We start from the raw sequence: 72,089 nt of genomic DNA, 5'->3' as shown, positions 1-72,089 counted from the left end.
TTTTAAGTATTCCTTCAGTTCAGCCACAGTCATACTGGACACGCTCTTAATATTCTTCTCAATACAACCAGACATTCCGATATTCGCTTTGATATACAAGCAAGAGTTTAAATAAACCCACACACCAAAAAAACTTTCGAGATCGGTCTTACAAATACTTTTTTTAGCCTTTTTACTCCGCGCACGTGTATATAATTTGAATAACAATCTGTGGAAGTTGTCCGAAAATCTGAAAATTTGGTCACGTGAAAGTATCAAATATTTCATCGCACTAAAGGTGTATTACGTCCACTGAACATAGATTCTAAGCGAGGGTAAATTAATTATGATTTTTACACTGCACTCGATGCAGGTAAATTCTAGAGGTTTAAGGGGTCTTAATTTCAACTATCGGTCTTCCGGGTCAGACCGGGTGGAATAAAACCTACGCTTTTGCGATGCAGGTGCAATGCTCTTGCGACTAAGCTAATGCTGGAGGACCGATAGCTGACTCGTTTTTCAATTAACTGTTCCTGTCTTGAAATTGAAGTGTGTATAATTCCATTCGAAATTAATACCCTTTAAACCTTTATTTCTAGGCGTATTACGATATACTGAATTCGTCACATATTACATCACCGCAATGTGGTTGCTGATTGTTTTGTAATTTTTTCAACTATAGGAATTACAAATCTCAGTTCGTTCGGCCTGCATGGAAACGAAATACCTGCTTGCGAGTTGTGAAAAACAATAAGAAAAATTATTTTCCTTCAAGGCAAGTATTTTAATGTCCTCTACACTTTACTAAACACATAATTTATCGCACTAGTTAATTCGTTCAAAACATATAATTGGATCAAAATTAGAATTAATCTTGTTTATGTAATCTTGGACGCGAGCTACGAAAATTGCTAAATCATGTGCATTAAAATAGGTGATTTATTTCTTATCCATCAATTTATTACGCCGTATGGCCAAATGTTTTATTGTGTTTCAGAGGGAGTAGCAGGATAACTGATCCTGTGGAAAATGACGTCCATTGAACCAATTAAGACTTAGATTCTAAGCACATTAGGATACTAATTCATAACAGATTCCAATACCGCAATGTGATATCTGTTTTGTTCAACTATAGGAATTACAAAAGTCAGCTCATGCAGTCAGTCTGCATGGAAACGAAATGCAGCCAAGTGAGCCAACTTACCAAGGGGACGTTTAAAGCTCTCCATTCTCATAAAACGGTAGAGAGTGACACAAAATTGAGCAATAGTAAGAAGAACGAGGACTAGAAATACGAAATTTTAACAGACGACTTCCACGACGTAATTAATTTGGCGATCATCGTCTTTAAATAATAGATAACGTTCGGGTAACAATCGGCGTAGAAACCAGAAATGTATTCACCAATTTCAAGAGTCACATTCGACAATAATTATAGAAAAATTTCTATACCTTCAAAACGAATACTAAAGACCTAAATTCTTCTTATCTAAGCATTGCCTTGCATGCATGTATATAATTATAGGCGAAATGTTTTCATGTGTTTTAGAGGCAAGAAAACTGATCCTGTATTGACAATGATATTAATTCATAACACATTCAGGCACCTAAATTTGATCACGGATAGTTGTAATTTTCCAACTATAAGAATTACAAAAGACAGCTCGGCTAGCCTGCAGGTTTATTACAATATAATTATAAACTTATGCACGCTAATTAGTTGTGACAAGTATTACAAGATTCATTTTTCTTCAAAGAAAATACTAATCACCTCAAAACTCTCTTGAACGCATAATCGTAGTCATATAATACAAGTCACTTCATTAAACATAATTGTTTAAAAAATATATACTTAATCTTGTTTATCCAACCTTTCCCACGGGGCACCAGCCCATAAAAAGGCGAAACCTCTGCACGGTCCTTCCAGACAGCGGACATAAAAAGCATCGACGTTCCTTTATATAAAAATAACTCACTTGACGATAATTTAGCAATATTAAAAAGCCTCATTATAATATTGGTATTGTTTGAAACGTTACGTTTTCGTTTTCATATTTCCAGATTTCAGACCTTCAGGTTTTAAGTTAGCCGTTAATTCTAAATTCTTCCAATCTGAAGGACGTTTTCTCGTGCAATAATAAACACACTTGCAGGGAGTTGAGTCGGTGATTAACATACCGAAGAAGGCTGAAAGTGTCCCGTCTAAACTGCATGAGCGAAGATTTTCGATTATGGTCAATAATATAAATCTCCATAAAGACGGCAGGTTTTCTTTCTATATATATATACATATATATTCCTTCTATATGTGTATATATATATATATATATATATATATATATATATATATATATATATATATATATATGTATATATATATATATATCTATCTATATATATATATATATATATATATTATATATATCTATATATATATATATTATATATATATATATATATTATATATATATTTATATATATATATATATATATATATATATATATACATATTTTACTCATTCTTCGAATGGGTCCAGAATTGGCCCATTCGAAGAATGAGTAAAATATCAAAAACTTTTCGCATTTTTCTCGCTTCCATAACTTATTTTAGTTATTAAAATATATCCAGTGTATAGTAAAATTATCGTAAATTTCATTTCTATTGTTATTTTAGCTTAATTTTAGTGATAAATCGACGTATACTTTCTACCGTAATATTATGAAATAGCTCGTGCAAATTTTTCGGAAACAAAGACAGTCGTGAAAGGTGAACAGAAATCACTTGTTTGCCTGCTGCATTACGTTCAGTTTTAGTGAGTGTTAAACTTTTCCATAGCTAAACCTTCAAAACATCAAAAATACAGAACAAATAATCATAATAATACCACTAAACGTCGAATGTTGTTTTTCGATTATTTATTTTATTCAATGATTTTAGCGACTATATAAGCTGCAAAGTGATATTTGTTTTATCAAAACTCTGAAGTACACTTTTGAGAACTCTTTTTAAAGTTTAAGCGATGATGTAAAGCCTTAAACGGTCGGTTAGCTGCTTTTAAAACGACATACCAAGCTCGTACTTGTCAAAATAACAATGCATTCTTACAGCAAACACTGAATAAGCAAAATATAGACACCTACTACTTCAAAGATCATAAACGACGAGTCCTTCCTATATCACCAACTGCTTCAGTGCTGTGATGATCCTGAAATCTTTTATTATTTTTTGATATTTGACTCCACTATTTCAGTTTATGTTTTTAAAAAATAATAGGAAAAATGACGGTTAAAATGCTGACGTTCTCATGCATGCTCTCTTTTTGTCTTAGCCAATCAGCAAGTTGTAGTCGACCGTTCTTTCTTCGTTCAAATTTCGCGCATGAGCACAACTACCATGACTATTCAACGTTTATGACATTTGGGCAACTTTGGATTCGCCTATGTTCTGTCTGAATACCCGGGTGTAATTCCTAATCTCCGGGAGGGATTAGTACCCTCGCACTGCACTTCGCGCCGGCTCGGGGATTAATTGTAGAACTAGTAGACTTCGTAATTCGTTTATCACGTATATCGTAGTCGATGCATAATAACTCTCTATCATGATAATTTTTAATATATATTGTTTTAATGTGTACTTATTTTCTAATAAGTCCTGTAAAACTCAGCTTGTTACCTGCATGCCTCTCAGAGTTTTTAAAGTGCCTATATCACTCGTGGAATCTAAGCACTTTAATGAAACTCTAAACTCTATAATAAAAGTACAATTAAAGAGCTTATATCACTCGTAAGATCTTTATGCATTTGAAAAGAACGTAAAAAGTTAATTAATATAATTATTAAAAAACATTTTTTGATTTAGTGCAATAATTTCGAAAATACAAGCCTCTAAACTATCTGCGGTTCCTGAGTCCCAACCTCCTGGGTTTAAACACGGCTATTCAATTTGAAACTGCCCATTGTTTACAGGAGCCTGGGACTCAGGAATTGCAGGTAGTTAGAAAGGCTAGTATCTTCAAAAATATTGCACTAAATCAAAAACCTTTTTTAATATATTAACTAACTTTTTACATACTTTTCAAATGCATAAAGATTCCACGAGTGATATAGGCACTTTAACACCTAAAATTGCCGTTACCCTGGATGTTGCCCACTGTTTGACGACCTCTGGATCATAATCAATAGGAAATCCGTTTTACAACGCTTTGATGATTGACTTAATTACCTTGAGTGTTTCTACCTTCCGCCAACTGACTGTGTTCAAATGTTTATAATTTATACGCTTTGTATGGCTAAACTGCCTTATGAGCCTGAAAATATTTTTAATGTGCAACTGCAGAAAATATCCGGACCGTACGGAAAAATTCATACTAGGAATACGATAGACAATGTAATTTTATTTAACAAAATGTCTTGGTATAATTATTATATACACATCAATTCATCAACAATCCGAATGGAAATGTTCGTATGAATGTGAGCGATTTTATAAGTTCGTTAAGAGAACACGGCCAAAATTTTGGGCAATATATCTTTAAATTTGGCGGACTGCAGAAATACCCAAGATAAAAGATTGGGTTATAAAAACGTTTCTATAAACAGCTGTTCTATGATCTATCCATCTAGAGGTCGGCAAACAGTGCTACAAGTCTGTGGCTCTAACGTCACGACGTTTTATATTTTCACTCAATGTGTTTTATAGTAAAACTCAAAGGCCATAATGTATGGATTAAATGCAAATTAACGCGCAAGCTAACCATATATAGCGCACTATATAAAAACACAGCCATGAGTTATGATGTTATCCTCAGCTTCCTACCATGCAGGCACTTTAGTGGTAAAACATACACCGCTGCGTTCGGCATTTTGGATAAAGGACAGCTAACAAAAAGCGAGCGCGTGGTGCTTGGGGTGGTTTTGCTTCAGTGTGCATGTGGGGGGGGGGGTGCTTAGCGGGTTGGTGCCTATAGCAGAAAATTACCTTTTTCTCGCACTCTTAAACGATCTCTGAAAAATTTTTGTATTTTTGCATTTTTTTGTCATTAATATTTTTGCTGGAATCGACGGTCGTCGGGCTAGTTGGTAATATCATATGGACGTTTCTTTGGCTAAGTAACATCTGAAGGTAATTAGCAACATTAATTACAAGGTTTCTATTCATGACATATAAGATAAACTCATATCGAATTCAACGCTTTTTTTCAACTTAAGCTTGAAAGTGAAATGATTCTAAAATATTTAAAAAGCGGAGTATCTTTAAAAGCCTGAGTTTAATTATTCTACAACTCATTTAGCAAATAACATGTTGAAATCATTTTCTTTCAAAACCTTCCTTTGTCGAAACAATCCCAAAAACCCTCTCGCGTTTGCTTTTTCTTAACTGACCTCTATTATCATGATACTTGAATGTAACGTTGTATGTTTTTCTACTAAAGCGCCTAGGTATACGAGGGTGTGTTATCTTAATGTATGTTGTTCAGTTGTTTCCCGAACTATAGGGTCGCGTATCTTTGGCAGTTATTCTGCTCACTCTCATCGTGTGATTATTCGCTATACCCGATGAGGCGCGCGGGGCCAAGTTAGGCATTCGACGAGATTGAGCAGAATAAATGTTTTATTATATATCTACACACGCATGCACCGAATAAAACAGCTGTCGTAATTCGTAATTTGAATATTAACTAGAAATACATGCATGCAGCAAACCCTCGCCATTTTAAACGAAGCAAAATATTTCGTGCGCTACCCAGACCTAACTTTCTACGCTAATATTATGAAATAACTCGTGCAAATTTTTCGGAAACAAAGACAGTCGTAAAGGTGAACAGAAATCACCTGTTTGCCTGCTGCATTACGTCTGTGATTACGTTGCAGTTTAAGTGAGTGTTAGACTTTTCTATAGCTAAACCTTCAAAACATCAAAACAGCACAAACAATTATAATAACCATACAAGCACTAAACGTCAAATGTTGTTTTTTGATTATTTATTCTATTCAATGATTTTAGCGACTATATAAGCTGCAAAGTGATATTTGTTTTATCAAAACACTGAAGTACACTTTTGAGAACTCTTTTTAAAGTTTAAGCGATGATGTAAGGCCTTAAACGGTCGGTTAGCTCCTTGTAAAACGACATACCAAGCTCGTACTTGTCAAAAAAACAATGCATTCTTACAGCAAACACTGAATAAGCAAAATATAGACACCTACCACTTCAAAGATTATAAACTACGAGTCGTTCCTATTTCACCAACTGTTTCTGTGCTGTGATGATCTTTAAATCTTTTATTATTGTTTTAATACTTGACTCCATGATTTCATTTTATATTTTTAAAAAATAGTTTGCAAAATGACGGTTAAAATGCTGACGCTATCATGTATGCTCTCTTTTTGTCTTAGCCAATCAGCAAGTCGTAGACGACCGTTCTTTCTTCGTTCAAATTTCGCGCACAACTACCATGACCATTGAATGTCCAATCCATTTGGGCAACTTTGGATTCCGCTATGTTCTCCTGGGTCCCGGGTGTAATTCCTAATCTCCGGGCGGAATTAGTACCCTCGCACGGCGCTCTGCGCCGGCTCGGGGATTACTGAATACACTTTTTCAAAAATGCTGTTAAACATTTTAAAACAGAAAAAAAACTTTTTTTGACCTATACTTTTGCGCACTTTCATTCCAAAGTTTGTCGCCCTTTCGGCGCAGCTTGGTGTACATTTTACAAAACTTGTGCAGGGGCCGGTTGTATCAAAGGCGTTTAAGCTAAACGGCGTTTAGCTCCTATCCACCGTATAAATTTATTATCAGGCGGATAGTTAAACGCTCGATAAAATTGCGTTGTATGAAGGCCGTTTAGTACAGCGTTTAACTAACCTGCGGATAACTTTAAATTTATCCGGAGAAAACTGGAGAAAACCGGTTATTCTCGGTGGTTGCTAGGCGTTGCTATGCGTCCGAAGCGCGGGAAATTTTGAAAGCAAACAATGGAGGCTAAGCGAGCGAGAAAACCAAACTTTTCCGCCGCGGAATGTGCTTTAATTCTTCAGCTCGCTGAGGAAAATATCAATATCATCCGCGATAAATTTTCAACAACTGTTTCAAACAAGAAAAAAAGCGAAACTTGGCAAAGAATATGCAATCGGGTGAATGCGCTTGGGGTGGCGAAGAGAACTCCGAGTGAGTTAAGAGAGAAGTGGCGGGGGATGAAAGGCGAAGCGAGAAAAGACCTTGGAAAAGAAAAAAATTCTCACAAAAAAACTGGAGGTGGAAGACCCCATCAGCCGTTGAAGCCAACAGTCCAGCGAATACTTGAGTTGTTTGGGGATGAACCTAGCTTTTGTGGGATACAAGGGGGGATTGAATCAGGTGAGTGGTGTCATGCGCATAATATTACATAAATCAGTGAAATATATGAAGAGAAAGGCGAGCGTCATTGTAAACGTTGTTTATGTCATTTAAAACGCATATTTTGAATATATCGGCTATAAGTATGGTAGTTTGGAATGTTTAAATCTCTAAATGGCTTACAAAAGACGTACGTCGCATAGTATCTTCTTTCGACAGTGGAAATCCCTACTTTATACGTCGGTCGTGAGGGTCTGAAAGATTTCACTTGATATGTTCATATGTTTAATATAAAACACACATATTTTTCAAAGATAAGTACATTTGTATAGTTTTAGCTATAATTTTTACATTCAGTAGTCAGTGGCCGGTACTGCATTTACATATTGACACAGGTATTAGCAGTTCTCAAATATGGTGTTCAATTTCTAGACTTAGTTTTTGTAGTCAAATATTGTTTGATTTTTGTAGGAACAAATACAAATTGGGATGCCCTAGATGATCATACCATGGAGCTCCCTTTTGCTGAGGCATGTTCAAGTCTCCCTATTCCTCCACCTGCTGTTGGTGATGTGCCACCATCATTTCTTGAAAAGATTCCACTACCAGTGGTAACAGTCCCTCACCCAGCAACTGTTACAACACCTCCTGCAGATGGTGCAGCAACTATTACTATTACAACACTGCATGAAGCAGCAAACCCAACCCTACAAGCATCTGGCTCAGGAACACTTCCTGCAGAAGACCCAGATATACAGGTAATTGTGGATCAGCCACCCACCAAAAAGCAAAGAAAAGTGACCACACAGGACATCCAATTAGCACAAATGGATGTCCTTATATTGGAGAAGAAGAAAATTGAACTAGAAGTTCAAAATTTAATGCTAGTTCAGGAAAAATTAAGGCTGGAAGTTGAGATGTTGAGAGTTAACACATCATTTGAAAATTGAACAACAATGGTTATTGTTTATTTATTTGTAACATAACATTCATTTGCAAATATCAAGCAGGCTAAATATAAGTGAGTTTTCACCAGCATTAATATAAGAGGCTTTTTACAAATATAATAATATAGTATAATACTGAATAAAACTCACTTATTTTTAGAGGAATAAATTTTAATTAACACAATTGAATTGAATGCATGTATATACAATTTAAAAAATTAAGAAATCTTCAAATGTTCTATATAAACAGTTTTATTGAAATGTGAAATTATTTTATTAAAAGTATGTTTGCTGCAATATAATTTCGAATTGCTGCTCCAGAATCAATACCATTATAATTGTTGTCCTCTCTCAGGAGTTCTTCCTCTTCCTGATCAATTGGCTCATTGTGATCAATGGCAATATTATGCAAAACGCAACATGCGACAACGATGGTGCACACCCTCTCTGGACACAATCTTACTTCACCATGCAAAACATGAAAGCGTCGTTTCAGGACCCCAAAAGTCCTCTCAATAATACACCTTGTGACCCTGTGTGCTCGATTAAATCGTCGCTGGGGCTGTGTCTGTGGTTCTGGGTATGGGGTCATTAAATAAGGCATACAGGCATAGCCACTATCACCTAAGAGAACACCATTTTCAAAATTGGTCCCTTCTAAATTGCGGCCAATAGATGATGTTCTAAAAATGTGGCTATCATGAGTTGACCCAGGCCATTTGGCGACAATATTGGTAAATTTCCCTACAAGATAAAGTGAAAATAAATTTCATTTCTAATTTGAAGAGGGGGGGGGGCTTCATGGCATAATGTGAGTGCGTGTGTGATTTTCAACCTCTGATTTTCTACCAAGCTATGATGAAAAGTTGTTACAATTATTAATAATAAATGGACAAGTCAGAGAACAATATTGACTAATTTGACTTCCGGTAAAAAAAATCCATTCACAATCATCCCTATTTACCCTACGAGACTATAATGCGCCATATTTAAATAACTGTGGTATAAACAAAATATTTCCTGTACCTTTATGGTCGCAGATTCCTTGTACGTTTATACTGTGGACCCTCTTTCGATTTACGAAATCTGGCTCGTTTTCTGAAGGCGCCTGGATTTTAATGTGTGTGCCGTCAACACAGCCGATTACACACGGAAAGTTTGCAATCTCGTAAAAACCTTGCTTCACGATGTCACGATCTTCTTGTGATTGAGGGAATTTAATGAATTGGTTAATCTTACGACATAGAGCAACAGTAACACGACGTATTATTCGACAAACAGTGGCCTTATCCAAGCTTGCAAGAGTATCTCCGGTCACTTGTTGGAAGCTGCCAGATGCAAGAAACCGAAGTGTTATTAAAACTTGGTGGGTGGCCGAAACAGCGTGAGTACGATTAGTTGCAGGACTGATTTCGTCTCGTACAAGATTGGTTATGTAGACGATGGTTTGCCTACCGAAACGGTATCGTTTTCGCAGCTCATTATCATCATAATATTGTAAAATGTTGTCAATTTCACGTCTAAAAACTCTGTCCGCTCTTCTATTTACTCGTGGAAGTGCATAAAAATGGATTCCAGGTAATCTGTACAATGCCATTTTAGATGTTTTTTTTTTAATTGACAACGAATTTAAACTTTATCCTCCGGATAGTGACTTAAACGGTCTCAAGGGACCGTTTAAATTTACACGCTGGATAGGCAAATTTTAACCGGTGGATAGTGCTAAACGGATTTGATACAACGCTATTTCTCAAGCGTATAAATTTTATACGGTGGATAGCGAGTTATACGGTGGATAGCGACTTAAACGCCTTTGATACAACCGGCCCCTGATATCTAATCATTTTTCTGAAGATAACGTACATAAAAACAGATTTTGACAAATGGACGGACCCTAAATCTTTCAACCATTTTGTTTACGTTTCTCTTGTATAAACATTATGAGCTAATATTCGTCTACGGTAGCACGTCCTTCTGCACACTTTTGTCCTTGTGAATGTGTTTTTGCAAGTTGAAAAATGTCAGTATATATTGGAATTAGTGCTGCTTTCCACTTACGCGTTTTTCATGCGCATATAATTTCATATTTGGAAAATAGGTGAATAAATCAAAAGAAACAAGCAAGCAACGAACCTACAAATAAGCCAATCAATCAATCAAATAATCAACCAATAAACAAACAAAAAAACAACTAATCGACCTATCTATAAAAAAAAGCAACCAACCAGCCAACCAACCTACCAACCAACCTAACAAACAAACAAACAAAAAAACAACAAAAGCTCTCTAAATCATTTGACCCGTGCACTTGAAAGATTCGTGGACATCTTTACCGTGACCTTGCTGTTTCCTAATTTTTCACGCTTCTCGGAATATCGGGTTGTCAAAAACAAAGATTTGATGCATTTTCCCTTAAAAATTGTAAATTTTATTTGTTGAAACATTTCATTTTTGCACTTTGGTCACTTTTTAATACAATGTGATCATACATAAAACGTGCAAAATATTTAGGTTAATATATTGATATAGTAAGTACCATTTCAGGGAACGCAAGCATGCATGCGTGAATGAGCGCTTAATTCTGCTCATTGTGATTCTAGTTGGAAACTGGCTGAAAGAAGAAATCCACCGAATTCGGTATATCGACCGCTTCCATAAATGGAATAGGTACTACCGTTACGCAACTCAACCCAGAATGTGTCGCCTTTTGCCAAAACTACAAAAATTGTTTTTGTCAGTTGATCGTAGGTTTTGTGGTTTGCATGAATTTCACTGATTATATTATTATTCTTCATCAGCCTAACGCCAGAGTTGTATCCATCACGTTGAAGGTACGTTGCAGTAAACTGGTAAAGACCTGCAGTGGGAGCAGTAAATTTTCCGGTGCTTGGATTGTAGCCGTTTCCAATGTTTAAAGCCACGTCGTTGAATTTAATGGCGCCATCGGCGTAGTTAGGTCCGATATTACCACTTGTAAGAGTAGCTTGGAAAACGATCAAAGTCTAAAATTAATGTTAGGCTTTTATTGGGAGGATTGGCAAACCATGCTCAGTAATCCGACATCAAATTTCAAATTTCTTTAGCTTTTCTGACGCTATATAATACCCCCAAAAAAATAATCTTTTTCTGCTTCTTAAAGTTTTTTTCTCAGTTAATGAAATAATCAAGAGAGTAAAAATCACTATACCTGTCCTTGAATACCAACGCCTTTTCCATTAACAATGAAATCACGCATACCCTCTTCAAAATTTAGCGTCATACCCCCCTTCTATGAAAAAAAAGCGAATCACTTTATAAGTAAGAACTATGTTAAAGGCATGGAACAACTCTTTCAATGTTTTTCTTTAGAGAGAAAAGTTCTAAATCTTGTACCGGTGGACCATATTTCATGAAACCCAAATCGAAACATGGAAGCGATATAATGCAACAACTTACCAAGGGGACGGTTAAAGCCCCCCTTTCTCTTGCAACGGTAGAGACGCCAAATTGACCAGTGGTAACAAGCACGAGGCCAAGCAAAACGTAATAAATAGACGACAGGCAAGGCATTTTTTTATGATCTGTGTTCTTTAAAGCTTCCGCAAAATGTACTTGACTTTTTTTTCAATCAGCGAATTTATGTAAAACCGAACTGATATGATCCGCCATGGAAACAGTGACATATATTTATCTATTTTAAGCATCACATGTGACAATAATTATAAAAAATATCCATACTTTCAAAGCGCTTACTAATGAAATAGGCGAAATGTTTTCATGTGTTTTAGAGGGAGTGGCAGGAAAACTGCAGGATCCTATAGATAATGATTGACGAACATCAGTTATCCTAGACTAATTCATAACACATACCAGGGACCGGTTGTATCACGGTGGATAAGTTCAAAATAGAAAGCAAGTCTGCCGTTTTATTCAACAAGCGAACTAAATGTTTTTTACCCTAACACAAAGATACTGTTTACAACTACATATTCAGCGCATAATGATTCAAGTTGACTCATTCAAGAGAGTTGTAACAGTGTTATTTAATTTCCACTCATCCACCGTTTAAGCTAAACGGGCTTGATACAACCGGCCCCAGCACTTTAATTATGTCTGTGATACGTTTTGTATTTTTCCAACTATACAAGAATTTGTCAGCTCGGCCAGACAGCATGCTTATGACAATATAATTATGTACTTATGCACGCTTGCGTGTGGCGGAGTTTTGAACATCATCAAAATTTATCCACTTACCATCAAAGCAATACGTTTAGTATATTATCTTATCGCACGAGATTTTCCGTTCAAAACGTAATTGGTTGTATAAAGAATCGAATATTAATTAATCTTGTTTATGCAGCCTTGGAATTCAAACACATGCCAGCACCGCAATGTGGTCTGTGGCAGTTTTCTACTTTTTTTCAAAGTCAACTCTCCACCTGCATCCCTAGAACAATAATTATGTTCTCATATGCATGCACGCTGGTGAGTTGTGACGAACAAAATCCTTCAAAGGAAGTTCTATAATGTCCCCAATGCCCTCTTAAATGTATATTTTATCACACTAGTCATTTTGTTCAAAATATACAGGGTGAGTAAAAAAAACCTGACACCATTGAAATTCAAATTAGTGTAATCGGCAGTAATGAGACAGAAGTTGCCTAAAATATCTCATGGGTATACGAAGCATATCAAATAAGTGAACCATTGATTAAGTAGAACATAAAGTTTGTTCCCTTTGGGAGTTAAAAGGCATTCTATAAGCTCTGTAATAAAAAGGAAAGTGCATGGAATTAGTTTAATTGGTTTAAACACTTTCGCATTAATTAACCACGTTTTGTTGATTGTACACAATGGAAATTGTCAAATTCCAGCCATAAGTTCGCGGCTAATTTTAATTTCAAACGGGCATGGTAGAAAACACGGATACCGGATAGGCGGATACCGGATAGTCGGATACCGGATAAACAGATAAACGGATAGTCGGATACCGGATAAACGGATAGACGGATAAACGGATAGACGGATAGACGGATAAACGGATAGACGGATAAACGGGTAGACGGATAGACGGATAGACGGATAAACGGATAATATATTCATATGATCAGAATTTTCTTAATTGACAATGATTAAAAAAATGTAAAATGGCTCATCAATGTTTCGTATTCAATTATAAAAAGACAAGTATCGGAATGTGGTTCTCACAAATTGAAATATTAGTCAAGTTAACTTTAGTCATACTCATGCCACGTGAGTATTCATACCAAGGACAACCGAGGAGTAAAGTAGGTAATGTGTACTTTCACTGCAATTTGTCGTGCGTCAGGCGCAAAGAACGAAACTTTCATTTGTACCAGTTATGTCCAATCGCTCCAGCAATTCAAGCAAACCTCCAGTTTTATGGACATCATTTGAGGAATAATTTTGGAATTTGAGAATGCAACGGACATAAATTAGTATAGGGGCTTTATGTATTTTATTTGCTTTTAAAATGAACGTTTTGTTAGGGTATAGCGAGGACTTAGATAGCTATACTACATTGCGATATCCTTGTCTTAAAAAAATTTTGTGGCATGAGGCAACCTTGATCATATGAATAGATAAACTGGTCATTATTCTCGTACATTATTTTGTTATCCGTCTATCCGTTTATCCATCTTTACGCGTGGATTGTAGATGTATGTTTGTTTAATTCAAACTTGTTCATATGTTTCATGTATTAAGCTGGGGGCATGAGTATGACTAAAGTTAACTTGACTAATATTTCAATTTGTGAGAACCACATTCCGATACTTGTCTTTTTATAATTGAATACGAAACATTGATGAGCCATTTTACATTTTTTTAATCATTGTCAATTTAGAAAATATGATCATATGAATATATTATCCGTTTATCCGTCTATCCGTTTATCCGTCTATCCGTTTATCCGTTTATCCGTCTATCCGTTTATCCGGTATCCGACTATCCGTTTATCTGTTTATCCGGTATCTGACTATCCGGTATCCGCCTATCCGGTATCCGTGTTTTCTACCATGCCGAAAATTCCTGAAGCATGTGCATTGAAATAGGTGATTAACTTCATTTTTTTTATCTTTTTTTACGCTCTATGGCACAAATGTCTTCCTGATTTTCAAAGGGAATGGCAGGAAAACTGATCCCGTGGGAAATGACACTCATTGAACCGAGACATAGATTCTAAGCTTATTAGGATACTAATTCATAACACATTCCAACACCGCAATGTGCGGAAATCTGATTTGAATTTTTTTTCAACTACAAGATTTACAAAAGTCAGCTCCGCCAGCCTTCGTGGAAACGAAATGCGGCAGCTTACCAAGGGGACGTTTAAAGTCCTCCTTTCTCATACAACGGTAGAGAGTGACAGTGTGACACGAAATTCACCAGTAGTAACAAGCGCAAGACCTATAGAAATACGAAATTAACAGAAGACGTGCCAACATAATTAATTTGGCGACCATTGCCTTTAAATAATAGATAACGGTTACAATCGGCGATGAGAACAGAAATATATTCATCTATTTTAGGCATCACATGCGGCAATAATAATAAAAAATGGCAATAGTAATAAAAAAATCCATACCTTCAAAGCGTTTACCAAAGAACTAGGCATTGATGCATGTATAGGCGAAATGTTTTTATGTGTTTTAGAGGGAAAAAAACTGCATAATGCTATAGAAAATGATTGAAGAACGTCAGTTATCCTAGACTAATTCATAACACATACCAGCACCTTAATTATTTCTTTTTTACGTTTTGTATTTTTCCAACTATACAAGAGTTTGTCAGCTCGGCAAGACTGCATGCTTATGACAATATGATTATGCACTTATGCACGCTTGCGTGTGAGTTATGAACATCATTATAAAATATATCCCTTACCATCAAAGCAAGTCTAGTATATTATCTTATCGCGCAAGATTTTTCGTTCATAATTAATCTTGTTTATGCAGCCTTGGAATTCAAAACACATGCTAGCACCGCAATATTTGGTCTGTGACAGTTTTCTACTTTTTTTAACTATAATAATTACAGAAGTCAAATCTCCAGCTGCATCCCTAGGACAATAATTATGCTTTTATGCATGCACGCTTGTGAGTTGTGATGAATAAAATCCTTCAAAGCAAGTATTATAATGTCCCCGACACCCTCTTGAATGTATGATTTATCACACTAGTCATTTCCTTCAAAATATAATTGGGTAAAAAATTAGCAATTATCTTGTTTATGTAACCTTAGACGCCAGCTCAGAAATTTCCTGAAGCATGTGCATTAGAATAGGTGATTAACTTTATTTCTTTTTATCTATTTACACGCTGTATCGCCCAAATGTTTTCCTATGTTTCAGAGAGAGTGGCATGCAGGAAAACTGATACTGTGGGAAATGACGCCCATTGAACCAAGACTTTAGCGTATCTAAGCGTATTAGGATACTAATAATAACACATTCTAACACCGCAATGTGCGGATATCTGTTTTGAATTTTTTTTTCAACTATAGGAATTACAAAAGTCAGCTCAGCCAGCCTGCATGGAAACGAAATGCAGCAACTTAGAAAAGGGGACGCTTAAAGCCCTCCTTTCTCAAACAACGGTAAAAAGTGACACGAAATTCACCAGTAGTAAGAAGCACGAGGCTTAGAAATACGAAATTAACAGACGACCTGCACGACATAATTAATTTGGCGATCATTGTCTTTAAATAATAGATAACGGTAACAATCGTCAATGAAACTAGAAATGCATGTATCTACCTATTTCAAGAATCACATGCGATAATAATTATAGTTAAGCGAATACTAAAGACTCAAAATTCTTTTTATCTATAGGCATTGCCTGCATGCATGCATGTATATAATTGTAGGCGAAATGTTTTCATGTGTTTTAGAGGGAGTGGCAATAAAAGTGATCCTGTATAGAAAATTATATTAATTCATAACACATTACGGTACCTAAATTTGGTCTCGGATAGTTGTAATTTTCGAACTATAAGAATTACAAAAGTTAGCTCGGCCAGCCTGTTGGCTTATGACAATATATAATTAATCTTGTTTATCCAACCTTCGTCGCAGGGAACCAGCCCAGAAAAGGAAAACCTCTGCAGTATAGCAATATTGCCACTGACGGACATAAAAAGAATCGACGTGATTTTACCTTACCATAAAAACAACTCACTTGACGATAATTTAGCAATATTAACAAGCCTCATTATAATATTGTGAAACGTTACGTTTTCGTTTCATATTTCCAGATTTCAGACCCACAGATTTAAAGTCAGTAGTCGTCTCGACGCTTAGCTGTCAATTCTAAATTCTTCCACTCTGATGCAAGTTTTCTGATGCAATAATAAACATACTTGCTGGGAGGTGAGTCGGTGATTTACGCACCGAAGAAGGCTAGAAGTCTCCAGTCTAAACTGAATGAGCGATGATCTTCGATTGTGGTGGAATATATATAAAGCTCCATAAAAAAGGCAGGTTTTCATTGCCAAGGTTTATGGCAAGGAAAACTTGTTCGCCGTACACACGAGCAAGTGAACTGGTCTAGAAAACTTGTAAAAGAAAACTTCGTCGTGAAGGGCTTAAAATGAAAGCATGCCTGTACCGTCTGCACAGGGCTTAAAATGATAGCATGCATTCACGAGGCGAATAGTCATTGTTAACGTCAGGATTCATAGTAAGTGATATCATTTTATAGTATAGTAACTATGTTGTCTTGCATTCATTTTGGCGATTCAACGACCACTCTGCATTTGACAACTGTGATTCTGCGATTTAACGATTCAACCTCGGGCTAACCGCCGTTCAACCTCGGTCTGACCTCGGTTCAACCGCGCTTTTTGTTCGGCTGTTTCTCGGCAGTGCATGTACTGTACATGTCTTGCATGAGAAACAACATTCTTTCGTGGCCTTCAGGTATGTTTTTGGTAGTTTCCAGAACGCGTGTCTTGACACAAACCAGTGCGTTGAAACACGGTGGAAATTGAAATCATGTTTTAGTGCATATTAAAATACATGGAAGAGAATTCGGCAAAAAAAAATGTAGCGAAGAAAAAGCCTTCAAGTGGTCGCTCTCCACTACTTCCGTCGCAGTTGAAAGCCCAGCCTGCTAAGCATGATAATGCACGCTGATGCTTGCGACTTACCACGAACTGAAATCACTTAGCACAGAACAGAGCTGGAGAAAAAACGGCGCAATGAAAAGTCTTGAAGGAGGAACAATAAGTCAAAGCTTGCTTCAGCGAAGATATACATCATATTTTTCGTGAAGTAAGTATATAAGTTCCGCATAATTACATCGATGTTGCGCGTCAATATAAATGAAGTAATTTGGAATTAAATGTTGCGTTAATTCTTTCACAAACACCATGCAAACGCAATTTATATAGCATGATATTGCTAGAAATCACGATTTTGATGATGGAAAATTATTCTCTGGGAAAGATGTTACTCCTCCAACTTGTCAACCACTTGTTGTAAAGCATAGGTTGCATATGAGTTCGTGTAATGCTAACGGGATTTAAACATTGCACTATATATAAAGCCATAAAGTTGTTTAATAAAAATGTTGAGCGGGCAAACCATGATAGAATTTTATTATTCACTTGATTTCTGCCCATGGCACACTAAGTGACATCCTGTTCAAGTATAGGTTTTACACTGCATAATTATGTAAGTGCGTGAGTCTTATTATTTCATGTGTACGCTATCAATACTTTGGCGAAATATCAAAAGTTTGAAAATTGCTGAAATATAGAGGGAAAGCGCTCAGATCCCAATTTATCACTTTTAAGCAAATTTATCATTTTGACGGCATTGTATTAAATTACCCGTAGATATTTAATATTAACCTTAACGTTACTGCTTAAATCAGTTCCTGCTATAAAATAAAAATGTGATATTACGTATCTTATGTATAAATCGAATATAGGTCGGGAAATGAAGAAAATTGTAGTCACTGTGATCATTTTGGCACTTTTCGTTGCTTTTGAGGACAGTTTTAATGTCCGCAATCTCTTAGTTCGGTCGGACGCAGGTGGGAGTTATATTCCCATTTTGTATTTTCGATTCGATTATTAAAAATTGAAGGTAGATTTATTATAACCGATTTAATCGGGACTGAGTTAACATCAAACATTTAAATATATTTTATTTCATTAACTCATGATGAACAGAACGAATAGCTAAATCAGTGAGTACAATTTTATATCATTTTACTATTTACTTTAGAAAAGTACTAGTTAAAATACGATCGGCTGACTGTATGGCCAGCATGAGTATTTATAATGACGAGTGCGTATAACTGACGCGCTTGTGAAATAAATAAATTAAGCCTAATGCAAATTAGAGCATGTGTGTAACAAAGTTATGAATACTAATTAAGATTAATTGTATAAAAGTTAATATATGAATACTGCGCAATGATTGGAACTTAGAGTCATTAATTACTCATGAATTCATGAAATAATTGCCGTACTAAATTGCCTTATATGCGTCCAGATATAGCTATGAATATTATTTAATATATTTTTCGGAATATAATAATTATAGTGAGGAATCTGAAGTGAACAACACTGATTTTTCGGAAGCATTAAGCAGAGAGTTATTGGACAAGTTTGGCAATCACTAAGGTTCTGTCACCACACTCGGGTGTAATTTCTAACCCGGCAAATTTCTATTATTAGTGCCTATAGGCACTAGGGGATTATTTAGTATAGCGTCTCACTTTCTTTCTAGTTTTGTTAAACGAAATGTTGTCTTGAAAAAAGTATAAATATTCTTCTTGGAAGCAAAAATGTTGAGAACGGAAATCAAGAATTGAATTTTTGAATAACAATCATATATACAATACTGTCCAGAAATAACCGAACACTGCGGTTGCGGTTCGGCTGCCGTTAGGATAGGGTTCGATCGCGGTTCGGTCGCAATTCGGTCGCGGTTCGGCCGCGGTTCGGTCGCGGTTCGGTCGCGGTTCGGTCGCGGTTCGGTCGCGGTTCGGTCGCGGCTCGGTCGCGGTTCGGTCGCAATTCGGTCGCGGTTCGGTCGCGGTTCGGTTGCGTTTCGGTCGCGTTTCGGTCGCGGTTCGGTCGTGGTAGACCGATAGAAACCGGAGACGGCCGCAAGGGAAAAATACGATAGTGGTTGAAGTTCGCTTTCGAGTGGAATGTTATGAAAAGCTGAGAACAACAGCACAATAATCATATCAAAAAATCTTAAGAAATCTCTCTCAGACCGAGTTAGGCCGAGCTTAAACCTCCGTCTCAACGCGATTCGACCTCAGTCTGACCTCGGTTCAACCACGATCAGACCGAGGTTTAACCTAAGTTAACCGCGGTTTTGTTAGGTTATTTCAGGACTGCACTGTATTTCGAAGTTATCTCGAACATTAAGTGAACAAATTTCCGCCAAATTGACATGCATGAATAGGACAACCTCTATAATGAAGAAATATCTGCGGTCAATCGTTTTTTTTATTAGTGAAAATAATCTAATCTAATTATTAAATCAAATTGCATTAAATTAATTTACTTTCCGAGATGAACGATCTCCAATATATTCTTTCTGGCAGTAGTAAATCTCGATATACTCATATAATAAAATTTCATATTTAAAAAAAAAAATATTTGGCAAAATTCAAAGGGCATTCTTGCCGCTAAATGTAATAATCTTTCGAATTGAAGACAAGGAAAATTTGGCGTTATAAATTCCATGTGTTGCAATTTCATGATTTCAGACCATCTCAGTTCATGTTAGACTACACTTCACTAATTACACGGATGGAAATTCCAAGCTGGACCTCACCGTGGGACGAGGGACCATGCAATGCTTTTCAAATACTACAGCTGGCTTCCAGGAAAAATCCTTGCTACAGATTCCAGTATAAAACAAACCGTAATGGTCAAAAAGTCACCAGCATATGTTTTCTCCAAGAGGATCAATAAACCAACTTTAAATGGATCGTTTACTAGAATAATAGTCCCCAATATGGTGCCGTTGATGCCATTGTACAGGTTGATAATGACGACATTGCATTCCATTATGAAATATCATATTTCAAAATGAAGACACCTCGTACAAAAATATTAAAATATGACATGCAGCAATTTGAATGAATCACTTTAAATCTTTAAATCTATATTTCTAGCAGTAAAAAACAGTAATTTAGTATTATTCTTATGCATAGTTTGGTTAGCGATGAAGGAATAAATAAAGGCGTGTCAATTTTTTACTAATGCTTATGGCATGCCTGCGCAGGCGCGGCAAAAGGCTGCTTTAAAAAATTTTCCGTCGTAATATTTTCGAAGATAACTTATAAAGGGTTATAAATTTTGTGGTTGAAACATCTGAGAAATTCCAAAGAAGGTAATGTAGATTTGTTTGAAATTTTCTTTCGCCGGCGGATGTGTCTAAACCGTAAAATTAACCCACGGCCATTGGTTTGCTAGTCCAATGCTCTTCGAACTGAGCTACAAGGTCAAGACGGCTCGAACATGTGATATTTCGGGAATCCATCTATAGTCCTCTCCATATATATCTGTGTGAAAACAAGTCTTGCGGATACTTTTCTATTTCATACGTAGGGTCTAACATTGATGCATTATTTTTTCCATGCCGTATAATTATTATTGACCCGAATTCGCCGACTACAGAATTTAGCCATTCGTTAATGTAATTTAATATTCATTTTTTGTAAACTTACGTTCTGATTGGTCGATTTGTACCACGTGAGTGAATTTTATATAGCAACAACGCCACGGCAGTGCCGTTATAGGATTTATTGCACGATCAAAATGGCGGCAATAAACAAAAAATTTGCCGAACTTAGTTAAGAAGAAATTAATGTAATCATAGATGAATCCACACCGAAAAATACTAAACATGCAAGCAACCGGTTAGGGTGTTTTAGTATTTAAAGGTAAGCATGTGTTGTTTATTTAAGTTTTAAAATGATATAAAGTCTTTACGAGTTTACTCAAAATGAATATTAAAAGCATTAAAGCACTCTCTGTTTGTGTATTATCGGGTTTTACATGCACTCGTTCAAAAACAAGGAACTCGAAGTTCAATACTGCACTCGGCTTCGCCTCGTGCAGTATTGAACTTCTCGTTCCTTGTTTGTGAACTCGTGCACGTAAAACCCGATAATGCACTCACAGAGTGCTTTAATCCTTAAATAATCAGTAAGCTACAGGTAAATCCCGTACAGACGGGCAAGTCTTCCTTGATGAGTTTGTCAAGAAAAATTTGTCAAATTTGTCAAACCATTGCGTTAGATGGAAGTGCAATGAGGTCAATCGAGTGACCTGATCTCCTTCAAAACGACGTTAAACTTGTTCCCATATCTCGTGTGGCAACATTGAATTTTAATGGGGGAGTGCACGCGAATGGAAATCAGCAACGTTTATAGATGAGAAATGATATGAAACAATTGAAGATGAATATTTGCAGATGATGCAATCTAAAATACTTCTTTCAAGGCATCTGAATACAAATGAGACCGGGCGGGTTGTGAAGTCCACGAGTCCACCAATGCATGAGCGGCTGTTAACATAGACATGGACTCAGGAGCCCTGGATGCGATCTGCAAATGCAGACCCCACATTGGCTAGAGCAGGAGTCTCCTTTGTCACGATATTGTTGGTTAGCTGGTCTGCCCTCCAGTAGTCGGAAATGGTGATAGCGACTTCGTAATGGTTCGAAAAGCATCCCAAGTATAGGATGATGAATCTGAGGGGATCTTGAACTGGAAATGAAGTTCATTGCGCCGGGGGAGAAAACCGGACCAGGTCTCGACGAACTCGACGCGCAGGTGGGGGGAAGATAAAATTATTGGTTTGGTTTCCATGCATTATGGCGATTATCGATATGCAAGGAATATAATGTGTTTGAGAGGAAGTGGTAGGCAAACTAATCCTATAGAAAATGACTGGCGAACATCGTGAAGTTTAAATGGAAAGTCTTTTTCCCCAAGAGCTGATGAAGTTGCGTTGTTTAGTGCCAGGCCAGTCGGGGAAAGTTTTGACAATGTTTTGTGCCGCGAAAGCATTTGTATACACTCAAGTATTGTAGCGAAGCCGTCTGTGCTGCCGTCAAAAGGCGCAAGTCTTTTCAGTTTCAAAATTAATGTTGGTTAGGCCTGCCGCAGAAAGCTGTCTTAAATATGTGACACGAACAGAGTTTTGTTTAAAAGCCATGCTGGCACGACATTATCCTACATATAGACCAATTGCCAAACTTAGTAACCGCGCCTTCGCACAAAATGGAAACGAGGCTTTTTGTGCAAAAAACAATATTTGTATTTTTTGCAGTACAAAGCTATTCGTCGAGTTATATGCTGTTTTTTGCCTTTGTTCTACATATTTTTCGATACCTTTCAGCTTGATGGTTTCATCGTTGTTATCATAGTTTTCAGGTTATCAAGTTTTGCCTTTCAATGGAGGCGTTTTTCAGGTGGTGTTCTCATTAATGTTTTCGGCTGCTTTCGTCGGGGAAATATGGACGTCACAAACTAAGGTAAAAATTTAGTTTTTCCCAAACTATTTCGTCTCAAGTTTTGAAAATATATTTAATTTTTCTCCCTCTTATTTTTGCAAAATTTCTGTTTTTGTGACAAAAATTATTGAAAACTGATAGTCAGATTATATAATTTTTACACCTGATGACTGAAATGGTCTTATTTGTTCAAATTTATTCACAAATATCAATGTATTTTTTTTTATACCACTGACAGTAATATTGTTAAAATGGTCAAATGTAACTGACTGAAATGTTTGTAAAGTACAGAAATGTAATAAAGTACAGACGATGCATGGCTTGCATGCCGACCTGAAGGCCGAATTTTATAAAACTCGAATTCGAATGCATCTGAGTTTGCATCTGAGTTCTGCATTTAAATTTTTGTGTTAGCACAAAACACTATTCTTTCTATCTACTACAATGCAATAGATTTTTAATAAGGGTTAACCAGGAATACTTGAAAAGGAAAGGATTCCGTTCACACTCGTAAATTGAAAAACACTTGCGAACTCCGGTTTAAATATTTTTCGCCTTCGGCTTTGCCATCATGTAAATGTATATTTTAAAAAACGCCGCAGTTCGCATTGTGGCTGCCTTTATAGTATAATATTGCGGGAGAAGGAATATTAAATGCCAATTCAAAATAGAGAATGATATTTTGTCTTGGTTATAAGTATTCTACTATCCATGTCATGCATGTGTGTCAAGTTGAAGAGTTGTTTTGCTTTTCAGTCGGCATCACATAACATATACTGTAGTCTATATACACGAGGAAAATAAACCAAAACTCCGTTGCTTATTTTATCTCTTATAGTTTTTGTCAACAGATATCTACTACTTTTTTGCTGAGCTTAAAGTGCCTATATCACTTGTGAGATCTTTACGGATTTGAATAGAGCTTGAGAAATTAGTGTATAAGTTCCACAACCCTTTTTGATATAATTAAATAGTTTAGGAAATATTTACATCTAAACATTACGCCTTTGCTTAAATTTCCGTCGTGCTCAGGGGCCTGGGACTCAGTAACCGAGTTCTTGTCAAACATAATATAATCAATTGTAATTTTACTTCGATCTTCCAATAACGTAAAATATTTTGAGAAAGACTCGCCCAGTTGCTACAACCATACACAACGCACCGTTCCCGCATTTTTTTCTTGAAAAGCGCAAACCATATCGCCAGTGAAACTCTTCATATTTACATTATAAAAGACGGCGTGTTTGCAAATCATTCCTGAGTCCCAGTCCCCCCAACCGACGTATTTTTTAAACTATTTAATTATATCAAAAAAGGTTGTAGAACTTATAAAAAAATTTCTCAAGCCCTATTCAAATCCGTAAAGATCCCACAAGTGATATAGGCACTTTAAAAATTGCTGTTAAATTAAAGCTGATCGATCGATAAAATTGGTATAAATGTTAAATGAGAAATGTGCACGTTGGTCATATTCGGCAAATTTTCTCCCGGTAAAGAGGGCTCAGTTTTCCAGCGGTCTTCGCATGAAAAATTAGAAGCTTTTCGTTTTACGCCTTGCTCTCAATTTTGTGTAAGTTGTCCGCTGACAATATGAGCCTGCACGAGTGGGAGAAATTTAGCTAAGTTGGACCTGCGTGGTGAACATGCATGGCGGTCTGTTCGACCGTGACTTTTCAATAATTTTTGTAACAAAAACAAAGATTTTGTTTGATATTTCATTGTATGATCAGTGCGTGCGTTTATTAATTTGTGAACAAAACAGTCACAATTAACAGTCTCTAACCCCTACTCGCAAAATATCACCACCCCCAATATTTGCCCGAAACGGGCCTGCGGAAGAGGTAGCTCTAACCCTTAAAGATGATGTAAAGTCCGTTTTGCGCACATATTCTTCGCATAACAATGTTTGTTTATGCTTGTTATATAATCTTGGGCAATAATGGCATTAGAAGAGTGTATTGCTGACATACGTTCCTGGTTGCTGACCCATAGTGCAATTCAGACAATAGATAATGAGATGATAAACCTCAAAGTTCATAATCATCTCATTATCTATTATTTGAATTGCATTCGACGCGGCCAAAATTTGACGTTTAACCTAGTTCTCAAATAGTCTAGTTGGACTCGCAGTCGCAGATATAGCCATTTAGTTGGTTGAAAAAAAGATACAAACGGGTGTATATATTCTTACCGCAAATAAATCTAAACTTAATCGAACAGCATCACGAGAACCGTTCGTTTGTTTGTTCCTCTTGGAGGAATAGCCGCGTATCATGCGAGCGAAATCGAATCGCGTGCATTGGAAAATTTACCAAAGCTGTGCACCACAACTCTTGGGAGACAAGACTGTGACGTAGTAAATACGGTAACACACACATTTCAAAAACTAGTATATTTTGGGCCATAGCACACTTGCAACGACGAAAGATAAAAACAAAAACAAAACAAAAACGAGGAGAATTTTCAACTCCGTCGCTGACGCCAGAGTAATTATACCAATAAATGTACCAAACTATATTTCTAAGACGCTTAAATGTACTCGTTAAATACACGGTTAAAATAGAAGATAAATATAAATAGGAGAATAAAAAGGTCATTTTCGAATTCCCAGAGCTCCAATTCTCAATGTTTATTTTATATTTTGACATAGGTAATTGGAACCAAATTGTAGTTCTTATATAGTTATAGGTTAATTTGTAACAATTATCTGAATTAAACCAGCGTTAGGACGTTAAGGTTAGGACGTTATGTATATGTGGGCAAAAAGGGAACAAAATAAGTGATTTGTTGATTAGTTAATTGCGAATTAAGGGGTGTAGAAATAGAAATAAAAATAACCAGATGGGGTTGATGGAATGTTGTTCGACAACCGCCAACAATGTGGTGGGTTTGAAATAAAATTTTTGTAAAAGGGTTTTGTTTGTGTATGATGGAGTTCCTGAAGAATCTATGTCGTTATGTGTGTAGTAATAGGTTGTGTAGTGTTGTTGGTGCTGTTCAAGTCAAAGTTATGTGAGGAAGTAGGTAAAAAAGTAAGACAGAAGACAAGATAGTCAAGCGTGCGAATCAGTATCCCCGTACGCGGCGTTTCATCCTTTTGCGGACTCGTCAGCGGGGAGCAGGGTTGGCTTTGTGTAAAAGAAACATGTAAAAGTGGTGTGTGTTTATAGGAGAATCATAAAGAATCAAACCTGCGTGAAAGTGTATTCGTAAAAGGTAAAATAATAAAATTACACTGTGTGTCTTACCAAAGTTGTTGTTGAACTTGGATAAACCAACGCGATGAGCCATGTTAAGGTTGTTGTGAAAGCGAGTAGAATATTACAGGAATCGGCTTAAAAATGCTTAACAGCAGAGCTTGTATTCGTTCAAGAAGCTTGATCCAAAAGGGGTCAGGGATTACACATTGGTGCATAAAATGCGTTAGTATGTTACGTCACTGGGATCAGGTGTCAAAGTCTGTGTTGAAGATAGTGGGGGTTTACGTGTCAATAAACAAGGGGTCTGTTTTCTGGTTCATTGTATGAGATTGATTCAATTTTTACAACTAGAACTAAACAATATGTCGAGCTTGTTGGCGCTCTCTCCGTTCCCTATAGGGGTATCACAATGTTTATTTTGTATTTTGACATAGGTAATTGGAACCATATTGTAGTTCTTATATAGTTATAGGTTAATTTGTAACAATTGTCTGAATTAAACCAGCTAGAGAAAAAGGTTAGGTCGTTATATGTGTGGGCAAAAGGGGAACATAATAAGTAATTTGTTGAATAGTTAATTGCGAATTAAGATGCGTTAGTATGTTAGGTCACTGGGGTCAGGTGTCAAAGTTATTGATGGGGATAGTGGAGGTTTACGTGTCAATAAACAAGGGGGACTGTTTTCTGGTTCATTGTATGAGATTGATTCACTTGTTACAACTAGAACTAAACAATATGGCGAGCTTGGTGGCGCTCTATCCGTTCCCTATAGGGGTATCACAATGTTTATTTTGTATTTTGACATAGGTAATTGGAACCATATTGTAGTTCTTATATAGTTATAGGTTAATTTGTAACAATTATCTGAATTAAACCAGCTAGAGAAAAAGGTTAGGTCGTTATATGTGTGGGCAAAAGGGGAACATAATAAGTAATTTGTTGAATAGTTAATTGCGAATTAAGATGCGTTAGTATGTTAGGTCACTGGGGTCAGGTGTCAAAGTTATTGATGGGGATAGTGGAGGTTTACGTGTCAATAAACAAGGGGGACTGTTTTCTGGTTCATTGTATGAGATTGATTCACTTGTTACAACTAGAACTAAACAATATGGCGAGCTTGGTGGCGCTCTATCCGTTCCCTATAGGGGTATCACAATGTTTATTTTGTATTTTGACATAGGTAATTGGAACCATATTGTAGTTCTTATATAGTTATAGGATAATTTGTAACAATTATCTGAATTAAACCAGCTAGAGAAAAAGGTTAGGTCGTTATATGTGTGGGCAAAAGGGGAACATATAATAAGTAATTTGTTGAATAGTTAATTGCGAAGTAAGATGCGTTAGTATGTTAGTATGTTAGTATGCGTTAGTATGCTATTTCCTTTCCATATGTCCTAATTTATCGGGGATGTCTATTGTCGGTGGTCATTGATGCATAAGACCCCTTGTCAATAGTAAAGAAAATGATATACTTCATTGATCATCGACAATAGATCGTAGAACATGTGAAAACTAGGGTTGGTAGATAGCTGCATATTAAATTTTGAGGCCAAACAACATCACACTAGTTATTTGTTTCTTTTGTCTTTGCCTTTTGTTTTCTTTGTTTTCTTGATAGCGCTAATGATAATTTGGCCACAAATATTTGCATATCTACCAATTCTGATGAAAACCAGGATTTGATCTCACTGATGATATTTTCTTCTATGGCTACGCTCTCCAGGGAGTCGGCTAACAATACTTCAATATAGTCAGTCTTTTAAATACCCACTCCATCTAAACACGATAAATTGGTTGGCGTTTTTTTCTTATAACCTAGTCTGTACGTTCGCTACACCAGTTGGTCGAAAGGATCCTATACTGCGCCTAGAAAGACGTTTTACAACGCCCCCGTCTTTAGTTTACCGATTGAATAACGTTCATGCAAAGCTTTACATTAACTTCAAAACGTATTTGCCATGAGAACGTTGGACAATAATATGCTAAACTGAACTCTACAATTTATTAAGAGGAAACATTAAGAGGGCTCAGCGTATTGGTTTTGCTCATTTGAGGGTCCTCTGATGTTAAAATTGCCTAACTTCAGCACATAATTAAATATGTACAAAAGTTCACAATGTAAACAAACCGTTCGTTCACCCACGGACCATGACCTAATAAAGATTCGTCCTTATTACCATTAATTTTAGTTTCGCATCACGCAATAAATTCGAAACGCAGAAATTAAATATACATATAGGCTGATATATAATAAAACATTAGATTTCTGCCTTGTGTTTTTAACCATTTGTTTTGAAACCAGAAAGTTTCAAACTGTTTACACAAAACGGCGTGGGCATTGAAGATCAATGCTAATATCGACCACTACTCGACTGTCGGGAAAGTAAACAAGTAGACAAGTTAGAATATACGTTGAAATTATTTTGTGAAACAAAGCGAAGGCTTGTAGTGATCTAAGCGATGGGTATCAAAGCCTTGGAGAAAAATTAGCGACGTTTAATAAACTGTGGGTAAAAAAGCCGTGACTAGCGACACCGCAGCAAAGCCGAAGCCGAAGGAGTTATAAAAGCAAAAGTTGTTCAGAAATCGATATCATTGTCAAGAAATGGATATCATGCATTGTCTTTAAAATACGCAGGAAGAATGTACAGCACATAGCTGATAAACCGGCGATCTAACGAATGTCAATCTAATCTAGCTACGCGGCTTTAATGGCGCTTCTGTAAAACTCATAACGACAATCAGATTATATCATTCGGTCAGAATAATTAGATTCATTGGAACACAGGAACAACATCAAGTGTAGCTAGAATGTCTAGAAATTTCCAGAATGAACAGAAAACCGAAAGCAGCAACTCAATGCAATAAACCGAGAGCCGGTAGGTATAAACTCATCAAGTATACATGCATGCATACTAATACAGCGCTGTTACACGCAATTATAGTTATCAACAAGACGCCTGTTCTGGCGTTAACCTCGGAGTGCCGCGCACGTGCTAGTCTTCAATATAAAGCTTCTGAAAATAAACAATGCATTTAATTCATACTCATTTAGATGCCTTGCGAACCTAAATGTTGTTTGATCGCGAAATTCAAAAGCACATCGTTCTCCAAAAAGTATAGAAGTTCAATTGTTCAAAAATGTAAATTAACCGCACGATACGTTCACTTTGTTTTATACACTTTGCCTTTTGAATTCGCGCTTATATAGTTATATTGAATCTTCAATCGTGTGCAAACTGCGTTAGACGGCGAAATAGCAGCGATATTATTAAAGTAGGACCAGAATCTACATGTAGTTAGCTAAATATATTCTTACCCAAATTAAAATCTAAACTTAATTGGACAGCATCAAAACAGCGGTTTATTTGTTCCACTTGGAGGAATTGCCGTATCATATGAGCGAAATCAAATCGCTCATCGGAAAATTAGCCAAAGATTTCGAACTGTGCACACTGACTGTGCACCACAACTCTTGGGGACAAAACTATGACGTATAGATAAATACGGTCACATACACTTTTCAAATACTAGTATTTCGCGCCAAAACACACTTGCGACGACGAAAAATAATAAAAACATTGGAGGGTAAAAGTATAGCTGAAGTTTATTGTTTTCCAAAGTATTTCAAGCGTCGAAAAGCATCTTGTTCTGCCTGGCGATTATTACTCCAGCGTCAGCAACTGCGTTGAAAATTCGTCCAGGTTTCGTTGTTTTTTTTTGTTTTTTTTATTATTTTTCGTTGTCGCAAGTGTGTTTTGGCGCGAAACATACTAGTATTTGACAACTGTATATGATCGTGTTTATCTTGATTACAGTTTTGTCTCCCAAGAGTTGTGGTGCATATCACGTGCATGCACAGCTCGAAATTTTTGGCTAATTTTCTGATGCGCTGTTTGATTTCGCTCGCATGATCATAATACGGCAACTCCTCAGAGAGGATCAAAGAAACCGTTCTTTGGGGTAAGAATATATTTAATACATGTAGATTCTGGTCTCATTTTTAGCTCGCCTGCACTTTAGTGCAAGAGAGCTATTGCTATAGTCTTGGCGTCCGCGTCCCCGTCCCCGTCCCCGTCCCCGTCCCCGTCCCCGTCCCCGTCCCGTCCGTCCCCGTCCCCGTCCCCGTCCCCGTCCCCGTCCCCGTCCCCGTCCCCGTCCCCGTCCCCGTCCCCGTGCCCGTCCCCGTCCCCGTCCCATTATTTTCAACTTATCTACTTAAGGAGTCTATTTGTTGCAAAAGAACCATTTACCAGGGGGGAGTGAACATTATACAACAAAATATAATGATAAGGTCAATGTTAAAATGCTATAATTTTTCTATACTTTGGCTTTACATCAGAGGAATCATTATCAATATAAGTCATCAATATGCATTGTGACTATTTATTGCCATTTGGTATACATTTATACAATAATAAAGAGAGTTTTGCTCAAAATTATTAAATGATAAGGTGAATGTTAAGCTAATTAGCATAATGATATAGCTCTTTTTTGGAGTTTAATAATGGTCTACCTCTACACCTACAATAACCTCATTAATGTAGATATAATAAATAATAATTCAAATATAACCTAATATTATTAATATGTATATACAAGCTGAATGTAGAATGTGGGAAATAAAATGTTGTTGTTGTTGTTGTTGTTGTTGTAATGATAAGGTCAATGTTAAGATGCTATATTTTTTAAATATTATGGCTTTACATCAGAGGAATCATAAATATAAGTCATAGATATGCATTGTGACTATTCAGTGCCATTTGGTACACATTTATACAATAATAAAGACAGCTTTGCTCAAAATTATCAAATGATAAGGCAAATGTTAAGCTTATTAGCATCATGATAAGGTCAATGTTAGAGTTATCCAGAGTTATCACGCTCATTACGATTTTCAGGGCTATTGTGTAGCCCTGTTTTTTTTAGTTCAAAGTTGTAGCTGAATCATATTTAAACGAAAACTATTGTACAACCCTAAGCAAAATGAGAAACTTTCAAATATTTTCACCTGTAAGCTACCATTTGTTTGTATTGTACATGTACAATTATAAATTATGAGATTGTGTTGTGACATGCCGTATCAAAATTGAATCGCTTAATATAGAAATCATCAGGGAGTGAAATATATAAAACATAGTCCAACGTTAAAGTTTAAAGAATATTGTCAGATAATTCGCAATTACAAGCTTTAGCACATAAGTATTTATAAGTAGAAAGCCGATAGGCTCGGAATGCAAAGGCAAATGGCAACGCATGTGACATATATTTGCATATTATTTATGTAGATACACATGCAAATATTATTAAAGCACCTATAAGATTTATGTACATACCTTTTCGTTGTTTGATGCATAATCCTTTTTGTGTAGATATAAAAATCCAATCTTGTTTATTTCATAAAGCTAGGCGCACACACGACGATTTTAGTCGGCCGATTCCTGTCTAGATTGTCTAGATGGATGTTTTCATCAAAATGTGGCGACTGGCGATCTATACTTGGTCATAATATTAGACCAAGTAGACTCGCGTACACGCGCGAGGCGCGAGTGCCGCGAGAGAAAGGAAACATGTCTGGGCAAGGGCTGCCTATATGTCTAAACCTGAATGGACCAACTACCGTAAAATCGTTGTGTGTGCGCCCGGCTTAAAGCAGGGACTTTTGCCTGGTCCGTTAACTTACCTGTTGATATCACGTGCGCGGATTGCGAGAAACGGAAGAAATATTGGTCACAAATAAAACTAATGTAATTCCGAGGCCAGTTTTGGCCAGTAATTCTGAGGTCACAACTAATATCTGAAGTTTGTGCTTAATATTACCTTCCAACGCGGATTTTAGCCTTGTAATTTGTAATAAAAAGATCGGTAATTTGTGCTTCATACAGATACCTTTCATACAGAGTTTAGCCTTATTCTAGACAAACAGTGCAGGCGAGCGTTAGGTGATTTCAGCACCTCTCTGGTAATAATATCGCTGCTATTTCGCCGTTTAACAAGATGTGGTAGTGTATGGGCGCGTTGACATGCCGCAGTTTGCACAGGATTGAAGATTTATAGTACGATCTGCTTCTTACTAAATGTCCACAACATTTTTTTAAGAAATAAGTCTCTTTAAAACCAACTCAAGCACATGCTATTGTTAAATGACTGGTAGACTACCAGGATCATTTTATCTACTCTTTTCTATACTCATGCTCATTTTACCCTTCGGAAACTCACTGGTAAACGGGCTCATGCGCAGTGGCGTAGCCAGCCTGACGATTTAGTCATGCTATGCAAATTTTATGTTATTATCATTATTCATTTCTTTACAAATTCATTGTTTCAAAGGCAATGAACTACAAAATATTAGCATAGCATGACTAAATTTTCGGGCTGGCTACGCCACTGCTCATGCGAACAGCCTCTAAATCGTGTAGGTATTTTCGTTTCAACGAATTTTTACAATTTTTATAGAAGAAATGTAAGATCAAATACAGCTTGAGTTAATATATACGAATTTATTGACTACAAATTTGTTTTGTAAGGCAAGCAGAGCTTACCACACTCATCAGGTGAATTTATAAACAATATTTAAAATACGCGCATTCTGTTGCCAAAGTTATATACACTAGGCCCTATAATTTATACATGGTGAAGGTGACATAATATGTACATATATGTATATTAATCGTCCTATTGTTTACCAAGCAATAAACCTGATTTCCGGGCATAATATACAGTATAGTCTGCAGGAATTCGTTTAAACTTGAATAGGATGCTCATATACATTCTCCTTGCTGCAGCAGAACAAAGCATAGAAGAAACCCTTTTTCCGACGACAAAGAGTACAATCAATAATCAATATTGTTATTAATATTAATGATAACAGCAAAGCAGCGAGGAAAATTTTTACCGATTCAATGTATATCACCAGTTCCGCTTCTTTCCCTAAAAAAGATCGTTTTCTGTGACAAAACACTGACAAATTACCATGCAAATTCCATTTTGTTCGATTAAGCGCTTTTAGGTTTGCAGTAAATCCGATAACTTCTTCTATGATCACATTTTCTATTCGCAAGATTTTTAGTTTTTGCTTGTAATCTAATATTTCAGAATTATCGTATGTTCAATTGGTTTTTCTTACCTTGGATATGTGAACCGTTTCCAGTGCCTTCTGCGATCTCTGCTAATGACGGCGATGGATTAGGATATCTGTCAGAATTTATCACTCCGTTATCGTATGCCTCGCACTTGATATCATTCGTCAGCAAAAAATTCTCAGTTTCACCAGATGCCGCTTCTAACTTCTCAGATTTTGTATTATTTTCCTTCACCACGCAATCAGGCAAGCATTGTTCAAACGGGCGATATTTAATATGATGGCGAGAGTGATTTGGAATGAGTTTATATCTTGTGTTTGTTTTGTTACAATGATCACATTCACAATGCAGGTTCTTTGGATTTTTTTTATACTTTTGCAGGTAAAGTTCCTCTGACACTGTAATTAGATATTCAAATTAAAATCAGAAGGATATACCTAAACATAAACCAACGTATATGATGTTAGCTATATGATGTAGCAGAATACCAGACTCACAATCTTATCAACCTCCACCATCTATTTCTAGTATTACATTATGAAATCGGGAAAGACTGTCTAAGGCAGGATCAATTTTAAAATCCATGCACACTGGTATTGCATGCAAGAGTGGACGTCTTTGAAAAAAAAACGCGTCGTAATGCATGGAACTAAAATGTTATGATTTTGTAAATACGATGAAGGTAGCAAAGAAAAGCGATTATCTAATATAAATTTATGTGTTTATGCATAATTTATTATTCTTTTATGCCAATAATGCATGCAATATAGCGCAAAGGCCTAAAGCCGCGTTTTTTCGAAAGGCGTTTAGCTAAAAACGGTGGATAAGCCAATGTTTAAAAATACTCTCGTATCTCTTGTAAATGACTGAACCTGCATAAAAATATTAAATATGTACCTCCATTAACTATTTACATCGAAATATTTCGTCTCGGTTGTTCAATAAATAGATAATTTTGTTTTCCATTTTGAACTTATCCACCGTTTAAGCTAACAACCGGCTCCTGGGGTATTAAAGAGTTATTATACCATGGTCATGGATACTCACCACGATTGTTAGATGTCGTGTTATAAAGTTTCCTTTCTCCGAGATTTCCACATTTACAAGACGTGTGATTGAAAACTATATACTTATAAAACTTTTTTGCGTTACCAGCATCCCGAACGTTATTCGTAAGATCTTGAACTACTATTTCGATATTTGTCATCGTTGCTTGAACGGGATATTTGGCATCGCATTTCAATATATCCTGTTGGCCAATTTTAACGCATCGGTAAACTTCGATAAAATATGGGGGTCTGGATTGCGGAGTCGTAAAGTTGTCATTATAGATTGAAACCACTTCTTTTTGCGGCCCTAAACAAAGTTATTATTAGATTTATTATGTGTAGATCACGAGAAAAGTATATACACGCCCATGCTTCGTAACCGAGCAAATAATAGGACTACTTTTACATGAGGACTTTTACATGAAATTACGTTGGAAATTCCATCCCTTCTACAACAGTAGAAAATTAATTCCGCAAAGAGACATTTTCTATTTTTGAGATAAGATATAAAACAAGAAAAAACAAGAGTGTAAAATCTCCTAAAGGTCTGTACAACGGTAACATAACGAACAATCTTCTCAGTTCAGTACAGTATTTTAAAATGAAACTTGTGTCCTAAGTATGGTTTTAATTTAAGGTACCAACTTTTTAAATTATTTTTTAGACTCTAGTGATGCAATAATTTTACAACAACTATTCAATTTAAGAACAGTCGTTAAATTATAATAAGAACACTGATAATAAAAATAGCTAGCGTGTCAAGAATTTAAAAAACTCAAATCGTAAAATCTAGAAGTTTAATTACCTGATATTTCATCGATAAATGCCTCAGTTCCCAATACGAGGAAGAAGGATACAAAAAAAATCAATTTGGCAGAGTACTTAAATTTTTTTAAGACAGCTATAAGAATGTAAATTATATAATTATAGCTAACAATAGCGTGAATATTGTCATTATAACACCCGAAATCAAATCAAAATAGATAATTTTACTTTAACATTTCCACTTACGCATACTGTATGCGGCAACCTGAAACGTTTAAAGGATAATCTTTATTTCTTCTTCTTTCTTGTTCCGCGGCTGAGATGATTATGGAGCACAACTGACCGCCCCAACCAGCATGGGCTTATATATAGCTATGTTTGGCTAATGTATAGCTATATTATACTCCTTATATGCTATAAGATTTATAAAAATATTTGCGAAATCGGAAAGGCGTATGTTTGATAAACGTATGACGTGTAAAAACATTTACTATGTTTAGGAATTACAAAAATTAATATTCTTGAGAAGTGCACTCAATTGTATCTGAGACTATTAACATAAATTCAAATACAGGGACTCAATAAATGGCGTTCAGCCGGTTAATTGTCGTAATTCATTGGTGATGTTCTACGGCAATGAGGTATAAATTTCTTTCGAAATACAAAAGAATTTTATGCATCAATCACCATGGAAAATAGTCGCCGCCGATATGAAGCTCGATTTTCAATATGACAACAATAAAGTATTATTGTCGGTTATTATCAATGAGTCAAATCTTTAGTCTTTCTGCATCATCATTTTCTCATTGGATCATCATAGACATTGAGTCGGCTACAGATCGGCGTCATATTGAAACCAGGCTTGAAAGTTAAGTTTTATTTTACGCAAAATAGAACAAATTCCGAAGGTAGACATCTTGTGCCCTTCGGAACTTGTTCTACTTTGTATTTTTGGTAGTTGCCTGCTAGCCGTGGCTGCAGCTTTAGTTTCGTACATTATATTCCCCAACATGAAATATTTGCCTTACAATATAACGTCCTCGTGCTAAATCTTGCCAATAAAACTAGTAATACAGTGAGATATTGTTGCGAGAAAGTGTAAAATTAGTGGTTTTCAAGAGGGAGCAGATCCGATTCACAAGTAACTGACGATTTAAATTTCTGGGAACCGGATGTTTTTGCACATGTCTCGTGAACTGGTTTCGGTGGAAATGGTTGAAATAGACGGGAAAATCTCTCTATTCCTTCCTCTCTCTGCTGCGCGTGTAGATTTTTACCATTTTTGAACCCAATGTGCATGTGAGCGTTTTTTTTGGGAAAAGTATGCAAAGTTTGTAAACTTTGCAAGGCTTTTTTCCGCATTTTATAATATTTCGCAACAAAACTTTAAGTGCAATTTAACTATATTATTTGGATCCTTCTAGAAGCACAGTGTATTTTTTTATCAAGGAATGGTTACATAAAATTTTAAACTTGTGTAGTTAAACCCTTAGTTGATTCGGAATGTTACGATATGATTGGCCAATTCTTTCACTAACTATACAGGGGGAGTAAAATTTGCCGCTGTAATTGACAAAAAGTTACCCAAAGCGAATAATTTATCTGTTTAAAACATAACAGAACTTCCTTTAGGAATTTGAATGCAATTTTAATCTTGCGCCAATAACAGTTACTGTAGTCTGTATAGTCTGCAAGCAGTTTGTCGGACGCCAGGAATTTATATATAAATCAGTTAATATAGTAAATGGTAAGATTGAATATACCAAAATACGGACCCCTAGAGGTATTTCGGTATTGTTCAGCATATCGCGTCAGTTAACCTTTTACTGCATCCGCTCCTGCCAATTACATTCTTTTAATTAACCCTGAATATTATTATTATTATTATTATTATTATTATTATTACTAAAACTTTATTTCACGAGGGTGACACTTGACAGTAATAATAAGATACTAATAAATTCGTGGCCTTCTTACAAGGGCCCAACTAAGCAAATCTGAAGAGTATGCCCATATTGCGTGTAGCATACATGCATGGAAAACATGCGCGCTCATCTGGCATGATACAACACTTGATTTTAACTCGATCATTCCATATATTTTCGAATTTCAAATCAGCTACGACCCCCTACAGAGCGATTCCTTAATTTCCGAAAATATTCTAACAGTAGATCGTAGAACATCACCAGTGAATTACGAGATTAGTCGTTGCCCTATATATTTTATTTTAATCGCGCATCCCTAAGCACACTTCCAAAAATTTTTTTCTCTGCAATTGCAAATGTTTTTACAGGTAATAAATTTATAAAACATACGCCGTTGCAAATGTTTTTACAGGTAATAAATTTATAAAACATACGCCTTTGCAAATATTTTTGTTTGCCAAATTTCTCCTTTTCGTCCATTTTTGTGCATTTCAGTGGTTCCGAAACGACAAATTTAAATTACACACCTTTCGTGAATGTATTATATACTATGTACTTCTTCCGACAATTCGTGTCGGTATGACTTAAACTGCACGTAAAGCTATATAAATTTGACAAGCGTAAGGAACCTAATTTTGGCGTTTATTTGTTTAATTGAAAGCCCGATTGTTCGAGCACTTTACTCCGGTATATTTCAATAATTCCATAGTTTCTAGAATTCTAAACCAACAAAATTGACATACTTCACATACTTCATTAATTAAAGGTACTGATTTTTAAACAATGCTTGCAAACACTGCATTGCAACAATACCTCATTTTCACCTTAGCTTAGGTATAGCGTAGCCACATAATTTATATCAGTTCAAGCAGGTTTGGGAGGGGGGTCAGTTGAGCTTCATGGTCTTCTCAGACGCACAAATTGTAAGAAGAAACGAAAATTATTCTATAAACTTTCAGGTTGCAGCAAACAGTAAAGGTAAGTGGAAATATTAAAATCAAAAATTTCAAATAAATATTTTGATTACATGTCTGCTTGGGCTGTTTTAATAAAAAATATTAACGTTGTTTGGACATTTAAATGTTATTCTTTTACCTGGCGTACAAAAATTGAAAGACTCTTGAATTTAGAATTTTTGTCTTGGTAAGGAAATCATGCACTGATAATTAAATAAAGGAACGTTACAGTAGGTAGTGATTTTGAAAGTTTTGTTGCAAAATGTTGTAAAATGCGAAAAAATATGATATTGTGAAAACCGGTTTCCACATCTGATTTCAAAGTTATTTCATCACTTCCTTATGAATAGGGATCTCATCACTAGTACTCATGAAAGCCACTAGCCTTACACATAATATTAACCCTGTATCCATATATGTGCTATCTGTTTTACTCCCTTTCCTTCATTTGTTCTTTCAAATTTGGTAACCGTTTTAGAAGCATAAAGATATTTACAATTATAAACCAATTGCAAGTCGCATTTGAGCTGATATACAAGCCAAAGAAGGCAAGCCGAGTTGGATATCAGGCATGCATGCATGCATGTATGCGAGAGCGAATGGTATAATTGTACATGATTTTTATTATATGGATGGGTGTATTTTGCGAAGTCTAAGAACTAAAACACTAGTAAAACTTATACGCCACTACATCCGGAGTACAGTGCGGTTATTTTCCGTGTGTAACGTTTGGCGCCATTTTCATTGTTGTTGTGGTGAACATACAAATGGTCTTTGGTTCAATATCAAACGAAATTAACGTTGGATATACAAACGCAAACATTTGAAAGACTCTTTAGACAAGTAAAATTTATTCTACTTTAATGTTTAGGCTACAACTTAAATAACATTCGATTTTACTTAAATGCATGATATTCACGGTGAAAAATTACTATCCAGTGCATGGATAACTTTTCCCCATTTTTAACAACCGGCGCCAGAACTTTAATATATGTATAATATATTCTAATGATAAAATGTAGGTATATGATGTATGTATAACATATAATACATCATGCGTATTCGCTGCAGCATAGATTTTTCCATATGTTTCCCTGTGAGCCTCTTTTTTATCACAAATACTAGCCGTTCAAAGGGCCAAAGGGGCTGTTTACCTGCACACTTTTTGGCCTGGGATGATTTCAGCCCAGCAGTTAATTGATAAAGGCAGTATGTTAGTAGAGCTATTTTGAATTTCAATCACACGTAAATTACTATTTGACGGGTGTTTGTTTATGTTTTAAATAAATATAAGTATTGTCATTAATTTTTACCTATAAACAAAAAAGCCACACATTTGAATCGTGAATAATAGCATAGAAATTATGCCATAAGTCATGCTAAATCAAACGTTTCAAGCTTAAAACATGCACAACATTTCATGCTTCTTTTCGATGGATATGCATGACGCACGTACGTGCATTAACTTCGTCCTCGATTCGATATGGTGTAATATTACGGTTTGGCATACTTTTTTCAACTGTTGAAGGTTAAAATGATAACTTCTTAGTTCTTACTTCGTAGGTGGACAATAATTCAAAATTCATAATACTGAAAACGTCAACAAAACCGTAAAACGCCGCTTCATATACTTGAACGGAAGGAACGGAAGTGATATCACTGATATATTCCTATGTTGTTACAAACAATAAACATTAAAGTCGAGATATCATTTTAAACGTATATACTATCCAATTAACATTTCGATTTTTCGCTTAACTAAACATCCGCAGTGTATTATGTGCTGTTCATCGTAACATCTGCCCGTGCCGTTACGTCGCTATGAACGCATCACAAAAACGTATAATTATAATTGATTTTGTATAGCGCACGTTGTGTGCAGAAGTTCGCGTTTGTGAAGGACATCCACTTTTATATACACAACCACGCAACGGATATGTAATACCAGTTGATTTTATCGGCTATTTACGCTTTATAAATGTTCATATTCTCTCCACTCCACAAAACAACAATATACAGTAAAATATAATAATTTATCACATTCATTAATGATGTATCGCATTTTGCATCTTTATTCGAGACAATTATATGAACAGATAATAAGTATTTACCGATGGTGATTTTGCTTACCATCGGTTCCGACGGTACCACCGTACAGAGGTTTTGGGGGCCTATCTGAATACCCCACGCAGGCGAAGCTGCCCAAAAATGCAGGCGTGACAAGCTTCTAAAACAAAGCGCGCTTGACAATAATTTTCCACCCCCATGGGTACGGACGGACAGTATGTACTCACGGAAGTTCAATTAATTTCTCCACCCGTACCGATGGAGAATATCTATTCACCGATGGTATATTTAACTCTCCATTGGTACCGACGGATCTATTTACCGATGGTGAATTGCCTTACCATCGGTACCGACCAAGCTACCTTAGCCAAAAACGCGTTCCAAACTATTTTAAATAATTCAAAACTAATTTGTTTTCCCCAAAATAATGAAAAAAACCAAAAAATTCAAAGATATAAATTTATGAAATCAAATTGGCGTTTTTTGCAGACAGTTTTTAGGACTCTGCTAAAAACAACGTATTGAACTAAACGAGACATCATTCTATCAACTGCAACCTGAGATAAACAAGGTGTCTGAATTTCAGACACCTAAAACAAATCTGACTTTGCCAAAATCTTATATATTATCGACAAATGATAAATTGGGAAGCTGAATTTCAGACATCTATAACACGGCTCTAATCTGCCAAGATCGTATATATTAGCCGACCCGAGATAAATAAGGTCTCTGAATTTCAGACACCTAAAATGGTTTGAGTCTGCCAAAAATTCAAAATCATTTCATGTTAACCAACAAGCGATAAATTTGAAAGCTGAATTTCAGACACCTAAAACGGCTTTAGTCTGCGAAAATCTTTTATATTAACCGACCTAAGATAAATTAAATATCTGAATTTCAGACACCTAAAACGGCTTTAGTCTGCGAAAATCTTATATATTAACCGACCTAAGATAAATTAAAGTATCTGAATTTCAGACACCTAAAACGGTTTGAATCTGCCAAAATCTTATATATTAACCAACCTGAGATAAATTAAGGTATCTGAATTTCAGACACCTAAACGGTTTGAGTCTGCCAAAATCGGATATATTAACCGACCAGAGATAAAGGAGGTATCTGAATTTTAGACACCTAAAATGCCGGTCCTTCAGCCTGCCGAAAATGCCTGCAGCGAAACCGACCTGTGAAAAATTGGGTAGCTGAATTCCAGAACCTAAAGCGACTTGAGTCTGCCAAAATTTAGCTTACTTGCAGAACTTCACATCACAACCAAAATACTAATGTCAAATGCAAAGAATCATGTATATAGAATTATATAATTAGTTTTATAAAAAAAAATTATAAAAAACAGCAAATTACAAATGCATTGTCATTTGCAATTGACACAAATTTTGCGCATTAATTACGTTCCTTGCTTCCTCTTCATTGGGTGTTAAGCATAAAAAATTCCTTCCTTCCTTCATGGCTGCAGCAGCTCCAGCAACTGAAACAGTCATATAAATAGATCAATTTAGTTGGAATGTTATACTGCATAATAGAATTATTTAATTATGTTTTTTTACGGGAAACTACTTTAAAATATACTGCGCGATTAGGTGACTAAACTGCATGGAGGAAGAAAGCTAGTGATCCAATGATAGTGCGTAGTTTCATAGTGGGACACAGCTAATCAACCTTCTCCTTTTAGCTCCCATATTGAAAAGGTTTCAATTTTGCATTAACAAGAAAGTTTCTCGAAATTCTTGTCAACTTGACGAGAAGCCTAATTAACATTTAAATAAGACAAAAGAAATTGTCTAAATAAAGATCAAAGGGCTGAGGTAGTTGAATGAACCACTATACGAACAGAAATGACCTTCACCACTCAGAAATTTTACACTCTGACTAGCCATCTGACTATCTGACTAAATGATTGACTATGTCCTATCTGACTAGATTATTGACTATTGACTACATAATGCGTTTTAGAGGGAGTGGCAGGAAACTAATTCTATAGAAAATGACTGGCGAGCATCATGGAGTTTAAATGGAAAGTATTTTTCCTCAAGAGCTGACGAAGAAGCGTGTGTGCCTGGCCAGTCGGGGAAAGTTTTCACGATGTTTTGTGCAGCGAAAGCATTTGTATACTCTCAAGTATTGTAGTGAAGCCATCTGTGTTGCAGTCAAAAGGCGCAAGTTTTTTCAGTTTCAAAATTAACATTGGTTAGGCCTGCCGCAGAAATTTGTTTTAAATCTGAGACACGAACAGAGTTTTGTATAAAAGTCATGCAGGCAAGACATTGTATTACATATTCTTTCGTTTTTGTAGGTGCGGGTGGGTGGTCGCAACTTCGTTTTGGGTGGCAAAAAAATCGCTCAAATTTTTTAATTATACAATCTGCCCGAATTTTAACTTTTACCAGATTTGTAACAATAAACTTGGTTAAGCGCCGGATGTACTTTCAAGAAAGTGTAACAAAAATGCCCAATTAGCATACACATATGTGACATATATTACAAAATTTGTTTTTTTTAATGTACTGCGATTTCCAGTTGAGCGTGGAATTGCGAAAATCTTGTTCGTTAAGGCGATTCTCCATTACATCCGCTTTGCCCGCGCTGGCGAAGCGTGCTTTGTTTTTCAGACCCGTCACGGTCGCATGGACAGAATTTCAAAAGCCGCTTCGCCCGCGCGGGTGAAGCGTACGGTAATGGAGAATCGCCTTTAAGTTTTGTAGTCTCAAAGCAATGTTTTTTGACGTCATCTAATAATAGGGAGTTTACGATCTACCACGCGGTTAGCTCGACGTCGCCAGTCAATTATTTTGCTATAAATGAGCTGCAGGAAATTGATTATGCTGCTAGGACTCTGAAATAATCATACAAACGTTTTAATTGTGCAAAGAACCTCCTTTATCTAGCTGATATTGCAGTTTCATTTAAGCTATCACGTTGCCGCTGCTTTCATGTCATCGAGAGGCCGTGAAAATGCTTCATTTGAAGGTGTCGTGAGAATGACAACGCAGTCATGGGACCACAAATTATGCATACCTATTGTCTCGCGTGTGGGGTTTCTTTGACATAATCAAAATTTGGAATCGGAAATATTCACTAAAATAACGAAAACATAACCAACATTCAATAAAGATAAACGTGTGTAAAACTGCCTTCCTTATGCGGATAATTTTAGTTATCTTTTTGGTGGTTTTGGCTATAAATGCTACGGAATACGAGACCAAAAACAACACTACAAGATCCCGTAAGACCCAAAAAAGACCACTATGTCATCTTCCATCAATCGTTCACCGTAATAAAAAAAAATGCCAAAACAATGCCTCATATAATGAAATGCGTCATACCTTGCTGTATTCGCTAGAATTCGCCAGTGTTCGTTGTGAAAATATAAATAACAAAACGCGCATTGAACACTGGTATAGATTTCTATTTCCTTGCAAAATAATGCTTTGCGAGCTTGTCACGTGATCACCTGGAATTCATAACACATTCCAACACCGCAATGTGGTCTCTGTTTGTTTTGTAATTTTTTCAACTATAGAAACCAGCCTCCTTTCTCTTACAACAGTAGAGACGCCAAGTTTACTATTAGTAACAACGACAAGGCCTAGCAAAATGAACGACTCTTTGTCTTTAAATACTACATTAAATGTACCCGTGAGGCTTACTTTAATCAGCGAATTTATGTAAAACTGGTGGGTGGATAGAGCGGGATTGATAGCGGCGATGAAAACAGAAATATATTTGTCTATTCAAAGCATCACGTGCGGCAATAATTATAAAATGTATGTATATCATCAAAGAGAGTAATAATGACTTAAATTTTCTTTTAATTATATGAATTGATTGCCCTGCGTGCATGCATGTATAGCGAAACGTTTTTATCTGTTTTAGAGGAGCTCGAGAGGCAAGAAAGCTGATGCTATAGAAAATGACTGACGAACATCAGCTATCCCAGACTTACGCCTGTATTCAAAAAGCTCACTCACACTCATACTTATCGAGTGTGACATATAAATTTCGTTAATGCAGATCAATGAGAAAGTTTTTTCTGAATAGATGGAAAGATATAAGGTAAATCACTGAAAATCAAGCCCCTGTTTGGCTGGAAATACCGCCATTGAAACGTTATGAGAAGATTAAGATCTCCCACTCAATGAGTCAGTTGAGTGTGAGTGAGCTTTTAGAATACAGGCGTTAGTCTCAGATTTTAAGTGCATTAAGATACTAATTCATAACACATTCTGGCTTCTCCATTTGGTCTGTGGTACATCTGTAAAGATTACAAGAGACAGCTCAACCAACGTGCATGCCTATAACATTATATTTACGCACTTATTCACGCTTTTGAGTTGTGACAATCATACTAGTATATAATTGTATCGCACGAGTCTTTTCGTTCAAAACGTAATAAAATTATAAATAATGAATAAAAAATCGAATATTAATTAACCTTGTTTATATGCAACTTTGGACACCATCGAACACCTTACCTAGTGGCATAGTTAATGACTATGAATCTCTGTCTTTTGAGAAATTTAAAAATCTATTTAATAGCCATTTTGAAGGTCAGTCCGGAATATAGTTAAAATGGACATTAACAATATCTTTAAGATAATTATATTCATCAATCACAAAACTTGTTTGATGTTTGAGCATGTGTGATCTCGAAACTTTGGCGAAACACTTGTCCGAATTATATTTGTATATTTGTGTATTTTAGATTGCATGCTTGTAGACATTTAGGTCTCCTTGAAAATCAGATATAACTGAAGGGCCTGTGAATCGGAAAGATTAGTGGACATCTTTACAGATTTAAGCTTTGCTGTTTCCCAATTTTTAAAACTTTAAAATTTATTTCACGCTTCTCGGAATATCGGTTGTCAAAAACGAGCTCCTATAAAGAATTTGGCTCCCGTTCCCTTTAAAATTGTGACCTTCCCAGGAAAACATACGTTAACGATATTTCGTTGAAACGAAAGGGTAACTAGAGGACGATCTGGCATAACGTTCCAACGAATCTAGAAAACGTTTTCACGAATTCAGTCAAGAATACGAACGTGTTAAAGTAAGACGAGAATACGAACGAATAAATAAACGTTCAGTTAAAAGCGTTCGAACTATTTATGAACGGTTTTAACGAATTAGTTTGAAGGCTTGCTGGGCTAGATATGATTGACGCAAAATGTTATTGACTAAATAAAAGAATAGGAAATATGTGTCAAACAAGTAACATGTGTTAGCGCAACTATGTATGCATATAAATTTACTTTCATTTTAATATTTAACTAAAATTATATATTAGCTCTATATAAATTACTGAAATCACATTATTTTATACTTCTTATACATAATTACTGTAAATCTGATTTGTTGAACCAATTAATTTTTGCACTTTGGTTACTTTTTCATACAAAGTGAATAAAAATTTGCAAAATAATTTGGAATAATATGAAAGTTCTTACATGATCGATATAGTAAGTAGCACTTTAGACAATGCGCATGCATGCATGCATGATGCCTGAGTGAGCGCTTAATTCTGGTCATTGTGATTATTTTTGGAAACTGGCTGACAAGAGAAATCCACCGAATTCGGTATATCGACCAGTCCCAAGAATTGCATAGGTACTACCGTTAACCAACTCAATCCAAAAGGTGTCACCCTTTTCCAAAACTACAAAAATTGTTTTCGTCAGTTGATCGTAAGTTTTGTGGTTTGCATGTATTTCACTGATCATATTATTATTCTTTAACAGCTTAACGTGAGAGTTGTATCCAACACGTTGAAGGTACGTTGCAGTAAACTGGTAAAGACCTGCAGTGGGAGCAGTAAATTTTCCGGTGCTTGGATTGTAGCCGTTTCCAATATTTAAAGCTACGTCGTTGAATTTAATTGCGCAATCGGCGTAGTTAGGTCCGATATTACTATTTGTAAGAGTAGCTTGGAAAGCGACCAAAGTCTAAAATAATTATTAATGTTAGGATTTTATTAGGAGGATTAATAAACCATGTTCAGCAATCCAATATAAAAAAATCGAATTTTTCTAGCTTTGCTAACACTATAATCATAACACCCTAAAAAATTAATCCCCATTTCTTCTCAGTTAATGAAATAATTTACAGCCGATAAATTACTATACCTGTCCTTGAATACCAACGCCTTTTCCGTTAACAATGAAATCACGCATACCCTCTTCAAAATTTAGCGTTATACCCCCATTCTATGCGGAAAAAAACGAATATCTTTCTCAGTTGAAACAATGTTAAAGGTATATAATGTAACAGCTCTTTCAATCTTTTTTTTAAAGAAAAGTTCTAAACTTTTCACGACTTATCGGGCGGGATTTGCACACGTTGATCATATTTCATAAAACCCAAATCTGAGTTGAAACATGGAAGCGATATGCAGCAACTTACCAAGGGGACGTTTAAAGCCCTCCTTTCTCTTACAACGGTAGAGACGCCAAATTGACCAGTGGAAACAACCACGAGGCCGAGCAAAACGAAGTTAATAGACGACAGGCACGACATTTTTTTTTATGATCTTTCTTCTTTAAAGGCTTCCTCAAAATGAACTTGACTTTTACTTCAATCAGCGAATTTATGTAAAACTGGACGGATATGGTCGGCTATGGAAAAAGAGATATATTTATCTAATTTAAGCATCACATGCGACAATAATTATAAAAATTATCTATTTCTTTAAAGCGCTTACCAATGAATTACGCATTAATGCAGGTGTAGGCGAAATGCTTTCATGTGTTTTAGAGGGAGTGGACAGAAAACTGCATGATCCTATAGAAAATAATTGCTGCATCCCTGCAGACTAATTCATAACACATACCGGTCTGTGATAGTTTTGTATATTTCCAACTATATAAGAATTTGTCAGCTCGGCCAGACTGCATGCTTATGACAATATAATTATGCACTTATGCACGCTTGCGTGTGAGTTGTGAACATCATCAAAATTTATCCATTTACCATCAAAGCAAGTCTATGCTATATTATCTTATCACACGAGATTTTCCGTTGAAAACGTAATTGATTAAAAATCGATTATCAATTAATCTTTTTTGTGCAGCCTTGGAATTCAATTTGTACATTTTTTCAACTATAAGAATTACAAAAGTCAACTCTCTAGTTGCATGCCGAAAACAATAATTATGCTCTTATGCATGTACGCTGGAGAAATGTGACGAACAAAATCCTTCAAAGCAAGTACTATAATGGCCCCGACACTCTCTTAAATGTATAATTTATCACACTAGTCATTTCGTTCAAAATATATAATGTTTATGTAACCTTGAACGCCAGCTCAGAAAATTTCTGAAGCATGTGCATTAAATTAGGTGATTAACTTTATTTCTTTTTATCTATTATTACACTGAATGGCCCAAATGTTCTGCTGTGTTTCAGAAGGAGTGGCAGGAAAACTGATCCCGTGGAAAATGACGTTCATTGAACCTAGATAAAGATTCTGAGCGTATTATAAGATGCTAATTCATAACACATTCCAACACCGCAATGTGATATCTGTTTTAAATATTTTTAGACTATAGGAATTACAAAAGTCAGCTTGGCGAGCCTTCAAGGAAACGAAATGCAGCAACTAACCAAGGTGACATTTTAAGCCCGCCTTTCTAATAGAACGGTAGAGAGTGAAGCAAAATTGGCCAGTGTAGTAACAAGCACGAGGCCTTGTAATACGAAATTAACAGACAACATGTACGACATAATTAATTTGGCAATCATTGTCTTTAATTATAAAATAACAATAACAACTAGATTGGCGATGAAAACAGAAATGTATTTATCTATTTCAAGAATCACATGCGACAATAATTTTTGAAATATTTCTATACCTTCAAAGCGAATACTAAAGGCTTAAATTCTGCTAATCAAGGCATTACCCTGCATGTATTGTATTATATACAGGAAATGTGTTCACGTGTTTTAGAGATAGTGGCAAGAAAACTGTCCTGTATAGAAAATTATATTCATTCATAACACATTCCGGCACCTAAATTAATTTTGGTCTCTGCTAGTTGTAATATTCCAAATATAAGAATTACAAAAGATAGCTCGGCCAGCCTGCAGGCTTATGCATGACAATATAACAATACACGTATGCACGCTTATTCGTTGTGACAAGTATTACTCTTTCCGAAGTTCAAACGAAGACTGGTGCCGAGTTTTCCCCCTATAGAATTATGGGGCTGAATATGGGACGCGGGAAAATGTAAATTTTTCAAATTCAATTTACATTTGTAAAAGTTTATTTACTTAAATGTAAACAAATATGGACTTATTAAGGTCAAATTCGGGTGATTTAGCACTCGAAGAAGAAGACATACCAGGTGCAAAACTTCAAAAACCCGTGGAACAATGTACAGTTGCAGTTTTGAAGCGGTGGTTATCATGCCGTGGTGCGAAAGTCACGGGGAAGCGAGAAGAGTTAGTGAAAAGGTTTGTTCTAGACTGACTTGCGGTTCCAAGGTTTTTTAAATCGATAACTTTTATTTGATATGTGCATGGGAGAGAAGCTTTATTTTTTAATCCCTCCTAAATAAATATAAAATTTTACAAGAATTGCTTCTCCTAAGATATAAGAAACGATGTGAATTCATGCATTATTCGTAATATTTGATATGTGATTTTCTCTTAAGTTGTTTTGTTTAAACTTCAACTTTTCATATGTTTTATTTATATTGTCCTGTTTTCTTTAAAAAACAGGGTCAATGATTACATTAAAAACGGACTACACAAAAAGTTAGTGGATCCAGATGGTGGTGTAAATTTGGCAAAGAAAAGAGTAGAGTTTGGCCTTGCTGAAGAAGTACACCCTCTAGAGAATGAAAATTTCCCTTCCTCTGGGTTTGAGTGTGGAACAGTCAATCTCCCAAGAATTTCTTATCGCAACATTTGGAAGTACTTGATAGAAGATGTCGAACTAAAAAAGCAGTTGTCCACAGAAAAGCCTATTGTTAAGGGCTACAATTTTTATAAATCTGGCCATGTACTACAGATTTTCTCCAAAAAAGAAGACAATAATCACTACGTTTTAAGCAAGGTTCGTCCATCAATGAAAAAGGGAAAAGTGTACACAGTAAAGATTATCTTTTCGTTGAATGGCGATATTTCCAATGCATTTTGTTGCTGTCCAGCTGGAGTTGATGGTCGATGTAATCACCTTGCAGCAACTTTGTTCTCAATAGAAGACAAAACTAGTATGGATTATGGTATGATAGCTTCTAAGGCAATTTGTGAGACACCATCAGAAAATGTACCATGCACATCAAAGCCTTGCACATGGAATGTTCCTGCAGGAAAACGCAAACTAACATCACAACCAATCCAGTCTGTAAAATTTCAGAAACATGAATATGGGAAGGTAACCAAACATTTTGCAAAGGAGTATGGTGATGTTCGAGCACCCCATGAAAGAAGTACTTCAAGTTGTGACCTGAAAGCTTTTTATAACAAAGTAAAAGAGGTTGAAGAAAAGACTGGCAAGATGATGGGCTTAAGTTTAATATTACCACATGATCTTCCAGAAGTTACTGATAATTCTGCTGATGCAACTGAGTCACAGGGTATTTTAGAAAACCTGCATCCTGATGAATATCTGTGGAAAATAACTTCACCAGACAAGTCAAATCCTATGTCACTAAATGAGATTTCTGCTAAGGCTGAACAAGTCAAAAAATGCTTGTTTAATTCAGCTAACAACCGTGAGCTAATTGAGAGCAAAACCAGGGACCAACATAATTCCATGCTGTGGTACAATGTGCGTAAGCCAAGAATAACTGCATCACAGGGAAAAAGATGTCTTTTGAAAGAAAGCACAAGCCCAACAAAGGCAATATCTGAAATACTTATGTACAAACCAAAGGTACAAACATGTCAAATGAAGAAGGGAATTGAGATGGAATCAAAGATTATTGACAGGTTTTGTCAAGAAACAGGAAATACTGTAAAAAAATGTGGGTTCTTTATATCTGAAAGTCATCCCTATTTAGGTGCTAGTCCTGATGGAATCACCGAGAAAGGAAATTTGATTGAAGTAAAATATGTAACTTCTAAAGAAGGTGAATCGATGGAGGACACCCCATGTAGATTAAGAATCTACAAGAAGAATGGAACCAACATTGAAATAAACAACAAGCACAAGTACTATCATCAAGTTCAGCAACAACTTTTTTGTAGTAATTACATAGCTTGTCATTTTGTTGTGTCAAATGGTGTCTGGTTGCACTCTGAAGTAGTTGAATATAATACCACCTTTTGGAATAATGTGATAACACAACTTGAGACATTCTATTTCGCAAATATTTTCCCAGAGTTAGTATACCCCAGGGTACTTTACAATGAACCACGCTGGAATAAGGTCATACCTTTTCCAACTGAGTAAATAAAAATTGCAAACAAGGTATTAGCAAGTTTATTAATCTAACATCTGCCACAGTTTAATTTTTTGTATTATTTAAAATAAATTATTGCATGCTGTTCCTTTCTACCCATTGGATGAAAACATGTGAATTATTATTATAGACAACTGCATTTTAACTACATTTTATGTAATCATTGGCGGCCAAAAGTTTGACATGCATGCAATGACAATCCATGCATCAGAAGCAATACTAGAAGTAGTAATAGGTATGACTCTATCAAAATTGTGCCAATTCTTCAGACGTTCCATGTAACGTTCAACATGTATTCGCAAACTGGCCACTTTCTTGTTATGTTCAGTTTCTTTTTTTGAAAACTGGCACTTGTCACTGAGGAAATTAGGCATGACTAAACTGGCACCACAAGCAGCTAGCTGGTCCTGGATTAAAAACCCCTTGTCTGCCATCACTAGATCACCTTTTTGTATGTGATTCAAAAATCCTGACTTCTCCACAATATCTGGATCACTAATCGATCCGCAATACAGTTCACTAGCAAATGATACAACACCATTTGGAGTTATTCCGACAAGTGCTTTCATTGTTGTGTGTGCTTTATAGCTTGAATAACACAAAGACTGCTTGTCAAGACTTGACGGGGATTCCATTCTGATCTCTGTACAGTCAATTATGGAAACTAGCTCTGGATACAGCTCTTTAAATACTGGGGGCATATAAAATATTAGTTGCTCTTTGCTTGGCCATACAATACACAATGGCTCTAATTCACACTTCATGAATTTGATCCAGGTTCGGAAAATTTCTGAAACTGTAGACACAGACACTCGAAACCTCTCCACAAGATCTCTCTCTAGAAGTCCAAGCCTCAGTCGTAAGAGAACTAATGTAAATTCTTGCCACAATGATAGCTTTCGTTTGGTACCACTCTTATTTTCATCAAAGTTTAACCTTCTGCGACCACCATAACTGAGGTTGGCAGCTTTTTCCTTTAGCATATCAAAACACATAACCAGTGAAGCATAATTTGGAAATCCTGTAAAGAATGAGATGTCCTCATCACAGTCTTGATAAGCATCAATGTTAAATTTAGGTTCATGTTCAAGTTTATACTTGGATTTATCCAGTTCATTTTGTAATAGGTTTACCTCTTTCTTTAGCTTTTTAGCTTCTTGTTTACATGAATCATGAAGGTCAAATTGTTCAGTTTGTACTTTTGTGCTTATGTATCCCTTTTCGTCCTTGTTTTCCTTGTTTATAATTATATCGAGGTCACCGTCTTTGTTATCTGTATTAAATAAGGCTACTTGATTGTTTGGCAGTGTGGTTGAAAAATTATCCTTGACTGTTTTAGATTTAGATGGCAACTCGTATCTAATAATTTCACGGCGTCGCTTCACAGGCTTGGACCAGGGAAAAATCGTTGGTAGTTGGGTTCGGCATACCCTTTCTCCTTCGGGAAAATGCTTGCCACAAATCTTAGTGTTATCAGTCACTAGAAATTCCTTTAAATTGTCATTTCTTATCAGTCTCTTGTACTCAGCAAATACTTTTGGGTCTCGTGGAAGAGAGTGGAACTTCAATTCCGGCGAATTTCGCCAAGTATTTAAACAATTTGGCACACAACAACTGAATTTTCCCATAAATAGAATTTTGTTTATGTATTTTTTTAAAGTATTTTTCCCGCGTCCCATATTCAGCCCCATAATTCTATAGGGGGAAAACTCGGCACCAGTCTTCGTTTGAACTTCGGAAAGGGGAATTCCGAGGTTTAATGGCCACCAAAGCAAATACTGATGTCCTCGAAACTCTCTTGAACCTATAATCGTAGTTATCATACTATCAAATTTTAAGTTAGCCGTCTCGTCACTTAGCTGTCAATTCTTCCACTCTGAAAGACGTTCTCTGATGCAATAATCAACTTACTTGTAGGGAAGTGAGTCAGTGATTAACGTACCGAAGAAGGCTGGAAGTCTCCCGTCTAAACTGCATGAGCAAAGATATTCGATTGCATTCGAATTTATATATAAAGCTCCATAAAGACGGCAGGTTTTCCTTGCCAAGTTTTATGGCAAGGAAAATATGTTCGCCGTACACACGAGCAAGTGAATTGGTCAAGAAAGCTTGTAAAGGAAAACTTGCCGGTATGTACAGGGCTTAAAAATTAAAATGATAACGTACCGTACCGCGTCTGTATAGGGTTTAAAATGATAGCGTGCATTCACGAGGCGAATATAGTCATTTTCAACGTCAGCATCATCGTAAGTGATATTTATAGTATGGTATTTTCTTTTGCAGTGATTTGGCGATTCAACAATCCAACCTTGATCTAACCGCAGTTCGACCTCGGTCTGACCTCGCTTCAACAGCGCTTTTGGTTAGGTTATTTCTCGGCAGTGCATGTACTGTACATCTCATACTCGACAAACATGAAATTCTCTGCAGACCTTCTATATCTTACTGAACTAAATTTCGTAGATTTAAAAGATTTTCGGTTATAATTGTGTTGCCGTTTTGAGCAGTTGCATGCCATTCCGTTCGGAAGCGAATTGTTAACCGACTGTATTTTTAAGTGCTGATAACTCGTCTACGGTTGCTATTGGTCGATTGCAATCGAGCCGCAACCGAACCACAACCGACAAGCAGCCAAACCTGTGTAGACTGTTAATATAGGATGGCAATGTTGCAAACTGATATTTCATATCGATAGCGTTAAACGATTAAGTTTATTATTGCGAGAGACCATTGAAAATGAGGAAATTTGAATACTGAAAATAGTTAAACAATGATCAACCATATTTTTTTCTATTTTTTTCATTTTATGCAATGTTTTATGCGACTTTTCAAGTTTGCAAAGCCTTGCTTCGTTTTTGTACGTGTCAAATTTTTCAAGCAGTCTCAGTTTCCACAACTCGCAACATGTTCAAGGATCACTTTCCTTTTTTTGCATGAAATTTGTTCCCCACACGTTTCCAGATTACTGGAGTAGATCATTTCAGTAACGATGTAATCCATATTCTTTCGCAAGCGATTCATATTCCCAACTCACGAACTGTTGCTCATTGTCACTAACACATTCATTCGGGATTCCATGTCTCGCAAAATTCTTCTTCATAGCTTTCATAACCGCATTAGAAGTGCTATTCTTAAATAATCAAGCTCAATAAAATCACTGTAATGATCGACCATCACCATGTAATTCCATGTAATTTCTTCTTTAAAAAATTAAAATAGTCGAAGACCTGGTTCTATAACCAAGACTTGTCCAATGGCCAACAGTTTGTACCACCTGCAACAACTATTTCAATGTTCGATCTTTCATCATTTCATCCTGAACTCTTTTGAATGTCTCATTTGACATCATAGAGAGTTTCAAACCCATTTCTGATTTTTCTTTTCGAAATACGGCTTCCGACTCTAAATCCAGTGAATCAGCTTTTTTTAATGCCGCACGTGACAACGTATCAGCTATATGAAGTTATTTTCCTCTTTTCTAAAATTGTACTGCTGAAATTAAAGCATCATTGCTGCAGTCTTAGCGGAGCATTCCCCAGAGGTTTCTTAAAATTTGTTTCTTATGGTTGGTGGTCCGTCTGCACCACAATTTTTTGTTAACCAAACAAATATTATATTGATGCCACTTCTTCATGCAAGTCGCGATAGCTAAACATTCTTTCTCGATTTGAGCATATTGTTTCTCAGTATCATTCAATGTATTGGACGTGAAACAAACTGGTTTTTCCTCCTGCATAAGTACCACCCCCAATAGTTTTTTCGCAACTACTTACAGAGTAACTGGTAATTTAACATCGTAATATAACGCAAACTTGTACTTGATGCAATCAGTCGCTTTGCAGCAACAAACGTGGACCCGTGTACAATTAAATTCAGCGTTTTGTTTGAACAAATTTCTTAATGGTAACACTGTCTCACTTAAATTAGGACAAAATTTTGAAAAATATTCACACAACCGCTGCAATCCAGCTTTATTCACAGGGCTTGGCATATCACGAATTCCACTGACTTTCTCAGGATTCGGTTTAATTCCCTGATCAGTTAGTCCATGTCCCATGAAATTGACTGATGTTGACTTGAATTGATCTTTTTTTCAGATAATCGAAAATATCAATTTCTACACTAATTCAATAATGCAATTAAATTTCTATCAAGGTCTTCAATCACTTATTGAAATTTTTCACCACGCCCAAAACTACATAATGATATGTCATCCGCAATATTAATCACGCCATTTAATCCTTCAAGAAACTCCTACTGTCTTCTAGATTTCTAATATTTCTCGGGTCCCGATGAAATGCCAAAAGGCATTCGCTTATATTTATATCGTCCATTTGGCCCTTGAGCTGTGAGCAAAGATGATTCATAATCTAGTTCGATGTTGTGAAACGCTTCCGAAACGTCCACCACTGTGAAAACTTTAGCATTCGTTGAATACGGTAACTGCTCTTTAATGATTGGTATAATAAATTATAAACAGGACGTCTCATAGCTTTATTTAAAGTTCGACTTGGACCTATACATAATTATGCGAATTCTCCCATCAGCTTTTTCTGGCACAAGCATATTTGATAACCATTCTGTTTGCTGCGTCACCGAAGCTGTGGTATCTTCCTCACATAGCCTTTTCAATTCCTTATTCACTTCTTCCAATTTTGCAACTGGTACTCGTCTTCGCGGGGCTTGTACAGGTTTTAGAAATATGGGTCTACTTCAATACGCAATGAATCTCCAAGTGGCTTTCCTCTTCCAGACTAGAATATGTACTTCCCCATAATCATTGTAATAGAATAGACTCCCTTGTAAGCTGAGCGATGGGCGAAAATTGTGTACTCTTACTTTTTTCCTCACTATTAATATCAACAGCTGGAACTTCGTCCGCATAAATCTTTAAATATCCTAAGTTCTGTGCATCACGACCACTTAATAACGCTGGTTTCTCTTTAGCCAAATCAACAAAAAGAAAATCCAAAAAATAAAATCTCCCTTTTGCTTCACAGCATAATGTGACCTGTCCATCCTCGTTCCCAGGCGCTTTAAAGAAATGAAATATAGAAACACTACAGGCTTTTTCATAGATCAGTGGCTAAGCTGAGCGAGCGCGCAAGGAGTTTTGGGGAGGACGCGGGAAAGGAAGTGCCTGGCAGAAAATGCATAAAACATAGCGGCTCACGATTTATGAGTTCACTTCACTGTTATTATTCAAAAGTGCAAAAGAGGAACTTGTTAAAATATTAATTCCGCCCGAATTTTTAAGAGCGATACACAGAAATATATGCACGGGGAAAATTTTACGCACGAATGAGGAGTGTTTAGGTATCGCACTGTCAGTCTGTCAGTTCCAAATATAGAATTTTCAAGCCGGGCAAAAGGCGAATCCATTCTAGTCTAGGACCTGTAAAGGAGTTTGTATGCATTTCATTTAGGACAGATTATCTCAACTGTTTTAGGGTAAAATGACCATGGCGGTCAACATGGCATATGTGCCAAAATGTGAATCCGGGACGAAAGTCCTAAAAATGACGACACCCAGAAACGGCATAGTCGACATAGCTCTAAATCCTGAATTACCCAAGCTACAGTCTTTCTGAATTGTTTATGTGGTTCAGAATGGTTGCTTTTAGGGGTGGTCACTGGAGAGTGAAATTAGCCTAAGTTTCATATTTTACAAGAAATATAATTATAATTCTGCAATGTTGCAAAATATAATTATAACCCTGCAATGTTGCTCACGAGCATTTGTCGCGGAGTTTGCGCGAGACTTTCAAATTATTTTGAATCTTTCGCATTTGAATTTCATTCCCGATAAACGAGGGGTGGTTTTTTACTTTGAAGTGGAACAAATGCTTTTAAATGTTGGATAGCTGCTATCGTACCATCAATTATTTATCGATGCTGTGAAAAAAATACAGCTGGGGATCAAAAACTGGCATTTATCGTGCAGAAAGGCGACGAGACATGGCAATGGCGACATAATTGATGAAATGTCAAGGGACACAAAAATGAAAAAATATTACATGGCACTACTTCAAAACCCATCGAAAATTGGTTGAATAATTCTTTAGTCCACTAGAATCGTGCTAAAGTACAGAAATTATATGTTTCAGAACGTCCGTCAAATATTTACACCAACAATGTTCATTGAAGCAGCAAATTGGTTGAAGAATGTAGCACGTCACGAACGACTCAACGATTTTTTGCAAAGTACGAAATTACGTAGCAATTCAATCTCAGCGAAGCGCCCTGAGGCAGCCAACTTGATGGTCGGATTGGTGAAAAGATCGCTCAACAAGTCGATTGGGAATCGCTTCCTCACTTGGACCGAAAAGAAAACGTGTCACTTGACGCATAGATCGCCCTTAACAACCGCCCTATTCTACATAATTATAGCGGAAGACATACAACTTCCAATGCTCACCCCGCACGTGATAGTTTCTGGCCGATCTAACGTGCTGCCTGAGCAAGATTATGCTGTAGTCAAGCCTGCCGAACTTCGAAAGAGAACCAAACACATCAAGAGATGAAAGGATGCGCTTTGGAATAGATGGACTGGATAGTACCTATAAGCATTCAAGGAAAGCCACAATCTGAAGCACCCAAATGGAAATCTCAAGATAAATGTTGGTAACGTGGTTATTATCAAATCCGCTGATGAAAAGAACCGTGGAAAATGGCAACTTGGCATCGGGAGAAGTTGATTTGTGATCGGGAAGTGGCCGTTAGACCAGTGAAGTTACGAGCAGGATGTCCTACCTTGAGCGCCCAATTCAACAACTCTATCAATTAGAGCTGTCGTGACAACTCTATCAATTAGAGCTGTCGTGCAATCGACAAAAGGTAGACCACAAGTCATCCATCAGACTTACAGCCAAATATAATTCAAACCAAGACGGGAGGCAGAAAACACTGCGGGGGAGCGTATCGGAGTACTTTCAAAAAAGTATTAGAGCATTTGAGTTAATTATTTACAATTAACATAGCAAATACTGCCAAATGGGGTATCACATAACACATGTATACAAAAATCGGTTTTTATAAAACTATAATAAAAAGAGAGAAAACAGGGCACTATATATATAGCCGCTTCTTGATCGAATCTGATAACTTAGATGTGATGGTAGCAATGAACTAAGCATTCCCAACAGTGCACATAGTCCGTGTTTAGGATAGTTTAATCACTTTCACAGTTCCACCGGCTTAGCTCACTTCGCTGGCGACTACCAACAATTCGAAATTAGATCATGTCATGAATATGGATGGTCTGATTCATCTTAGGAGGAAGTAGCATAATATATAACATCATATATATATTTTTTACATTATTAGGTTTTAGTATAACTATCAAGGTTGATTTTCTTGCATTCTGATTGGTCAAAATTCACTGTCTCTGAAGTGATGCTCACTCGTCTGTGGCTATAGCTTTGTGTTTTTGTCTTCAAATAAGAAATTTCTCTATGAAAAAAATAATTAATATTTTTTTAATCATTATTAATAATATATTTTGTGTTGATTATTATTTGTAAACATCTCGAAATTTATACTCAAACAATTAGTCGTCTTACGCCCGGTGACTACACACCTCAGTATTCTTGTAATATTCTCGAAATTTATATCAACATTTATATGCTATATATATATCCTACTTCCTATAGGCTTGTAATCACCTCGCCTTCGGTGACGAATTGTTGAATATGCCCGCTAAATGTATGCAAAAAAGGACAATGATATCAGTCGGTGTCTCCAAGGAATTTCTTACGAAAAAAAGGGTTCAAAAAAAGGGATTTTAAAATTTTGGTGTAGAAATACTGACAATTATTTAAGTAATTGTACTACAGAACGGAAATTGGACGCCGGAAATCTTTTGGAGAATTTTTTTTGCATACAGACTAAAAGCCCAATAGGATAAAAAATAAGGCCAGAAAGGTAAATGAAAATACTGCTACATTAAAGTAGAAAATAATGGATAGGAGTCTGGTAAGACCTTATTTTTACAAGAAACTAACGTGTTTGCATTTGAAAATTACGACCGAAAAGTTCATACTATTGTATTACACCAAATAATAAAAACAAATAATTAAAAAATTATTGAATGAGGTTGAACATGATATTTAACAGTTATTCTGCGAACTCGAGTCGTATATGAGCTAATAACCGACGAGGCGCGTAGTTTTATTGTATACACAAACTTTGTCGCCCTTTCGGTGCATTTTGGTGTGCTATTATCAACTAAAGCTTGGATTTCTATTTCACTCAACTCCCCAAATCTCTCCGCTATTTTGTTTACTTTCTCTACTAGACACATATGAGCTAATATCTGTCTAGTAGCCAACCAATGAAATTGCAGCATACCTCATATTTGGCGCTTGTGTATATAATAAGAAGAATTATCATGCCGAAGTTTGTGGTTATCAAGTGAAGCCGAAGGCTGGGGTTGATAATGAAAAACTAAGGCTCGATAATTCTTCATATCCTTATGAAAACCGAATTCAATATTTGTTTTATTATTTATTTCAAAGAATGAACATTACAATTTTGAATTGTTCGCTTGAATTTGTGTCGATTTCACATTCCCGCTCTTTTGGGACGTTGATGCCTTCGCCATTGGTGTGATGTCACACGTTATGACGTCACACGTTGGACATGACGATTTCACACATGGCTATCAACCAATCAGAAGCTGTTAATTATTTTGAATAAATAATAATTACGATTACTTATCGCATGACTACCTATACTAATAATATAAATATAGATTCTAGATATAGACAATAAATATAGGCAGTTTTTTTGTAATTTTGTTCAATAGAAGTTAGTTATTCTTTTCGAAAGATTTGAGAATGTGCTGAATGTGAAAATATCTTGAATATGAGAATTATGTTTTGAATCTCACTCTTATATTTCGACAACATCTTGAAAAAAATGTAAACAAATTGTCGCTAAAATACGACAATTTTTCACGTGTGAAGAATATCGTACGTCCAATCAAAAGCCGTCTATGGCATTTTTCACACGTTAAAAAATCGTACGTCCAATCAAATTGCATGAAATTAATTGACAGAGTGAAATACGATTTTTATTTCATCATTCTGCTGTGCATAAATCTCTATACACATATAATAAAAACAATATATCTTAACGTTATCCAACTTAAAGAAAAAATATATTCGTAGTGTACCCATTAAGATGAATCAATGAGTGTACCCCCTTAAACAAACAGAATATTTTGCACAAACTGAAAAGATTCCTGTCTAAATATATATAGCACTATTTAGTTTCGCTACGCTTTTATATTTAACAACAAGACGCCTGTTCTGGCGTTAACTCCGGCGTGCCGCGCACGTGCCAGTCTTAAATATAAAACTTTCGAACATAAACAATTCAGTTCATACTCATTTAGATGCTTTGCAAACCTAAATGTTGTTAGATCGCGAAATTCAGAAGCACATCGTACTTTAAAAAGTATATATAGAAGTTCAGTTGTTTAAAAATGTAAATAAACCGCATGATACGTTCACTTTGTCTAACTCTTTGGATTCGCGCTTATACTAACTCCCTTAACCTGTGAATCAGACAGGATTAAAGACGCGACCAGAGAATACAGGAAAATCAATACCCACCTCAAAATTTAGCTAAAACGAATATGAACTAGATTTTATGTTCAGAAAAATTGAAATCATGCGATATTTTGGGGAACTTTTACATCAGAGCCTTGGAGCCCTCACATTTTTACCTGCAGCTAGAACCGTTGCGCAGAAAGGACATAATTAACTTCCGCTCAGTATAATATGACATACGTCAGTGAACCGGAAGTGCATATTCACTAACTTTTCCAACTTCAAAACGCCATATTCCAAGAACCACATCAGGAAGATTTACAATAAAGCTCTCACTATACTATAGTGTAGCAATATTGATCTGAAAAATAGGATCATTTTACGATATGAGATGACTAGGCTATGGTGGTATTGGAGTAAAATATTGGAGACTGACTTGCTGAGACAAAAAAGCGGTTACAGGTACTATGTTTAGTGTATGTGTATTAAACCTTGTCTTTAAGTGCTTCCTACAGAGCATTTACTCTCTTCACAAACTTATATGCATCAGTTATTTTACAGTATGTATATATATATATGGAGAATAATAAAAATAAAAATTAACATGGCTTTGGAATTTATACTACGTGACTTTCATTTAAAGGAAAGACCCTTCAGGTCTGGACATCAGCTCTGCCCATACTAATGCAGGCCCTCTGATTTGAGCTAAAGATTGCTCCACTTTGCATGTTGAGGATTTTTTCTGGATACAAACTCTAGGTAGTATATCAATAAATCAGATTGCAGAATAGCTCATATACAGTGAGTAGCTATATTATAATACACAATATGACCCCACCAAATTGTATTAGATGGAAGATACCAGTAAAACAACTCCTTTGCATATAGTTTGGACTGCTGCAGCATATATACTCCCCAAGAAATAATAGTAAACCATTGGCATGGAATATTGGTATGCTAAGCATTTTGACATTACAGTATGTGTAAATTAATCAATGCACTATCCTAGTTTCAATTAAGCACTTCCTGTTTTAGTTGAAGATAATAGCTGCCAGTGAAATTAGTCTGAGAATGCCCATTGGCTCACAAGCATTATATTTTTTTATACAACATTATGCCTGCATATGTACGCACAGCTATGATGTAGGCCTGAAAAAAAATAGGTACCATACGCAATACAGGCATATGTGATACCTGAAAGAACCTGATGATTATGTGTGAGTGCAGAAGAAGAAAATAGGTTTACTTAACACTAATATTTTTTGTGAATTAAGAAACCAATTTAATTTTTTTTTGTTTAAAAAACATGCTTTAATATCCTTAAGAAAATTCCCAAAAGCAAAGGAAATATATGAAATTTCTTTATAATATCCCATCGGAGATTGGCCCATGATATTATTGGAATTTCTAACAGGTCCTATAGGAACTTCTGCTAGACGTTCTTATCAGAAAGAAAATTACTGCTAAAAATCAGAATTAAAAATCTTTACTACATCTTGGTTTAGTTTTAAAGATTTGCTTCAAAGATCAGGGCAACGGTGTGAGATTAATGGAAGCAAAATAACAATTAAGATCTAGATGCACGTTGGAACATAATAAATTATATGGAAAAATGAAGAACCTGCATTACAGTTAATTAACCATATTTTTTAGGGAAACTTTGATATGTACTGTGAATATAAGTGAAACAAATATATAATTTACTATACAAACTTTAACGAATTCAATGTAACAATCATAAAACTGATGCTGTTAATTAAGATAAAACTGACAAAGAAGGTACAGGTCTATAATCGATCCCTACGCTTTTATACACCAGAGTGCAATTAAAACAATTAGATCAATTAATAAGCTTTCCTGATAATCAGTACATTGACAATATAGCCAATTTGATACTTGACAGGCCGAGGTAAAAGTCAATCATACTTTTTACATCCTAATATTTTTTGAATACATTGATTTGTTTGTTTCATATATCATAGCTAGGTCACACTTGCTATAATTCACTCCCAACATCAATTGTAGCACAGGGTAGCATAATGTGGATAGCACATGATTTTATCATCTACAAATATTGAGGAAAGGTATTACTAATAAAATACTAGTGGATTCACACAAAAATATTTGATTACACTATTTGTTCTTTAGATAGAATGGGCACATAAAATTGTATTCAGTTGTCTCTACCATGTTAATAAAGGGGATATAATCCTTTGTGTCCCTCACTCTGGTATATGTTGAAGCACATGGGCTTGCATGGGTTTTAAAAACAAACGCTAATGGGCAAATCAACCATCTGTTGTTATGACAAAACACAGCTTGATATGGCGAGTTTTTGTACTGAATTGTACTGACACTAGAACAGTAGAACTAGAGCTAGAAAGTCTATAGAACTAAGTGTCCATACATTTTCTCGCTTTTTTTGTAATATATACATTTTTATAAAATGTATACATAATACGTACGGTAAAATTGAAAAACCGCGTGTATAAAGTCATAAATAATAAAATAGCAATCACCTCCAGGTTTAACAGTTCATCGTCCCGTTTTATTAACTGTGATTTTATAGAACCAGCCTGAATTAAACCATTGAATTTATTGCTGCCGAAGGCAGCTTCCTATTCTTGGCAGGGTAGGGCGGTAGGCTAACATTTCGCCAGAGTTCATTCGACCCAGTCTTTAGCGCGACGTATGTATTTGTGTGAGCGGTATGTAGTCAAAATCTCGATTTGTAAATGTCCCTCTGTCCGAGTAAATTTACGCGAAATGAAACGTCACACGACTCACATTTCTTGCCGTCATTGCTATTGTATATTGAGCATGAACTCGTCTGTATTTGTGTATGTAGTCAAAATATCGATTTGTAATTTGTAAATGTGTCTCTCCGCGTTTATGCGAGATCATTGGTATTGATCATGAACTGGCAAGTTCGTTTACGCGTAATGCACGGCTGGACGCATAGACATGCATTAATCATTATAGTGAGGGAGAAAAGATACACTCGCACAAATAACAGAATACTACGTAAGTGGACCGAAATATAACATAACTTTTATAATATATATTTTAATTAACCAATGTTTAAAATTAACACAACAATTTTCAATTTTCAACTCAAAAAAGTACAACAATTTTTCCAAGTGGCAGGTATAAAACATTTAGAGTACTCCTCTAACAGTCCAAATATATTAGGCCTTCAACAGCAATTACAGTAATGTTCACTTGTGATACATGTTCAGCCAAAATACCCAATTTAATGTTCACTTGCTAGGTGCATTCAACAACAATAAAATAATAGATTATTTAGAACTATAATAGATTATTTAGAAATAGATGCCCAAGTAATGTTCACTTGTTCTGCATTCAACAACAACAGTAATACTGTAGTAAATAGTGTAATGTTCACTTGTGATATATAAATTATTTAGCAATGCTCAACATTTTGTACTTTATTACTTAATCGCATACTTTGTTACTTCTACAATAACATTGGTCTATACACCCGGGGCCAGTCGTCCAAAGCTAGGTTAGCGCTGACCCTGGGTCAAATTTTACTCAGCTGTTTTGGTTCATGGTTCTGCACCGCTATTTCCAGAACTAACAATATAAGATTTATCCACAAAATATTTATGGAAAAACGTGTTCAACTACATAAACGAGCGATTAACTGATGTAAAAATTTGAATTTACCCAGGGTTAAGCTAACAGGCTTTTGAACAACCGGCCCCTGGAAGCTATCCAAAGTATGAACATCAAAATTTCGTCACTCTCATGTGATTCACTCTATAGCTCGACCAATGAAATGGTACGAACACCACATTTTGACAAGTGGTATATAATAATTCTGCATAATTCACGCGAGCTCGTGCGTCCTCTAGCCACGCAGCTATTTAATTCGCGTCACAACAAAATAAATTGTTATATGTAGTTGCCGAATGACAAGGTTTCAAACTAATCACGGTTGCAAATTACCCATGGCATATTCTATTATGATCCCGGGAGGATGAATATGTCTTTAAAACAGTAAATCTTTAAAAACTTGAAATCTTCAATATGTAGGTCTCCGCAACTATTTGCAACATCCATACCCATTAACGGAAAAGTATATGATCTAAAATCGAAAGCCGATTAGCAGAGATAAATTTTGAACAACGTTAACATGCTCTACAATACAAGTAAATTTTACTCCAGAGGATTATATAGATCAACGATTCAACTTGGCTCCATAAGAAAATACTGAACACACTCAGGATTAAATAAAATATTTAAAAATTCAACTAGGAACTGGGTTAAAATAAACTGCCTTTGTACATGACCCTTCGTAGAGAATTGCATAAACCCATAAACTACCTTCGTGAAGAATTGCCGTTAGAACGAAACCGACATCATGCTTTCAGGCATCATTAATTTCTAGCCAACTCAGTATAATCGGAAAATTCTTTTTGTTGAAAAAACAAAACGTAGCGTGAACCAGTCGTTATCTCATACGCCCGGTCGTTTCGTACCCTTAGTGATGGTCGTTTCGCCGGCACCCAAATTGTAGTCCTTTCGTATAGTCAAATGCTTGATGACGGCTTTTATTGCCATCAGTTCTGGATATACCATACAAATAATAGATATATACAGGGTGTATCAAAAAAATGTCCCAAATGTAAAATTTCCGTTTTCCAGGATATTTTGCAGAATGTGGCAAATTTTTGTGTTCCTAGAGATAGTTAAGACTTATCTGGTATACCTAGGCCAAGTTTGGTTTTTCATTAACAAAATTATGTTACCGGGGGGTGGTTCCTTTCCACTGATATTGAGAGGGCTTGCGCGCAAAATGTGAAGCTGAAATTGAGATATTATTTAGCTGTCTAAAAGTAGGAAAGCTTTTTAATAAACTGTCAAAGTTTCAGGAAAAATAATGCATACTGGGAGCAACGCGCGACCCCTAAAGGTGACAAATATTTCATTGCGCGCAGTGGATTAAATGAATGGTTGATTTTAGCGTGACCGATCTCATGTAAGGCTGGGCAAATGAATAAATTAAAGCGAGAAACTGAACACAAAAACAAAGCGATTTATTCGTGATGTTAATCCTCAGCATGTCCACCATTTCATTCTAAGCAAACTGCTGCTTGTGTGAGCATACTAAACCTTGAACAGCGAACCATTTGTCTGTCGATTCGCCTAGATTTGCCGGTGGTAGCGTAGGCGATTTGCAAGAAAGAATTTCGAACGAAATGGATAATTTGAGGCAGGACAGACAAATGTGGTTCGCCGCTCAGTGTTTACCATGCTCAGACGAGCCGCAATTTGCTTAGTAAGAAATGGTGGAAATGTTGAGTATATACCAGATAAGTCTTATCTATCTCTAGGAACACAAAAATTTGCCAAATTCTGCAAATTATCCTGAAAAACGGAAATTTTACATTTGGGACATTTTTTCTGATACACCCTGTAGAGTGCGTATCTCGCTAAATAGAATAGAAATACCGGAAATTAAAATAAAAAACCCCAAAACAAATCGATCTTTGATATATTGCACAATTCATGCCTAAACGCAAATTGTCATCATATGTGCATGTGCCTCTTGTGTCAGAGGCTTAGAGCTCTACGCCGACGCGTGGTCATTAAGGTAACTAGAAATACATGCATGCATGCAGCAACCCCTCGCCATTTTAAACGAAGCAAAATCTTTCGTGCGCTACCCAGACCTAACTTTCTACGCTAATAATTTATTATGAAAAAACGGGTGCAAATTTTTCGGAAACAAAGACAGTCGTAAAGGTGAACAGAAATCACCTTTTTGCCTGCTGCATTACGTTGCAATTTAAGTGAGTGTTAAACATTTCTATATAGCTAAACCTTTAAATCATCAAAACAGCACAAGCACTAAATTATCATAGAAGCTCTCAACGTAAAATGTTGTTTTTCGATTATCTATTTTACTCAATGTTTTTAGTGACTATATAAGCTGCAAAGTGATATTTGTTTCATCAAAACTCTGAAGTACACTTTTGAAAACACTTTTTAAAGTTTAAGTGATGATGTAAAGCCTTAAACGGTCGGTTAGCTCCTTGTTAAACGACATACCAAGATCGTACTTGTCAAAATAACACTGCATTCTTACAGCAAACACTGAATAACCTACTTCAAAGATTTTAAACTACGACTCGTTCCTTTCAGTGCTGTGACACAGAGGAGAGATTGACAGAGAGTCGACTCGCGGCTCCACGCGTTCCCAATTTTTTACTCGCACGCGCTAGTAAGCGTTTACACCCGGTAAGCTCCGAGCATATTTTTAATAAGGAAAAATAAAATTTTTGCCAGTAAAAATGCAATTAAAAAAAATTTAACCGCTATGGCTAAAATGTTCCAAACGTTTTTTGTAGTGTAGGGTAAGAGCTAAAATATTTTTTCTTTAGAAAGCCCAGGGATAATATGCTTGGTGAAAAATTTAACCGCTATGGCTAAAATGTTCCAAACGTTTTTTGTAGTGTAGGGTAAGAGCTAAAATATTTTTTCTTTAGAAAGCCCAGGGATAATATGCTTGGTGAAAATTTGATCAAAGAAGTTTGAAAAATGACTGAAAAAGTATGTAATCGAAAAGCGACTCTGCTTGAGAAGTAAAGATACATAATTATGAATGTTTTCAGTGAATGTTTGTATCATCAAATGGTAATAATTATTAAAAATTTGATATCCTCTGCGAGTTAAAGCTATATAACGCTAAAAACGTTGTTTTGTTTTGAAATGTTTTGCAATGTATTTTGTCAATATTTTAAAATTAAAACGCGAATCTAGAGGTATTCTTTGAAATTCGTCCTTTATTTTTATTCCACAAATATGCAAACGCTCTGCCTGCTAGTTGACAAATAAAAAAAAAGCAGCTCTGACAACGTTTCACTTTGGCAAACACAATTTGACAATTCGGGTACAAATATGGCAGCCGACAAGGGTAATCAGAACTCACTTACAAAACAAGGATTTTAATACTGCTTTTAAAAACAGCACGATCATTTGAACCCAACAAAACAAACAACTTACCGTTAACCTCCAAAATTTTAGTCCAAAAATGAAGATAATCCGACCCAGTTAAAAAAAAATCAATTTTCACCTTTCGAACAGCGTTTTTTCTATACTTTTGTATTGAAATTTGGGCGAAAGAGCTTACAAGAAGAGAATCGGGTGGTTGCGTGACGCGTGGAAATGACGTGGGAATGACGTGTATTTGCCAAAACTCGGGGACGCTCGCATCAGCACTAAATCGGTAGAGTCAAGCCTCTGTCCATATCTCCTCTGTAGCTGTGATGACCTGTAAAATCTTTTAATACTGTATTTGACTCCATGATTTCATTTTATATTTTTAAAAAGTCGATTGCAAAATGACGGTTAAAATGCTGACGCTCTCATGCATGCTCTCTTTTTGTCTTAGCCAATCAGCAAGTTGTACACGACCGTTCTTTCTTCGTTCAAATTTCGCGCTTGCGCACAGCTACCATGACCATTGAACGTCCATGACATTTGGGCAACTTTGGTTCGCCTTTGTTCTGTCAGAATACCCGGGTGTAATTCCTAATCTCCGGGCGGGATTAGTACCCTCGCACGGCGCTTAGAGCCGGCTCCGGGATTAATACTGTATAATTTTTTTATATAAATATGGTATTCTAATTCAAGCGTTGACAGTAAAAAAAACACTTTATTTGTTGACTTAAAACTCTGTGATTTAAGTTCTTCGTTCGGTAGACAGAAATTTATCGCTTTGAAAAATTAATGGTCAAAAAGTCTACACCCACACTTAAGTCTTAAGCGCAAATAGCTATGTGGTACTTTCAGTCTGCAATGCTTCGATCTTTTCCCAAGGATGCAAGATGTGGTACCATTCTCATTGTAAGAACTTGTCTCTAAGAGATTTAAAAATTTTACAAGACCTAACCGAAAATTATCGTGTAGAATGTGTTGGTCATGTCTTCGACTTTTAAAACGCGCCCCAACGGCTGACATGTGCGACCCGTGTTGGGAGGCAAGAAAGTGCTGCCAAAATCGAACGAACGTTTACCAGGAGCGTCAAGTATTTTGACAAAGACCATCGGATTGGAGTTTGGAATCATTCTGAGTTCAGATGTTGATAAAATTATTGTCGTTTACTCCCCCTCAATTGAAGAATATTCTAAAAAAAATGCCTGCAGCCGTGGATATAATGTATATCAAGTGATATATATGCCTCACATTGCTGAGAATATTTATTCCGGCTTCAGAATCGTAATAAGATTTGTCATTGATTTCAGGATTACTAATTTTCCCATTTTACCAATTTTGGGGTGTTATTTCCAGCTGTATTATTACCTCAAAATCGACGTATTTTCCTATTCAGGATTTATTTTAATATGGGAATGGTCCATTGACTTTGGATTTTACATATATCCATGTTGATTACCCAATTCCTGAAGTATATGGAAAGGGTTGGCATGTGGTTGGAACGGTGTCTTAGTTTAACTTTGTAATTCGGCTAATATAATTTACTGTGTTGTGACGCGAAAGAGCTGCATGGGTAGAGGAAAATTTTAATATAACACGGTGTATTCCTGCATGAGCTCCACCGCAAAGATTGTCAATATTCGCTGCTTATACTTTTTTATTTCCCGCGCTATATTCTGCTTTTCTTTTTATTCAGGTATCGATGATGTGGTGATGATTTACTAAGATATTCAAGATAGGTTTAGAAACATGTCCTCCAAACACCGTGAGAAAATTAAAAGTTTAAAGGCACTGGATGATTCCAAGTTGTTCAAGGTAGTAATTGCCACGGTTGTATTAAACTAAACTAAATGCACTAAATTTAATGGAACTAAGTTCTTTGTAACGTAATATTTCGAAAACGCTATGTATACTAATGATTGACACAAGAGCCTACATCATCAACTTATGAACGTATGCTTGGCTTTTTTTTTCCTACGATGTACCTGTACGACTGATGCCTGTTTCAGACGTTTCATGTGCCGAATCAAATGCAAATGAACATAAAAAAGACTTGTTCATTAACATTTAGCGCATAACAAGGCCCAAGTGTCAAGCATGAAAAAGGTCACTTAAATTAAATTGATTGTGAGTGTCGAAAATTACAAACATGACTTACGCGTGGATGTTGCAAAAAATGATTCTATTTATAATGCTAAGCACTATACAGAGTGTCCCAAAAAACCCCCGAAACTATTGAATTCACCTATTGTTAAAATTTAAATGATTCGTTCGCGATTTTTCGCCCATGGGGATTAACACAACTTATAAAATGCCAAATAGGCCTACAAAAGTAAAAATTTGCTAGATAAGAAAGAAATGTCGAAGAACATCGTGATGAGCTATAAATTTAAATATTGCTATCCATATTTGTAAAGTGTTTTGGTAATAAAAATCATTTGTGGTTATACAAATAAATTTTACTGTCATCGACCCATCATTTTAAACATTTATCACTTTATATACTTGTGGGTCCCATTTTATTACTTTATACACTTGTGGTTCAAATTCAGCTATTACATTTTTATAGGTGATTTCAAATGTTTTGGGGTTTTTTGGGACACCCAGTATTTGCTACCCAGTATGGTTTATGACATTTTGTAAAGATATTTATTATTATAGTATTTTTTAATCGATTTTCTGGAACGAGATGTTGAGACCTTTCCCAAAACATTCCCTGACGTGATTCTTGTCCATATTTAAGTGAATGTCGCAATGTCGAAAAATGAGAAGTTTTGAATAATCGAGAAATACTGAAAAGCGCAAAAAATAGTACGAAGAGGGTCCCTCGCTAATATGCTTTTTTCAAGTTAACTTTTGACAAATTAACTTTTGGCAACTTAATTTAGCTACTTCTGAGAAAAATTTCATTTCGTTCGCGGTTTAAATAGCCGTCACTTTGCATCGCTTTTTAAGATATCTTTTAAGATATCAAATTTACATTGGGTACTACGATCTTGCTCATCCACAACTTGAGAATTTTAATCTCACCCTTCAACAAAAACTTTTTGTTTCTCGGCAAACGCGGAGTCTTTCCCATTCCTTTAAGGCAATTCTCCATTAGTGTTCGCTTCACCCGCGCGGGCGAAGCGGCTTTTGAAATTCTGTCCATGTGACCGTGACGGGCCTGAAAAACAAAGGGCGCTTCGCCCGCGGTGGCGTGGCGGACGTAAAGGACAATCGCCTTTACGCATCACATTCACATAGACCACGGCGTGAGGGCGACATATACGCGTTTCAGCTCTCGTGTTTTACAGCACAATGATTCGACGTAGGCTTTAACTAACTCTGGATTCCGGCAAACTTTTCTTCAATCAATGATATACTTTATGTGTGTATTTTATAGGCCGAATCACCAGTTAAGTACTTTTCTACAGATAAATCCTTTTCGCTCGGGAGTGGTTCAATGGGCACATGTGTTTATCTTGGTGTTATGGAAGATGGTAGTGAAGTGGCTATTAAAGCAATGATACTTCAAGTATCTGAAGAAATAGCAGAAAATGAGAGAAACATTCTATCTCTAATTCAGACAAAAAATTCGCAATTTGTTGTAAACTACCGACATTTTTTTCGAGACAAGACTTTCATGTATTTGGTTATAGATCTTTGTGAAGAGACGCTAAAGGATCATGTTCGTTCCCAAAGTCCAGACGATCTGCGAAAACATGCTCGACGTATGATTAAAGAGATCTTATCTGGTCTGGAATTTCTTCACAATAAGGAATTTTGCACAGAGACCTTAAACCGTCCAACGTCTTGGTCGACATTGGGGGTCATATGAGATTGGCAGACTTTGGAATAAGTCGTATCTTAAAGGCAGAGGAAACTACAGTTTATACTAATGCAAAAGGAACTCCAGGATGGATGGCTGCGGAAATAATTGAAACAATAGATCACGAAGTGAAATGTCGCTTTAAGAAAAAGTCTGATATTCAAGTTTCTGGAATGATTGCATTCTTCATTTTAACCAAAGGTGATCATCCATTTGGTTCTATTCATGATCGCATGGGGAATATTATGAAAGGAAATCCTGTAAATTTACAAGTACTTAATGATAAAGATGCCCGAGAGTTTGTTTTGAAGTTGATCTGCCATGAAATTGAAAAAAGACCGTATGCTTTTGAAGCATTAAGGCATTCTTATCTTAACGAAGATAAAGATTACTCAACGACATTGATTTCACAAGATATTGATCCGCCAATGGCAAAGAAAAGAAGGAGTGATGGTGATCATGACGGTGATGATGATGGTGACGGTGATCGTGATGATGATGACGGTGATGGTGACGGTGATCGTGATGATGATGACGGTGATGATGATGGTGATGGTGGTAGTGATGGTGATGGTGAAGGTGAAGGTGAAGGTGAAGGTGATGATGGTGATGATGGTGATGATGATGATGAACATCATGATGATGAAGATGATGATAATGATCATGACATTTTTCAGGATGAAGCATATGATTACAGTAACGAGGACGACCACTCACCAGATATTATTGACAAGTACGATTATGACGAATATGATGACGGCGATGATGATGATGACGATTATTCTTCTGAAAATGATGAAAATCATCATTCTTATGATGACGAGCATCATGATATGGACAATTACGAGGATGATTCCCATAGCGAAAACGACTTTTCCGGTGAAGAGGAATCTGAAATACATGATGATGTTTATGATATAGATCAGGGTGAATATAATCACTCGGATCCCGACGAAAACGAACTTCCCGAAGAAATGAGTCTTAGCTCAGAAGAAGAGGATACATTTTACGGAGAGGAACTTTATTAGTTAATGATTCATCTCAATGATTCATTTTTAGTGCAAAGTTTCTGTGAAACTTTGCAGTATTGTGGTGAGTGGCGAAAATTCACATCAGACAGTCAGTCAGTCAGTCAGTCAGTCAGTCAGTCAGTCAGTCAGTCAGTCAGTCATAGTGTAAACTCCGGGGGGCGGATGTTTTTTGTTTGTCGTCTTTGATCCTATGTGGGTGGGTATCAGGAAGTTTGTTTGATCAAGTATATAGTTTTCTGATTTGTATATTCTTTTAGCATTTTCCAATTTAAACAAAATATGAAAGAATTACTGTGGTTATTGTAAATTTTATAACATTCGTTACGATGATATGTGTGTTGTTCCCCCCGGTACACCCGATTTCATCTTGAACAGCGCATTAATGCGCATAAGGCGCGATTAATATTCAGAAGCGCAAAATACAATAAGGAGCGATGGAGCGACGAAGTGTTGTTTTGAAATATTTTAAGCGAAAAGCGAGCAAATGTTCGAGAATTTGTGAA

At 36.0% G+C, this 72,089-nt stretch overlaps 6 protein-coding genes across 6 annotated transcripts; 3 read left to right on the top strand and 3 right to left on the bottom strand.

The window, feature by feature from the left end:
* The first annotated feature begins 7,123 nt into the window (after window positions 1-7,123).
* LOC114536735 lies at window positions 7,124-9,094 on the top strand. The gene is made up of 3 exons (XM_028558084.1): window positions 7,124-7,339; window positions 7,790-8,076; window positions 8,621-9,094. Exons 1-3 carry the CDS (start codon window positions 7,177-7,179, stop codon window positions 8,858-8,860), a joined length of 690 nt encoding a protein of 229 aa, XP_028413885.1. The 5' UTR covers window positions 7,124-7,176; the 3' UTR covers window positions 8,861-9,094.
* Window positions 8,873-9,862, bottom strand: LOC114536713 (putative nuclease HARBI1; the record flags this gene model as incomplete). The annotated part of the gene is made up of 2 exons (XM_028558066.1): window positions 9,292-9,862; window positions 8,873-9,009 (listed from the first exon to the last, which is right to left on the bottom strand). Coding segments are annotated over exons 1-2 (708 nt in total), but the record flags the coding sequence as incomplete, so codon positions are not given.
* Window positions 9,863-10,840: 978 nt separating this feature from the next.
* Window positions 10,841-11,513, bottom strand: LOC114536736 (complement C1q-like protein 2). Its single transcript, XM_028558085.1, has 2 exons — window positions 11,453-11,513; window positions 10,841-11,267 (listed from the first exon to the last, which is right to left on the bottom strand). Exons 1-2 carry the CDS (start codon window positions 11,498-11,500, stop codon window positions 10,851-10,853), a joined length of 465 nt encoding a protein of 154 aa, XP_028413886.1. The 5' UTR covers window positions 11,501-11,513; the 3' UTR covers window positions 10,841-10,850.
* A 33,636-nt stretch (window positions 11,514-45,149) lies between these two features.
* Window positions 45,150-46,356, bottom strand: LOC114536732 (complement C1q-like protein 3). Its single transcript, XM_028558081.1, has 3 exons — window positions 46,221-46,356; window positions 45,944-46,024; window positions 45,150-45,763 (listed from the first exon to the last, which is right to left on the bottom strand). The coding sequence occupies exons 1-3, from the start codon at window positions 46,332-46,334 to the stop codon at window positions 45,356-45,358; spliced, it is 603 nt and encodes a 200-aa protein (XP_028413882.1). The 5' UTR covers window positions 46,335-46,356; the 3' UTR covers window positions 45,150-45,355.
* A 1,749-nt stretch (window positions 46,357-48,105) lies between these two features.
* LOC114536712 lies at window positions 48,106-50,217 on the top strand. The gene is made up of 2 exons (XM_028558065.1): window positions 48,106-48,272; window positions 48,540-50,217. The coding sequence occupies exons 1-2, from the start codon at window positions 48,106-48,108 to the stop codon at window positions 50,215-50,217; spliced, it is 1,845 nt and encodes a 614-aa protein (XP_028413866.1).
* Window positions 50,218-60,066: 9,849 nt separating this feature from the next.
* Window positions 60,067-70,564, top strand: LOC114536710 (probable cell cycle serine/threonine-protein kinase CDC5 homolog). The gene is made up of 3 exons (XM_028558064.1): window positions 60,067-60,243; window positions 68,441-68,559; window positions 70,130-70,564. Exons 2-3 carry the CDS (start codon window positions 68,494-68,496, stop codon window positions 70,562-70,564), a joined length of 501 nt encoding a protein of 166 aa, XP_028413865.1. The 5' UTR covers window positions 60,067-60,243; window positions 68,441-68,493.
* The last annotated feature ends 1,525 nt before the right edge of the window (window positions 70,565-72,089 follow it).

Source organism: Dendronephthya gigantea, unplaced genomic scaffold, assembly GCF_004324835.1.
Source record: "Dendronephthya gigantea isolate DGI-Jeju-01 unplaced genomic scaffold, DenGig_1.0 000143F, whole genome shotgun sequence".
NCBI classification, from domain to species: Eukaryota; Metazoa; Cnidaria; class Anthozoa; order Malacalcyonacea; family Nephtheidae; genus Dendronephthya; species Dendronephthya gigantea.
This window is presented reverse-complemented; position numbering and strand designations above follow the sequence as displayed.

Bases quoted from the DNA above. Each gene is read 5' to 3' on its own strand.
- LOC114536735 (XM_028558084.1), top strand. From the start codon at position 7,177: ATGAAAGGCGAAGCGAGAAAAGACCTTGGAAAAGAAAAAAATTCTCAC. The intron at 7,340-7,789 runs GTGAGTGGTGTC...TGATTTTTGTAG, and splicing joins ACAAGGGGGGATTGAATCAG to GAACAAATACAAATTGGGAT. The intron at 8,077-8,620 runs GTAATTGTGGAT...GTCCTCTCTCAG, and splicing joins CAGAAGACCCAGATATACAG to GAGTTCTTCCTCTTCCTGAT.
- LOC114536736 (XM_028558085.1), bottom strand. From the start codon at position 11,500: ATGCGTGATTTCATTGTTAATGGAAAAGGCGTTGGTATTCAAGGACAG. The intron at 11,268-11,452 runs GTATAGTGATTT...CATTAATTTTAG, and splicing joins GCGTTGGTATTCAAGGACAG to ACTTTGATCGTTTTCCAAGC.
- LOC114536732 (XM_028558081.1), bottom strand. From the start codon at position 46,334: ATGTCGTGCCTGTCGTCTATTAACTTCGTTTTGCTCGGCCTCGTGGTT. The intron at 46,025-46,220 runs GTAAGTTGCTGC...TTTTCCGCATAG, and splicing joins GGGCTTTAAACGTCCCCTTG to AATGGGGGTATAACGCTAAA. The intron at 45,764-45,943 runs GTATAGTAATTT...TAATTATTTTAG, and splicing joins GCGTTGGTATTCAAGGACAG to ACTTTGGTCGCTTTCCAAGC.
- LOC114536712 (XM_028558065.1), top strand. From the start codon at position 48,106: ATGGACTTATTAAGGTCAAATTCGGGTGATTTAGCACTCGAAGAAGAA. The intron at 48,273-48,539 runs GTTTGTTCTAGA...TTTAAAAAACAG, and splicing joins CGAGAAGAGTTAGTGAAAAG to GGTCAATGATTACATTAAAA.
- LOC114536710 (XM_028558064.1), top strand. From the start codon at position 68,494: ATGTCCTCCAAACACCGTGAGAAAATTAAAAGTTTAAAGGCACTGGAT. The intron at 68,560-70,129 runs GTAGTAATTGCC...TGTATTTTATAG, and splicing joins ATGATTCCAAGTTGTTCAAG to GCCGAATCACCAGTTAAGTA.